This window comes from Ranitomeya variabilis, chromosome 4, assembly GCF_051348905.1.
Source record: "Ranitomeya variabilis isolate aRanVar5 chromosome 4, aRanVar5.hap1, whole genome shotgun sequence".
Lineage (NCBI taxonomy): Eukaryota > Metazoa > Chordata > Amphibia > Anura > Dendrobatidae > Ranitomeya > Ranitomeya variabilis.
Window position 1 is genome coordinate 600,530,993 of NC_135235.1, and position 72,089 is coordinate 600,603,081.

A 72,089-nucleotide genomic window follows, 5' to 3' on the forward strand; every position below is an offset into this window, starting at 1 on the left:
AAGGATGTTTGCAGTTCATTTTTACCATACACTGAATATTGTAAAAAATAAAATCCAAAATACGGTGGTGGAATTGCATTTTTTCACCATTTTATCTCACTTTTTTTCCCATTCCTCAGTACACTATATGATAAAATGAATGGAGTTATTCAAAAAGACAACAGGTCCTACAAAAAAGAAGCCATTATATGGCTATGTCGACAGAAAAAAAAATAAATTATAGCCTGGGAATAAGGAAAGGGAAAAATGCAAACATAAAACAAAAATTGACTGCAGAAGCAAGGGGTTAAAAGGAAACTGTCACCAGGTTTTAGCTACTCCATCTGAGAGCAGCATGATGTAGGGACATATTCCCTTACTCCAGTGAAGTGTCACTTACTGGGCTGCTTGCTGTCATTGTGATAAAATCACATTTTTGTCTGCTGCAGATCTACCAGTTCTCTGAATGTGCTCTGTATAACCCTGCCCACACCACTGACTGGCTGCTTTCTATGTACACTGTGCATAAGTATAAAGTGGCCAATCAGTGGTGGAAGTGGTTATGCAGAGTTCATGAATATGAAGGACTACATGGCAGCAGGTTTACAGTCTCTTAGTGATAATCTCCTGCTGATAAAAGTGATTTTATCAAAACTACAGCAATCAGCCCAGTAAGAGACACATCACTGGAAACAGGATCGCTGTCTCTACATTATGCTGCTCTCAGATTAGGTGTCAAAAACCTGGTGACAGATTCTCTTTAAGTACCATGCTATAAAATGACCTTCTGATGTGTGAAGATATATTGAAGTGACCACCTTGGCTTGACACTTCTCTCCCTATATTGTATTATAACAAAAATAACATTACTTTGGGAACTTTTATTAAAAATTCTGGATCTTTTTTATTTGCTGTTCCTCTTTTTTGTAAACATTGATAGGTCCACTCCTCCACTGGATCTTCGTGCACACCAATCATCTAATGTGGCATACCGATATCTTTTGAAACAATGAAATAATTTGGAAAATTGGCCATTATCCTTTCTCGTTTTAGCAGAATAACCTCACGTTTACTATGATGGAGTCCTTTTTTTTCCAGATCACCACTTACACACTGCAATCAGACCATTGGCAGCAATTCAGATTGATATTTGTCACCCACTGGGCTATATGTATGTAAATCATCTACAAATAACATATGTTCTTTCTGATCCGAATTTCATAGTGCGAGTACAATTCGCCATCTCCATCTGGCTATGAGTCTCCTAAGCTAAACTTAATAGTCTCATACATGCCCGTGGGTCTGTTGAGTTTGGTTCAGCAGCCAGTCCAGAAATCTTGTTCTGTACACACAGCCTGAAACTCAGATGTGTGAAGTCAGATTAAAGGTGTGTGTATCTTTTTTAGGTGGCTTGACTTTGAACCACACCAGAAAAAACACCCAAAAAACTCAAAAGTTTCATATGTTCAGCCTTTTTGAGCATTTCGCGAGCAATCTTGTTTGAAAAAAAAGTCTGAAAAATACCAATAAAAAAGGACACCATGAAGACACTAAATACAAAAACCGCCTTCAGTCAAGAATGTCATTAAAGCCCTAACGAAACGATCCCCCCAAAAAGCGCATCTTAAGATGCTTCAGGAAAAAAACTGTCGTTTCCTAAAGAGTCTACTGCTTGAAAAACTCAGAGGGTTCACCCGCCTGAAAAAGACCTCGGGTGCACAGACAGTTAGTGTTTGGAGGGAGAATGTTTGCGGTAATCCATTAACAATAGAATATTTTAGGCTGCGGTCTAGTGTCAGTCAGTGTGGATGATGTCAGTATGGGTGTGGGCTCCGTATGAGTTTGGGGATTTGCTCACACAGATGAGATAAGGCTGAGCAGTTCATTGAGTCCCATGTAGAAAATCAAAGACGGGAAACCCATATGTAGACAGTGGAATCGAGACCGAAACGTCAACAGCCCCTGAGGACATGACATGATCCTGTTTCCTGCTGTACAGAAGGTATTCTCAGACAATTGAATTTGGCGTCATGTTAATGTTCATGAACTAAAAAATACAAAGCTATGAGTTGGCCATAGATTAGAGCCATAAATTCTGCCAATCTTTGGCATACCGTAATTTCTTGTAAATATTTCTATCCATGGCAGGTCTCGTCCCTTCCGTTTCTCTCTTACTTTTCAAAATGGCGTGTAAAGCCCAAAACTGCAGCGTCTCAATTTGTGCCAAAATGTGCAACTTGTATACTTGTTTTTCTGCATTAAAATCTAATAGCAAATATATGTAACTCTCGCACAGGCGGACCCTCACCACTAAGAGTATTGTGTTCCCTGGCAATCTCGTGACATTGTATCACATGAGCACTGCAGCCTATCAACAGTCACTGATCAGCTGCAGCCTTTATAGTTCCATCTGCGAGTGGTTGCTGATAGACTGTAGCGCTCACAATATAACAAGGTCAATTAGCGCCTGTCCGGAGTAAGTTTTCTTTTTTTTTTTTTTATTAGACATATTAGAGACATTGAAAAGGCGTTGTCAAGTAGTGGACATCTTCTTTAAGTATCCAGGGGGTAGCGTGCCATCATTGAAGGCTATATTACAGGGATCTAGTGTACCACACCCTCAGTGCAGGGCGTCACTGGAAATGAATGTGGAACCTTGTATGATACATTCAGTCCGGCTACGAGACTGACCGGCGTGTCTCTATTAGTACTTGCCAGTGAATTAGCATTTCTGCGTACTTGTCGGCCAACAGAAGTCAATGCCAGTATAAATTCATTAACTTCAGCCATTGTGCCAAGCCCAGACTGAGCCAGGATGAGCTCGGCCCCTCGGGACTGGCCCTGCTCCACACTCTGCTCCAGCATCAAGTCAGTTTTGGCTGAGCCCCAGAGAACAACAGGTGTTGTAATGTGACAGTCAGCCTGTCAGACGTGCTGCTTAATAAAAGCTGAAGAGGAAGGATGTTACTCTTATGTGTGTGCAGAATCCTGGCACAACTTGTAAATGACTCTAATCTGTATGAAGCGTAACAGAGCCAGCAGTTCAGCCTCAGAGGGGCAGATGCTGCCGGCCAGGGTGCAAACATTGTCAGCAAAGGGAACAATGCAAATTGGGGTTGGAAACCAAGACTGCTAGAAAATCAAGAGAGTAAACACTGTCTGCTAAGTGAATCTTAAGGTACCGTTACACTAAACGACTTACCAACGATCACGACCAGCGATGCGATCGTTGGTAAGTCATTGTGTGGTCGCTGGGGAGCTGTCACACAGACAGCTCTCTCCAGCGACCAACGATCAGGGGAACGACTTCGGCATAGTTGAAACTGTCTTCAACAATGCCGAAGTCCCCCTGCAGCACCCGGGTAACCAGGGTAAACATCGGGTTACTAAGTGCAGGGCCGCGCTTAGTAACCTGATATTTACCCTGGTTACCATTGTAAAAGTAAAAAAAAACCACTACATACTCACCTTCTGATGTCTGTCACATCCCTCGCCGGCGGCTTCCCTGCACTGAATGTGTCAGCGCCGGCCGGCCGTAAAGCAGAGCACAGCGGTGACGTCACCGCTGTGCTCTGCTTTACGGCCGGCCGGCGCTGACACATTCAGTGCAGGTTAGCCGCCGGCGGGGGACGTGACAGACATGAGAAGATGAGTATGTAGTGTTTTTTTTTTACTTTTACAATGGTAACCAGGGTAAATATCGGGTTACTAAGCGTGGCCCTGCACTTAGTAACCTGATATTTACCCTGGTTACAAGTGAACACATCGCTGGATCGGTGTCACACACCGATCCAGCGATGACAGCGGGTGATCCAGCAACGAAATAAAGTTCTGGACTTCTAGCTCCGACCAGCGATATCACAGCGGGATCCAGATCGCTGCTGCGTGTCAAACACAACGAGATCGCTATCCAGGACGCTGCAACGTCACGGATCGTCGTCGTTCTCGCTGCAAAGTCGCTTAGTGTGAAGGTACCTTTAGTGCTCCAGATCAAGGCAAAATGAATGACGAAACCAAAAAGTTAAAGAATCAAAACAGTGAGCACTGTGACCTAAAGGTATTTTAGTGCTCCAACTTAAGACAAAATGAATGGTGAAACCTAAAAAGTCTAAAAAAAAAATCAAGAAAGTGAACAGTGTAAGCTAAGGAAATCTGAGCGCTCCAGTTCAAGCCAAAATGAATGTCGAAATGAAAAAGCCTAATCAAGACAGTGAAGACTGTGAGCTAAGGAAATCTGAGTGCTCGAGATCAGGGCAAAATGAATGGCGAAACGAAAAAGCCTAATCAAGACAGTGAACAGTGTGAGCTAAAGGTATTTGAGTGCTCCAGATAAAGGCAAAATGAATGTCAAAACCTAAAAGTGTAAAATCAAGACAGTGAACAGTGTGAGCTAAGGGAATCTGAACACTCCAGATCAAGGCAAATTGAGTGGCAAAACCTAAAAGAGTAAAAATTCAAGGCAGTGAACACTGTGAGCTAAGGGAATCCGAGTGCTCCAAATCAAGAAAAAATGAATGGTGAAACCAATGAACCAAATCAACATTATGAGCACCACATTTAAGACACATTTTACCAGTGAACTGAGCACTTTAAGAATGAAATGATCATCCAGGAGGAGAAAAAAGTGGATTTGTCTAATAAGATATATTACAATATTACAAAGTTTCTTATTTTCACGTGTGCAATTGATTTATAAAAATCTAAATAAAACGACAGTTCCTCTTAATGATTAGCCCTTTAAAACCATTGCGTTTTGTACGGACACCTCAGCTACTCCCCATTTTACATCCCATAAAGCATTTGTTAGTAGTGAAGTATAAATAAAATAAACCTCGACAAGGATAATCACAATTAGTCTCTAAAGAGTTTTATTTACAGTAGGGCAGAAAAGATTGAAGGCATAAGCCTCTGTTCTCATCATTTCATTTGTTTACGTTGCTGCTTCCCTGGCGTCCCGAAGACTTGTCAACTCCGAGGGCTGAAATCCCCCCACAGTGAAGACAAGACGGGGAGTGGATTGTTGATAGTTTGAGTCGTTCACTCATTTCCACTTAGAATGAAATAACAGAACTTGTTTATGACTCCGGGATCTTCCCTTGAGATGATTGTCCGCAGGGTACGATGTGTGATGATACCACAGTGCAGAACAGAACGCAAGGAAAAAAATTACTTTCATGTGAATCCTACACAATGTGAGGTCGCTTTGACGTCCATGCGCCATTTTTTACATTCAAACGTAATTTCTCAATTTACAAATAAAATGATCTACTGTTTAACCCCATAATTTGCATTTTTACGGCTGTAATCAAAAGGCCTAATTACTCACGGCAAATTTTTACAGGAATAGTGCCCCTTAGACTGGCACCCTGGCAAAGCAAACAGGATCAGTGTCAGCACCAATCATCGTTTAACTCCCTGAATGCCTGTCAATAGCATTTGCAAAAAAAAATTGGGAAACATTTTCTCCAATTAAACCTCTTTTGAAAATGAAAAATTTGAGTGTAAAGAAACATTTCAATGAAACAAAATGTCATTTTTTGTTTTCACAGCCCAATGTTATTTACTTGCATGAATACTCTGCTGTCCAGAATTCCAGAGTGCCTATCAATCAATGACATTATGCTTTCCCCCGTACCGGAAGTCCGCTGCCTCGGAGTAACCTTCAACTCTGCCCTGTCCTTCAAACCGCACATCCAAGCTCTTTCCACCTCCTGTCACCTCCAGCTCAAAAATATCTCCAGAATCCGTCCTTTCCTCAACCGTCAATCTACTAAAATGCTTGTGCATGCCCTCATCATCTCCCGCCTTGACTACTGCAACATCCTTTTCTGCAACCTCCCTGCTATCACTCTTGCACCTCTCCAGTCCGTTCTTAACTCTGCTGCCCAACTAATCCATCTCTCTCCTCGCTACTCCTCTGCTTCCCCCCTCTGCAAATCTCTTCACTGGCTCCCATTCCCTCAGCGTTTCCAGTTCAAATTACTAATACTGACCTACAAAGCCATCCATAACCTGTCTCCTCCATATATCACTGAACTAATCTGCCGATATATTCCCTCACGTAATCTCCGGTCCTCCCAAGACCTCCTTCTCTCCTCCACACTTATTTGCTCCTCATCCAATCGCCTCCAAGGTTTCTCCCGAATATCCCCCATCCTCTGGAATTCTTTGCCCCAACACGTCCGACTATCAACCAAATTCGGATTCTTCAGACAGAACCTGAAAACCCACCTCTTCAGGAAAGCCTACAGCCTGCACTGACCCCGCTGCCTCCTCACCACTACTGAAGCTACCGCCTCCCCAATACCGGAGCTCCTGCAACCCTCAACCTACGGTCTCCTTCCCCACAATCCTGTAGAATGTAAGCCCGGAAGGGCAGGGTCCTCGCCCCTCTGTATCAGTCTGTCATTGTTAGTTTGTTTACTGTAAGTGATATCTGTAACTTGTATGTAACCCCTTCTCATGTACAGCACCATGGAATCATTGGCGCTATATAAATAAATATTAATAAAAATGAAGCAACTGTGGGTTCAAAATACTCACCACACCCCAAGGTGAGTTCCTCATGGGGTGCAAGTTCCAAAACGGGGTAATTTGTGAAGATTTTTGCTGTTTAGGCACATCAGGAGCTCTTTAAATGCGACAAGTAGAGATCAGCGAACCCGAACTGTAAAGTTTAGGATTCGTACCGGAGAGAGAAAGAAAGATTTTCCACCTCAAAAGTTTAGGTCCCTATTGATTTCAATAGTGTTCGGGGTTCAGGTTAAAGTTCGGGTACAGATCTGGTAAAATAGTACTCTTTCCGTTCCGATCCCTGCAATGTGCCCAAGCAGAAGCTAATTGCATAGCTAATTGTCAGATATATTTTCTCCTGTGACCCCTTGGCAAAATGAAAAATATGGGCATAAAGCAACATTTTAGTGGAAAAAAACCGTACATTAATTGATGCAAAGCATCTGAAGGACTAAAAAACTTTCCAAATACATTTTTGAATACTTTAAGGGGTGCAGCTTTTGAAATTAGGGGTTTTCTGACATAAAGGCTCCTCCAAATTTCTTCAAAAGTAAATAGTACAAAAAGAGGTTTTGTACATTTCCTTGAAAAAAAATGAAGAGTTTCTGCTAAACTTTTAACCCTTCTAACATCCTAACAAAGTAAAATGATGTTTTAAAATTAATGCTCAAGTAAAGTAGACATATAATAAATGTTATTTGTTAAGAAGAGTATAAAAATTAAAGTTTGAAAATTGCAAATTTTTCATCAAATTTTGAATGTTTTCATGAATAACATAAAACATTCACACACATATAAATAAATATATACAGGTCCTTCTCAAAAAATTAGCATATAGTGTTAAATTTCATTATTTACCATAATGTAATGATTACAATTAAACTTTCATATACTATAGATTCATTATCCACCAACTGAAATTTGTCAGGTCTTTTATTGTTTTAATACTGATGATTTTGGCATACAACTCCTGATAACCCAAAAAACCTGTCTCAATAAATTAGCATATTTCACCCCTCCAATCAAATAAAAGTGTTTTTTAATAACAAACCAAAAAACCAACAAATAATAATGTTCAGTTATGCACTCAATACTTGGTCGGGAATCCTTTGGCAGAAATGACTGCTTCAATGCGGCGTGGCATGGAGGCAATCAGCCTGTGACACTGCTGAGATGTTATGGAGGCCCAGGATGCTTCAATAGCGGCCTTAAGCTCATCCAGAGTGTTGGGTCTTGCGTCTCTCAACTTTCTCTTCACAATATCCCACAGATTCTCTATGGGGTTCAGGTCAGGAGAGTTGGCAGGCCAATTGAGCACAGTAATACCATGGACAGTAAACCATTTACCAGTGGTTTTGGCACTGTGAGCAGGTGCCAGGTCGTGCTGAAAAATGAAATCTTCATCTCCATAAAGCATTTCAGCCGATGGAAGCATGAAGTGCTCCAAAATCTCCTGATAGCTAGCTGCATTGACCCTGCCCTTGATGAAACACAGTGGACCAACACCAGCAGCTGACATGGCACCCCACACCATCACTGACTGTGGGTACTTGACACTGGACTTCAGGCATTTTGGCATTTCCTTCTCCCCAGTCTTCCTCCAGACTCTGGCACCTTGATTTCCGAATGACATGCAAAATTTGCTTTCATCAGAAAAAAGTACTTGGGACCACTTAGCAACAGTCCAGTGCTGCTTCTCTGTAGCCCAGGTCAGGCGCTTCTGCCGCTGTTTATGGTTCAAAAGTGGCTTTACCTGGGGAATGCGGCACCTGTAGCCCATTTCCTGCACACGCCTGTGCACGGTGGCTCTGGATGTTTCCACACCAGACTCAGTCCACTGCTTCCTCAGCAATCTTCCTCAGGGTCCGGTCACCTCTTCTCGTTGTACAGCGTTTTCTGCCACATTTTTTCCTTCCAACAGACTTACCATTGAGGTGCCTTGATACAGCACTCTGGGAACAGCCTATTTGTTGAGAAATTTCTTTCTGGGTCTTACCCTCTTGCTTGAGGGTGTCAATGATGGCCTTCTTGACATCTGTCAGGTCGCTAGTCTTACCCATGATGGGGGTTTTGAGTAATGAACTAGGCAGGGAGTTTTTAAAAGCATCAGGTATCTTTTGCATGTGTTTAGAGTTAATTAGTTGATTCAGAAGATTAGGGTAATAGGTCGTTTAGAGAACCTTTTCTTGATATGCTAATTTATTGAGACAGGTTTTTTGGGTTATCAGGAGTTGTATGCCAAAATCATCAGTATTAAAACAATAAAAGACCTGACAAATTTCAGTTGGTGGATAATGAATCTATAATATATGAAAGTTTAATTGTAATCATTACATTATGGTAAATAATGAAATTTAACACTATATGCTAATTTTTTGAGAAGGACCTGTATATATAGAGAGAGATATAAAAATTTATTTCAGCTCTCCTAATAACATTTTTGAAGATTTTAACCAAGAGAAGGTGTGCCACAGACCAATGTTTTACAAGCTCTATAGCTGTTTATCCCCAGCAGGACTTGGCACATACAGTTAAAAAGCTGAAGGAACTATTACTACATCACTTTTTTCTTTTATTTTTAAGCATAAAATATATAGCATAATGTAACACAAAAAAGGATCGCTGGAATATGTAGAATCATTCCAAAGATATCACCACATAAAGTGACTCGTCAGATTTGGAAAATGGGGCTTAGTCACAATACTGTAAATGCCAAAACTGACTGCGTCATTAACAGTTTAAAGCACCACTCCAGCGTTTGTTTTTTATTTCAGCACTGGAGTGGTGCCACTGATTTAAATTCCCTCACAGTCTTCAGCTTTTCCCAGCGTCGCTCCGGTCCCCCATCGCCATGTTGTGATCGCAACTTCTGACTGACCGGAAGTTACAGATAACGGTCTACGAGAGTCTCATTCTGGCTCTAATAAACTTACATAGAGTACTGACAGCAAACACACTGGAGCAGGACACAACCGGCAGAAGACTGACCAGAGCGGTGCCAAGAAAAGATGAAGATGGCTCCTGGGGAATATGATACTAGGGGCATGGAACTGAGATTAGTGGCATTGCTCCAGAGGTAAAATAATAGACAAACAAACCCTGGAGTGGTGCCTTATATACATTATTACAGCCTGAGTTACTCTCCAGAGCTGCACTCACTATTCTGCTGGTGCAGTCACTGTGTACATACATTACATTACTTATCCTGCACCCACTATTCTGCTGGTGGAGGGGGCTCAGCATGGAGAGTACCACTGCTTTATATTGAGGGGAGGATAAGTCCTCCTCTGGTCTGAAGGTAGAATAAAACGGCATATGTAGAAGTTCCCTGTTACAAACTCCTCGTCTTTTGTGCAGGTGCAAGGATCAGTACGTAGAAGACTGTGAGATGAGAGGACAGTGATGTCCGGCTGCAGCCGTTGCTCCCTCCTCAGTGCAACACAAGGGCTGGTATTGAAGAAGGGGACAGATAGGTATCAACCTGATGGCTGGAGGTATCAATCTGTCCCTCCATATGCTTTCCCTATTCACAGGGTTATTCTGACCAGGTTGTTCTTCCCCATGGGACATAGCTAATAAGGTGAGAGGATGGTTAGTGTAGCCTGTATTATGTGACTTCACCTCTGTAGCCCTCGGCATAAAGCCTCCTTCAGTGGCCTCCGTTCTCTGCCGGAGCCTCCACACTGACTAGTAACTGAAACCTCACTAATTACTGACATTAAGGGCTTTTAACATGGTAACTATGAGGCACAGATGTCCCAAGATTGCACACACAAGAGGCCACTGCTCAGATTCAGCTCATAATCAATGAGCATTTCAGTGATTACAATATAAAGGGCACATTTTCTTGTCAGTTACGTATGAGTAAGGAGTACAGGGAGTTAAAAACAGATCCATAATCCTCTCTATTATATACACATGGTTTTCCCAGAGCATACATTAGGTAGGTATCCATAGTTACGACCACTCATGACAGTTAGTTGCTAGTGGTCATAACCATGGATACCTAAACTACTGCAATGCCCTGCACATAGAGTAAGGGACATAGCGTATCAGAAGAACTATACTGCATTTCTAATTGGAGCGGTTTGCTAATATTATTATTATTACACCTACTACATATACGGATCTTGGAGATGGGAATACACCATTAAGGCCACAATACACATTAGATGTCGCTCGAGTGATTGTTCAGCTGGCAGCTATCTTTTCCAATTCCCCCATACACAGGATCTATAGGCTCAGCCGAGTGCTCCTGTTTTCTCCATGAGAGAGCCGCTGCCATACTCTTCTGGCAGAGGCTTATCTTACCACCGAATATAAGGATCGGCCATTGAAATTCCAACAACCAGATGTTTCTCTTCCCCGACATCATCTATTGGAGGAGAGTAGCTCCAATACACTTTTCACGGATGAAATGGGTGTTTTCAGCCATCTTTAGTGTAAATCCCACCTATACACATTAAATAGCTGAAGGTCGAACGATGGATTATCCGGCAGTCATCTGGCCTTCTCTATGAGAAAACCTCTGCCAGAGAACTCTGGCGGCAGCTTGTCCCCCGGATATTTGACTTGATGGATCTTTATTTCCCCCAACATCCCCTGGACCCCCATACACTGAGCCCATCGATATTGGTGAGTTCGACATATATCAGTCTAATGAGTATAGGGGCTTTTAGATACAATTTGGTAATCAGGTAGTTTCTCTTATTTTACAAAAGTGCTTCTGTAAAAGGAGATGGTTGCTATAGACTCCCCCACTTTTTAAGTTTCTAGGTGACAACCAAAATGGCTGCCATGACAGCTTCCACAGTGGTTGTTTTTCACCTTAAGGTTTTGTTTTTTACTTTTTTATTATTATTTTTTTTTTCAAAGTGATACATTTTCAGAGACAATGTTTCTTAGTGAGGGAATTATTATCAGTGTTTATGGGCTTTTTGGCTGCTGACCCGCTCTGATGCTTTACTTTCTACCCTAGAGCAGCTCAGTAATGGAGTATGAGCTCATGCAGCTTCCTCATTTCTTGTCCTCCCAGCTGCTCAGAGTTACAGAGGCCATAGAAATGTCCTGGGGCCGGAAATAGGTAACATCTGTCCAAATGGCCACAGAATGGGGCGCTCCCATAAAGCAGCCATAATGAGCTGTTCACCTGTTACACCACTACGTCATGGGTGAGGACACAACGACAGGTCCTGGATGTCTCAGTAAAGGCATTGCCTTCTAGGCCGAGACCAGACTCACTCAGATCATTTTTATCATCACAGCAAATCCAGAGAGATCACAGTCAGAGTCCGCTGTAATCAGGCAATGAGCAAACAAGATGCATTTTTTATGATGTCCTTGGTACATACGAATAATCAGTGCGGGGGTGAAACGAGGGGCAAGTAATGTGATGGACGGAACTGCCCATTGTGACCTTTCTATTTCTTACTGATTTCCAGGTCAAAGCTGAAAATCAAATGTCTAGTGTTCGATTATGAAAAACACAGGACAGATTGACATGTTTATGATCTGCAAGTCATGGAAAAATGGAAACAAAATTTTCAAAAAATCTCGATTTATTCAGTGTCGAGTATGAACACCACGTGCAGGAATCCCCGCACTTACATATCTTAGCTGCTATCAATGGTTACTAATAGTTGCATGAGGAATGTTCTGCTGTGCTGAATGCATGTGGGCATCTACTGCTGCTTTTACATTTAGCTATTGCCGACCAATGACATCCCTGAGGTGCTTAATCGGAGGATATTTTACATTATTCTACACCACACCCTAATCCCGGGAGTAGGACCGGTCTGGCATTCGTTCATGAAGGCCTCTTCATGGTGCTTCTCATGAGGCCTCCAGACCAATCTCCGGTTATCATTGCATCTAAGACTGGGACTCATGAGTGAAGAGGATAGATCTCCATTGCTCCATTTCAATCTCCGATCTGGTCTGGAGACCACATGGGTAACACCATGAAGAGGCCTTCACGAAAAAACATCACATTGGTCCTACTACCGGAATTATGGTGTGGGGTGGCATAATGTACGGTAGCCAAACCCTTCTAGTCTTCATTCCAGGTGCACTAACAGCTCTGAGTTGCATTGATTTGTTCGTGAAGCTAGTGGTATGGCCATTTCTCCGAAATGTTCCACAAGCCATTTTTTTACTAGACACTGCCAAGCCTTATGTTGCTCGTGCAACTGTGAACAGCCTGCGTAGCCTGCCATGGCCTGCAGCATCTGCAGACTTGTCTCCTATTGAGCGCATTTAGGACATCAATAGTTATAAAGGTAGCTGCCAGCAGTGGATCTTGATGTTTTGCCCAAGTGCATTCAGCACCACAGAATATTCCTCAGGCAAAAATTAATAACCTCACTGATAGCAACCAAGGCTGTAAGTTTGGAGACTTGTGCACGTGACACTCGTACTTGGTACTAAATAAATCGAGATGTTTTCACATTTTTGTTTAACTTTTTTTTCATCATTTGCGTATCAACATCATGTCTGTCCATCCTATGATTTCCATAATTGCATAACTTTTCCTTCTTGGTGTTGCAATTTTAATATTGAGAAGTTCATAACCGGAGAGCCACCCTCTAGTGGAGAACCTCAGTCCTGCAGTCCTAGAGCAGCATGAAAGTCCCGTCAGTAATTGACTAGTATGTGATAAATCCACTTTTGTTTCATAGGATGTGTCCACACTACATTTTTCACAGCATTCAAAGACGTCCATTTTTAAAGAGAAAAATTGCTCATTCCTCAGGTGGAATGATCTTTTAGGCTGCACAAGAGATCATTGTTCTTGGTGGCACATCCTCCTGTATAAACTGCCGAAAACAATGGCAGCTTATGCGCATGATCTATTATTGATTCTTCAGGGCGCATCTGAAGTGTGGTCTGCCTGTGTAAACAGTATTAAAGGGCCGCTGATCAGTAAGCAAGTAGCTGATCAGGGTTGTTTGTGCTGCCCTTCGGCTAGTGTAAACAGACCCTTAGTTATGCAGTCAAATGGTTGGCAACAAGGGGTGATTTAACAAGCTAAATGTGCCTGAATTATGCAATTTGCACAAAAAATAAATATCTTTCATTAAATTGCACCATATTATATGTGTAGATATGTAGATATGTTCTGTGCCTTGAGCAACAAGGGGCTTAGCTTAATGGGAAAAAGAAGTGGCGAACATGCGACACAGTATTACGGCCAAAATATTACGGCAAATACCTGGCTCAAACTAAGCCAGTTTATGGGTGGCCTAATCTGAGAATAGTAAGTGTAAAGATGTGCCAGATTTATCAAACAACCACAATGATTCATCTGTCTAGTCTAAGTTTGCACTAAGAATTAGTCAGTAGTGATATATCTGCCCCAATGTGTCCTGGTGATGTCTTGTGAATAAGCTATTACCCAATTCACTTTCACTCCATCATTCTCCTTTTTCTGTATATATAGACGTCAACATATAATCTCATCATTTAAACGTTGTATACTCAGACTGTGGTTGCAGTATTACGTCAGATAGGACTGTGGATATCGTAACTTTCTCTGCTGCACCCACCCATATATATATATATATATATATGTATATATATATATATATATATATATATATATATATATATATTCTGTTGATTCATCAAACATTTTTACCATGTTTTTACCATGTTCTGCAACACACAAAGCCTTAAAACTGCAACTATGTTAGGTGTAGTCATGTGCACGTCCCGTACAATTAGATTTCTCACAGGGAATATCGCTATCATATGGAATGTGCAGTCCGATCTGTGGACAGCATTTTATGGAAAAGAAGCTGAGCAGAATGATTTTTAGGTTTGTAGAAAAAGATTCAGTATAACTTGTAGTTCAATAATTGAAATCCTTTGTGTCCAGTTGGTGGTCTTACTCATGAGTCCAGTGTGCATTTCTACTCAGTGAGTGATAGCTAACTTTGCATACATTAAAAAAAACATCGAAAAACTGGAGCAAGTTCAGAGAAGAGCTACCAGGATGGTGAGTGGACTGCAAACTATGTCCTACGAGGAACGGTTAAAGGATCGGGGAATGTTTAGCTTAAAAAAAAAAGAAGGCTAAGAGGAGACTTAATAGCTGTCTACAAATATCTGAAGGGATGTCACAGTGCAGAGGGATCATCAAACATTATTCTCATTTGAACATGGAAACAAGAAGCAATGGAATGAAACTGGAAGAAAGAAGATACAGATTAAATATTAGAAAAAAAAAATCAATGAGTGGAACAGGCTGCCAGGAGAGGTGGTGATGAGTTCTCCTTCTAAGGAAGTCTTCATACAGAGGCTGGACAGACTGGGATGGTTTAGTGAATCCTGCATTGGACTAGATGACCCAGGAGGTCCCTTCCAACTCTACCATTCTATGATTCTACACAGTCATACAAGGAAGACTGTTGATAACTAATAGGACCGCCCGCTGAACTCATATGAGTAGTGTCGCCTACTGGACTCAGCCATTCAAAGACCAGGGATTTTAATTAATAAAATTCAAGTTTTACTGAAATGTTTCCCAGAAAAATATCTTTTAGGGTATGTGCACACGTTGCGGATTGCCCTGCGGAATTTTCCGCACAGAATCTGCATCGCTTGGCAGAAAGCGCAGGCCAAAATGCTTACGGATTTAATGCGGAATTGATGCGGATTTCTTGCGGATTGTCATGCGTTTTTTGATATGCGGATTTGCCTTACTCGATGTATAGTCAATGGGTGCAGAAACGCTGAGTTTCCGCACAAAGAATTGACATGCTGCGGAAAAAAAAACGCAGCGGATCCGCTCAGATTTTTCCGCAGCATGTGCACAGCAATTCTCAAATTCCCATTGACTATCATTGTTACTGTACTACACTGCGGATTTAATGCAATTCCGCGAGTCCAAAAACGCTGCGGAAACGCATCAAAATCCGCAACGTGTGCACACAGCCTAAATCTGATCATCTTCTCCTGTTCTATAACATTCAGATACCATTTTTGACCTGACAGGTTTACTGTATGCTCAAAATTTCATAGTAGTGAAGTCAGGAGCGGACACAGAACAGTATCTGTGCAAGAACAGTATATGGGTTCTTTTCAGGTTAATACCTCATCATAATGCAGAATTCAACCTGCTTTGGAGATAGAAATTGGCCTCCTTACCTCTTGGGTACAGGTTGCACTAATGGTACGTCTGCCCCTGAGTGAAGTCGTAAGAATTTCCAACACCAGAGATGCAGCCAAGCCTGGCTCCATAATGGAAGAACAATTCTAATTTGAGTTCTGTCCATCTTCTGGTGTCTATGAGAACTCTGGCATACATTTTGCTGTTGATGTTGGCCTCGTCTGCGCCATCACTTCACATGTAACCTTTCATAGCGATACATGTAATAATGAGGTTACATGATAGGGCAAAGGAATGTACGGGCTGCAGGGAAGCTTAGCACATAATGGTGATGGGATCCTATAATTAAAGGATAGATTGGGAACATGTCAGAATCTGCAGTGGGAACAGAGCTGCTCATCAGCCATTCTGGTCGGGGTCTCAGGATTAATGAATCCGATATCCCGGTGACGTCGGAGAGCACACTTATCGAGGTGAACAACTGCTCACACATGCTATAATCTGCCATCCTCATGGACATGAAATTACCAGATAAGTGGAACTTTCAAACCACTCAACTTAATTCATCATCAGCCAAAGGTGCATTGAGCAGAGATGGTTCTAATTATTTAGGGGTATTAAAGGCTGTCAAAACTAGATATCACCATGAGTGTAAGCCATAATCATTTGATGCACAGTACAGTATATCAGATATTGGAGTACTAACTATTTTAAACTAAGTCACTGCCAAATTTTGGTACCATGAAAAATTAAAATATACCTTTTAATTAATTGACTAAAAAATACTATACATAAAAAAGACAAAAACAACACCAATATGACATAACTTGAAACCCCAATATGAAGGGGCTCAATGTTATATAAAGAATTTAAGTTCATGAATATACACAAATAATATTTCATTCACCTACTTTGGGCTCAGTTTTACATATAGACCCAAAAGCTCATTACCAATCAAAACTCAATGCATTTCCCTTTTACACAAGGTTCATCAAGATACTTTCAGGTAATGTATGTAAAGCATGAAATTGAAGACTTAGTGTATTAGTTCAGCATTATATTTGCATAGATAAGACCCATTGAATTGCAGAGAGGTGTCCCTATGGTAGCCTGCATCACTGGTGGACAAATACAGAAAAGGGCCCCTGTGCAAGAACAGTGAATGGGCCATTTACAGATCAATAGATCATCCCAATGCAAAATTCCACCTGCTCTGGAGTTAGAAAAGGGACCCCTTACGTCTTGGGCCCATGTGCGGCTGCACAGGTTTCGCCAATGATATGTCCACCCCTGGTCTGCATGCCATTGGTTGTGTCTATGTTCCTTTATTCATCCTGGCGTGCGTTTCACCTAAGCATGGATTGCTTCCGTATCTGGCCAGCCTGGTTTTTGTCTTTTGTGTGTATAGTATTTTTTAATTGATGAATTCAAAAGGTAAATTTCAATTTTTCATGGTACAAAAAATTGACTGTGACTTGGTTTAACATAATCAGTATCTGCTATAAACACTGGTGTTGGGAGTCTCGAGCTGCATAAAATGAGACCCTTAAAAAGTGCTATCCTGTTAATCTGACATTGTTATTGCTATGTAAGCAGGTGTCTAAATGCAACAGCGGAGGCACCAGGTGGAAACAACACTTTACTTATTGGGTTAACAAAATATGAGCTAGAAACAGAGATACTGAAAATGACAAGCCACAAAAGGACAATACATTCAGAATATTTGACAAGCATATAATTATATAACAAAAGTATATGGATTAGTATACAATAAAATACTCCAGAATCAGCTCCAAGTCAGCAGTCACACCTAGTACTAGTGAGGGAGGGGGCAAAAACAGTATTTTGTGGGAACAGTCTCTAGAAGTTTCTGCGGCATTCTTGATGAGGGCCGCTGCTTCATCTCACTACACACACATTTTGCTTACAAAGCCTTTCTACGCTCTATGGGCTGCTCTAGCGTCAGCTGGACCCCATCAGTAGGGGCTGATCCTGGACTGTTGACCGGCTTTGTCTAGGTCCGGAACCTTGAACGACATAATTCAAGTTTTCGGTGCTTGACCATCAATGAGTGCAGTCTGCACTTTGACCAGTGTAGCTCTGGTCTTCGATGCTTGACTGTCATCGCCCCGGTCCGGGTCTAGCTGGTGCACACGGCTACAGCCTACTCTCTCGGCTGCTGGAGCTGCATTGAGAGCAACTGCCACCTATCTTGGCACCAAATCTCCTCCCATTTTGGCGCGTTGACCTTTTATATTAAAGGCTGGTTTCGCCACTATCACCTGATCCGGGGCACTGCCTAATTCTGTCCCCTCTGCAACTCTTCTCCTTGTGAACAGTTCCACAGAGTTTTGCTCAAGTCTTGAGGCCGCACTGCTTTGCAGCACTTTGCCTCCTATGCTCCGTTCTTATACAGCTATTTAGGGTAAGTTCCCCGACGAGCATTTGGTGTGGTTTTTCAGCTGCCTATTTTTGTGCACAAAGAGACACAATATATTACATTTCAATGGGATTTACAGAAATCTTAAGCTTTATTTTTTTTCATGCTGCGGAACTGACCTGAGCTGCGTGTTTGACATCCACAACATGTCGAATTCTCTTCCCATAAATATGTTTTATTTGCAGATTTTCCCCATAGACTGACTTGAATGATATTTGAAAAACCTGCAGGTTAAAAATGCATGTAATCTGGACATTACTATCAATAGCTAGGTTAATGAACAAATTGGAAGTTTCCAAAACAAAGCAAGTTTTATTGAAAACATGACATGCCAAAATGAGACAAAATCCGCAGTGGAAAAAGCGCCATAAAAGGCATTAAAAAATATTTTATTGCATAATCCTAATATTACATCAGATTGCACACAGACCAGTGTTATTCTATGGGACCGTTCACATGTCCAATTTTTTCCTCAGATAGTCTATTCGAGGAAAAACTTGCTTGATTTGCATCCGATATTGGGATCGCACTCAGCAATGTAAGTCATGGAGTCCATGGAAAACATCCGACTGCTCTCGAATGACGTCTGCATGCAGTCCGATTTTCACAGACTGACAGAATGGAGATTTATTTAGACTTTTTTTTCCATCTTCTCATCCAAGAAAATCAGATCACAGAGTTTGATCAGAGTGGGATTAGCATAATCGGGCCGATTCTCTCGGATGAGAGAAAATACTATGGTGTGACCCTAGCCTTAGGACTTACTCAGACATCTGTTTTTCATGGATAGAGCTCATGCCTAGTGTAGTCTATGAGGCTGTTCAAATTTTTTTGCAGCCCAAGTGGTCTGTGCAAAATCTTGGTGACATGTCCGATATTAAACTGAGTATCAGATCAAAAACATCAATGAAAGTCTATGGTACATGAAAAAACTGGACAGCATTCGGACGCCATCAGTGTGCTGTCTGTTTTTCACTGTCTGATAGATAGGAGAAGGTTTCTTATCCGAGAAAAATTGATGAAACAAGAAACAAAATTGGATGAAACGGAGATGAAAATCTTAACAAAACCACTGAGGAAACGAGGACCGTATTCTCGTACGGGAAAAAAAATGGACGTCTGAATGAGCCTTTAATTAAATAAAACCCTTAGAAATAGAATTAGAAATCCTATTATTAAGCATATGTTCTCCTCTGACGGGCAACAAACTGTCATGCGGGTACTGGGTAGACTACAGCTGATTACCCGGGCCCCTGCGATATCCTTCAGACTAGGGAAAACCCTGTCTGTCCCTCTCCCAGAGTTTACACTGATGGTGTGCTTGTCTGGGCCGCCAGGCCGGACCCTGACTCCTGTTTCAGTCCTATGCTGAAACCTCCACCCGCCACCCAGTGATTAGACCACACACCAACCCCTACAGAAAGCACAGACAGGGAAAACTAAACACGCACCACGCCGCAGACCCACAGGAAAACACTAAAATGTGCACAGGGCAAAACAAATACAAATATAGGAAGGAGAAATATGGCAAAGGATAATACACCACCAGATAAGATATTTCTTCTCCTAGACCACCACTCCAGACCGAGATCACCAGGCACAACACACAAGCTATAATCGGCGACGCCCAAAGTCCAGAATGACTATTTAAAGGCCACAGGTGTGACCCAGCCTCCAACCCGATTACCAGCTAGATTAACCCCGGACAACCTGGATAAAGTCTAGCAAGCCACAGAACGTATAGTGGATGAATGTGGAATTACCGCTGTCTGTCGGAAGCCCTAGTGTGAATAGCGTCCGACATGACACAAACATTAAGCAAGAGCTACTTCAGCAGAACATCAGAGAAAAAGAAATGTGAATATTTTTCTGTCCAATGATGACAGAAGTATTCTAGGAGTGATACCTTTATTGGCCAACCAGAAAATAATATGTTTGCAAGCTTTCAGAGCAAAGTGGCTCCTTCGTCAGGCAAGATTACAAAAATCAAATTTTCTGGTTGGCCAATAAAGGTATCACTCCTAGAATACTTCTGTCATCATTGGACAGAAAAATATTCACATTGATTTTTCTGGCTAACACGGTACCACAATACAATTTGTTATTATACATCAGAGAAAAAGAAACAAAGCTGGAGGGCTTCCCATTTCACAGACCCCACGAGTTCTATCCTCTAACCGTGGCTTGGACAATATGGCCGGGGTCACACTAGACCGTAATACGGACGAGTGCTATGCGATAAAAAATCGCATAGCACTCGGCCCAATGTTAATCTATGCTCCAGCTCCCATCATCCGATATTTTCTCCACCGTATTTCGGATCCGAGGGAACTCGCAGCAGGCTGCGATTGTCAGCGTATCTCGGCCGAGACTCGCCAATGCAAGTCTATGGGTGCGAGAAAAAATCGGATTACACACGGACCATGCGTGTGCATTGCGAGAAATACGGAAGACTTCTCCAGGTGACAGGAAATTGAATCATCCATCATCAGGAAGCTTTGGCATGCTAATTTATGGCCCACGCTGGATAGCAAAGCAGGAAGCACGCCTCCACGGAGTGTACTGTGTAGCAGCATGGCCAGACATATAAATGTGGAGATGCTGATTGCTCTGGTCCATGATAGACCAGAGTTATGGGACCAACGCGACGCACATTATGCTGACCACGCACGAAAAGACGCAGCATGGAGGGCAATCTGTCGCCACATGTTCCCCGATTTTGATGAGCGACCTCAAGAGGTTCAGCAAGAAATTTGTAAGTACCATCCTTTACCCAAAAATGTGCTGTAACATTTTTGTCTTGATAAAAATAGGCATGATGTAAATGTTACAAGCTCTTGGTTGAGGATACAAAAACATTAACAAGACACACCAATATGGTTCCAATATAGTAGCTAGAGTCCTTTCAGATCTTACCAAGGGAGTTTTATGTCCCCTTAGGCTCCAGGGCCTGTGTGTGCTTGCAAACCCTGGACCTGTTGTAGTTATGTGCTTGGCCAGCATGGTGGCTCAGTGGATATGAGTCCTGGGTTCAAATTCCACCAAGGACAAAATATGCAAAGAGTTTGGATGTTCTCTCCGTGTTTGCGTGGGTTTCCTCTGGGCACTCCGCTTTCCTCCCCCAATCCAAAGACATACTCATCGGGAATTTATATTGGGTGACAGCAATGATAATGTTTTTTACAAACTGCCGAATATGTTATCGTTATGTAAAACTAAAGATTCTTTATTATTATTTGGTATTCCACAAACAACTTTTGCTTCTTTGCAGTGAATGATGTCACTAGACGCTGGCGGAGTTGCCGGGATCAATACCGGCGGGAACGTCAAGTTTCTGGGCGGAGTGGTGATGCAGCACCGAAAAAAAGAAAATATCTGTATTTTGATAGGCTGAATTTTCTTGCCCCGGTGATGGAGCTCAGACCGTAAGTGGATGCATGTCCCAAAAACTTATACACATCTTCTAACGTGAATATTTTTATAATTTTTTCCTCTCTAATCATTTGTGAAATACAGAACAGAGTCCAATCTGACAGAAAGAGAGACTGCATCTGACTCGGAGGTGGTGATTGACCCCATTGGTGAAGATTCCGAAATGGCTGGACCATCAGGGCAAGCACCAAGCAGCAACCAACCACAACCAGCAGCAGCATCTTCTGCCACACAGGAGGCCAATCCAGAGGTTGAGGAAGGAGGCCAGAGCAGCAGTCCAACCTTGGCTCTGGATACATCACCACAGCCTACTACCAGACCAAACCGTGGGCGGCGCAGAAGGGTGGCTTCTAACACTGGCACCAGGAGGCAAGTGGATACAGGGGTGTTGGACTATTTGTCAAGGGCTGCACATGACGATGGGGAGGAAGCGTACTTCCGCAGTCTTGCCCGCTATTTACGGCCCATTCCCCGCTCGCTCAGGCTGCGGACCAGAGGTTGTATCCAAATTGTTATTGATGCGGCCACACCCCCAAACAACCCCATTCGTTTGTTCAACTACCTAGAACAGTGGCAAATGTCACCTACAAATGTTCTGGCGGTGCAAGACCTTCCTGAGGAAACCAACCCAACAGTTGCAGCACCCCCCTTGCCACGTATAGCTCCACAACAACAGCCTGCCCAAAACACCCAACAACAACCAAACAGGCCAATTAATGAATATCCATCCACTGCCCAATCTGACCACTTGAACAGACACATGTTTGGAGGCTGGACCCAACATGTGTCTGCTCGACATGGCCATATTGGGGGGTATGACCAAATGGGTCAATACAGTACACAGGACTTTATGCCGTTCTACCCTCAACATCCAGTTGTACCGCACACTCAGGATCGAAACTTGCACCAACACCCTTCATATATATCTGCCATACCACAGGTTGACAGTCTGGTTGGTCCACCACCTAGGCCAAGTTCAGCACATGCTGGACACCCGCCATCACCATCGCCACCCCCAACCTACCAGAACCTGTAAGTTCGGTTCCCAAAGTTTCGGGAGGTCATTTATGTTATTTCTTTTTGTTTTTGGCGCCATTGGCCTGTTCTTTGTTCTGGTTGACTCTGGTTATTAGGCCGAAAATTACATATGATGTTAATATGTTTTGGGCCAAGATATATATGCTTTGATCAGTAAAAATGTTGGTCAAAATATAAGTGTTGTGTCTTCTTAGGACTACAAAGATGATGTGGCAACTTCAAAACTTTTTGGGAAAGGAAAAGTAGAAACAGAATATACAATTCACACATGAACATTAAGCTATTTAGTAACTAACAATATAAAGAAAATTTAAAGCACAACAGCATTGTCTTGCCAATCAGTCGCTCCCTCTGGTGACACAAAATAATTTGTTAACACATCACGAACTTTTAGGCCTGAGGGCTGACGACGAGAAGGAAGAACACGTGGAGTAGGCAATACAGTATTAGCATAATCAATTTCAACAGCAGCAGATGATGGGCAATCATGGTATCTAGTAAAGTTGTGAAGAACAACACATGCTTTGATGACACCATTGACATTGCCTTCACTCAGTTGTATTGCGGACTGAAGTACCCGCCATTTAGCAGTGAGAATGCCAAATGAACACTCTACCAGACGGCGGGCACGTGAAAGGCGCAAATTAAAAATTCTACGCCGGTAGTCCAGGCCTCTCCGTGGATATGGCCTCATGACGTTCCTGGATAATTGAAACGCCTCATCTGCTACCATCATGTAAGGCACCGCATCTAAATTCGCCCCTGGTAGGTTACTTGGGGGTGGGAGATCCAAATCATTGGTGCGCAGCCGCCGACCCATTAAGGAAGAACTGAAGACTCTAGAGTCTCCAGTTCTCCCCATAGGCCCCAATATCGACAATTATAAACCTGTAGTTGCTGTCGACCAGGGCCAACAGCACTACAGAGAAAAACTGTTTATAATTATAGAATTGGGTCCCTGAGCCCGGCGGCTTACGCACACGGATGTGCTTTCCGTCCAGAGCCCCAATACAGTGCGGAAACTGGCAGGTGTCCTGAAATCCTTGGGCAATCCGTAACCAATCGGACCTTTTCGGCTCAGGCATCACCTCTTGATGGAGTCTTCTCCATATTTGCGTGCATGTATCCCGCACAATTCCAGAAATTGTAGATTTCCCGAGTAAAAACTCTAAATGCAGGGCCGCATATGATAGTCCAGTGGCAAGGAAGCTAAAAGAAACCAGATAATTTGTTTACAATCCAAATTTAAAACATTACAGTGTTCTCGGGGCCAAAACTACAATTAGCTAAATAATATGGCATGATTCCTCAAACATTAAGGACATGCGATGGCTTTGAGGTTAGATTTGCTTAGCATAAATTACTGGATTTTCATGAGTATCAGACTAATTTTGAACCCCTGAAAATCTTTAAAAAAATCGGGGGTCGTCTTATACGCGGGAAAATACGGGTATGTTGAAGTTTAGGAACCCTTTAACTATCTACTTTTCACAAAGGGTAATAGCATTACACACAAATCTTTTTTTAGAAACAGAGGATTGATACATACCGTAAAGTAAGGATAATGCGCTCCTCTGCCGAAATGGATTTTCGCATCCTGGTGTCCTTCTTGGTGATCCCTGGTCGCAAAATCTCCAACAAAATATCAAACGTTTGTATCCGCATCCGACAATAGTTGAAGAACTTGTCTGGATTGGTCCTCAGAGCAGCATACAGACGTTTGAAATGTCCTTTCTTGATCCGTTGCTTCATAAGTGGATGTACCCACATCCGTCTCCGCCTCCTCGGATCAACAATTACTGGGTATGGCTCTCCAAAACGTTGGGAAAGTACCCAGTTGTAAAGCACACGCTCTGTGGTGTTAAAAGTCAGTAGATCCGACATGTTGCTCATCAAGCAGAAGTGCACCAACACAAGCAGGGACTCTGCTGCCTTGATTGGTGGCTGCCACCTGTTTTCTGGCCCTTAAATAATGTTCTGGGTGATGATTTAAATTTTTCCAGGTGGCAAAACCGTTATATGTCCATTTTGCAAGCTTGCGAGAAAATCTCGCCATACGGATGCCATACGGATGACACACGGATGTCACACGGATCATTTGATGCGAGGAAATCGCATCCTCGCACTGAACACGGATCACTGTTTTTGAAACATTTGTGCGATTCTCGGCCGTGAAAAACGGACCGTTTTTTTATACGTTAAGTGTGTCCCCGGCCTATGACTTATTGTTGCCTGTGCCACAAAGTGAAACTTACGTTTGCTATGAGGTGTAGAATAAAATGGTGTGCACTAAAATTTGCAACATTTTACTTTTACTCTAAATGTGGATTAAATTACCCACCATAACATTTAACGTGCGTCCCATTTATGACACGGTAGAAGGCTGGGAATGACGGAGCGGTATCCTCACCTTCTTTGTGGAGTGTGGAGATCACAGTTGGATTGAACAGGTGTAAAAGTTATAGCTTTGGGCCAAATAGTTCTCGTAAAGTCATTTATCCGCAGCGCCATGAACAATACCAGTTGGGAGGAGACACCTTGAAGGTATAAATAAAAGGCTCTATAAAGTGGAAAAACAGGTTAAGGGATTTGTCTAAAGGCTCCTGGAGGATGAAGCTTTTAAGCAGCCTCGGGGACAACACTCTGTGGAGAGACAATCCCAGCGGCCAGGGTATAGAACATGTGTCACCCATCAGTCTATGCTCACAATTTTTTGGCTTCTGTTGTGTTACTTGGGAAATCACTGTGGGGGAACGATCTACCTCAGCCCGACACATTAGGAAATAAATTCCCTGCTGCAGACAGTCAGCGAGGTTCTGGCCCGGTCTTCCATGTCTCTATAAGGACACTCTCAAACAACCGTATTTTTGGTCCTTGTGCTGCCCATGAAAAACGTAGCACACTCAGACCAATGTTATTCAATGGGGCAGTGCAGATTTTTTTCCACAGACCAAATCTGGACATGAAAAAAAAACTTATCCTAAGGCTATATTCACATGCGTCATTTTTTTTTAATGCAAATAAGAAGCATGAAAATTCAGAAATCTCATGCACACGCTTGTTTTTTTTTCTAACTGAATTTGAGAACTGCATCGTTTTTTAAATGTACATCACGCCAATTCTTTTAGCGTTTTTTCACCCATAGAAAGCAGTGAGAAAGTGCAAAAAAATAAATTTTGCAGCATTTTTTGCTGCTTTTACTGTGAATAAAACTAAACACTTACTGTAGACAACACACACATAATGCGCACCCAAAAAAATCGAGGCGAAAATGCTGAAAAACCTGAGAATACACTGAAAAAAAAGTGGTGCATGTTTTTGGCCTCATTCACACAGCACACAAATCACTCAGAGTTTCATCAGCATTTTTTTTATCAGAGTTTTATCAGTATTTGAGAAGAAAAAAGTTTTTCTATCTTTCCATCTCTCTATCGGCTCGTGAAAAAATGAACTGTTCTTTCAGCTATTAGAGAGGAATGATCAGCACCTACAGAGGTTACAAAACAAGTTTTTAGTCACTTGTCAAGAAGAGCCCCATCCTAGCAGTATAGACTCTGCACTGAGCGCACACTGTCAGCCATACAGAGGGGATTAAACCTCAGAATGGAGGATGAAGAATCAAACAGTCCCCCGGGCCGAGCTCTAAAGGAACCATTTACTGCAAATTAGTTTAAGCAGAATAAAATAAGCTGTGGCGCCTCAATGTATAAACCCAACCACTGCCATCGTCCTTGGAGGAAGCCGGCATCACTGTGAAATCCATCTGTGGAGAGAGTTACGTGGTCTGGCATCTCAAACATCACTTCTTTTTTTTTTTATTTCAGAAAATAAATCTGAAATGACTTTTTCAGATGTGGCTGCCAACTTATGAGACTTCAGGCAGTTCCCCAAAGTCAGCCGAATATCCTGCATACGGAAAGCTACTGTAACGTGTGTCCTCCACCGGTCAGTAAGTGGAGACTCTAGTAATATGGGGCTTACCTGCCTGTTACACTGTAACGAGCCTGGCACCCGTGACAGTCGTACACGACCAGAGCTAAGGTCTGAGGGTGTCTTCCCACATGGCCGTTGTGCCGCATTACTTGCTGAGTGGTCAAGATCGAATCACGCTGAAAAATCTACATGATACTACCATGATTTGCCTCAGTCCTGTGCTTGCCTTGAAATTGCACCAAATCTAGAGATAATCCTTTTTTTCGCACCTCAGTGCAAGGCGTAATGGCAACGTGTGAATGCCCGAAAGCAATGTGCAACAGTAGGAACCTGTGCGCTCATTTGCCCCGCACTGAAGAGTATGGTCTTTTGACACCTGCATCAACCACACTGTGGCACTGTAACGGTATGCGCACACATTGCGGATTCGCAGCAGTTTTCCCTGAGTTTACAGTACCATGTAAACCTATGGAAAACAAAATCCGCAGTGCACATGCGGAAAAAAAATGCGCGGAAAAGTAGTGTTGTTTATTCTGCAGCATGTAAATTTTTTGTGCGGATTCTGCGGTTTACACCTGCTCCATAATAGGAATCCGCAGGTGTAAAACTGCAGGTGGAATCCGCACAAAAACTGCGGTAAATCCGCGGTAATTCCGCAGTAAATCCGCAGTGCAGAATTCCTGCGGATTTACCAAAATCAGTGCGGAAAAATCCGCACACCTTTCCGCAACGTGTGCACATAGCCTAAGATGCTTGGTTTAGGTTTTGTTCACACATTACGCTGTGATTTTTTTTCCCCAAAACCATGACAAAATTCATCATTTGCTGCGATTTTTGAAAATCACAGTAAAAACAATGCCGCTTTAACACCACGATTGCAGCAAAGAAAATGCATTGGCAGGCGCAATGTGAAAGCACAGCTGCACACAGGTAAAATACATTTACCGTATTTTAAATATTTTACCTATTACAAATCAGGAATGAAAAAATACTGCCAAAGCTTCCATGTAAACACACCTCGACAGGATTAACCTCTTGTGTGCTGCATGACTGTGCGAGGCTTCGTTTGGCCTCCTCTTCCTCATGGCCCGTGGTAACTGTCCCCTGCAGTTTGGGATTCGGCTTGGGCCGGGTTGATGTAAGAACTGGAAGTGAGTCTTATGTTTTATTAGAAACTTGGCCGCTCTCATCCATCTTTTGCTCATTCACACTGTGGGCTCCCAGAAAACAGACAGATCCTTAGTACGCCATTAACCGTTTAATGCAAAATCTACTAGAACGTCTGTTTTCTTCAGCAGTAGCCAGGGCAAAAGCTCTATTTAGCCTTGTTCACATTTCACAGTTTGTGCTGTCTTTTATTTTACAAAAGCTGATAGTTTTTTTCCTTCTGTGCTATGTCCCAGGCACAGAAGGGAAAAACTAAAGTTTCTTCTGAAAATGTGCTTATGGACAACTGTTCCAAAATCATAATGTAGAGTTCTGATACATCTCTATGGCCAAGTGAAAAACGGGAGAAACAAAAAGAAGAATGGAGGGATAGAGCTCACCAGTCTAGCAGCTTGCAGAGAATCGGGAGTAATGATTCCCAATATCAAGTGCACAGAATACAATTCCAGCAGCTGGTGAAAAGTAACCAGTGTGAACAGTTTCGTAAAGCACTAGGTACGTGTATGAATGCTGAAAACATCTGTCCGGATAATTTATGTGACTGTTCACACTGGACATCTCTCACTTCTGATGCGCCATGCACACTTATCACCGTTTCTGAAAGATATGAAGGTATCATCAATGTGCATTTTGAGATTATGTGAGTGTGGTGCCCCAGGGTCCTGGTCGTCACAGTAATGTCACTTTCCTCACGAGGAGAGTGATGCTAAGTTTGGAGGCAAGAAAGGATAACTGTAACCAGGTACCACAAACATGCAACACATTCACACTCCAGGCCACCAGGGGGAGCTTTTGATCCTATTTACTAGGTGACTCGCTATATATATATATATATATATATATATATATATATATATAACTGATAGCCTGTAGGGAAAGTTAGAAAGTTCCAGACATCAGGAGGACAGAGGGTTTACGGAATTGTGCATGTCCCAGAGCTGCAGCTCCCGGAAAGAGACATTTTAGAAAGCCAAATTGATTGCAGTGAGCCTCCTGAGGCGCAGAACACGGTAGCTGGAACACCGAGGTTGTAAGGACCTCCACGCCTTACATCAGAGACCGGCAGAACAGCTAATTGCACGTTACCTGTCCAACCCAACACCCAGGAGGCACGGTGACACCTCACAGAGCCGGGTTATCTAAGAGACCCTATAAACAGGCTCAAGTCACCAGTCATAAGGGTTATGTCCTATCCTAACTGGCGGACACAGAGAGAGACAACATCTGTGAGGACCTTATGTGAAGCTTCTTGCAGTAAGGGACTACACCACTACAGCGCAAAGGAAGGCTTCTATTTTCTACCTGGATAAGGGGACTCTGGACTTGCCTCCAAACTGGCTGGACTCTACCTGCCCTGCGTTTCTAGTGCCCTGGACTGTGGCTGCTGAAGTCTTCAGTAAACGAGGTAAAGAGACTGCAAACCTGTGTCCTCGTTCCGTACTACACCCCTCACCATTCTACCATCTTCACACTGGGAAGCCCTGGGGATCTACTTCACCTGTGGGAAGGTATACCATCTAGCTGCCATAACATCACCCCAGAGGACCCCTTAATGCAGCGTCGGTCACCCTGACCTAATACCACAGGTGGCGTCACGAACATAAACTTTATTCCCTTTAAAGACCTTTCCCTTTTACATGGGCACCCTGGGCCACGGACCGGGTTGCAGCCACCGTGACATCCCCCTGTGAACAGCAGACCCGGTACCGAGTACCCCACGGCCCTGGCGGGCGACTCATCTTCACTTCTTAGTGGCCATTTATAGCCCCACTTAAGGGCGCAGTCTGGCGGCCATATAAATCAGATGGAGATCGGACTGACCGGCGGCTCTACCCATGACAGCGTGAGTGCAGCATAGAAATATATGAAGCTGTGACGCTTGGGTTGGAAGAACTGCCAGCCATTCCATGCATTGCAGACCAATCTTGGTCCATTTTATACGGCCGTCTGACTGCGCCCTCAGCTTTAGGAGTTGTATTGTGTTTTTTTGGGTGTGATACACAGTAGGCATCATAGGACATGTGATTCCAAAAAAATACTGTTATGGAATGTAGATTGTGATCCCCATCAGGGACAGTGATGATAATGTGTGCAAGCTGTAAAGCGCTGCGGAATATGTTAGCGCTATATAAAAAAAAAATTATTATTATATGATTAATCATTGAGAAACTTCTTGACTTTTACCTAGTGGCTGTGTATGGTACATGTCAGAGAACAGGTGATCGCCTCCCCCTCTTTCTGGACTTGCTCCATGAGACTTAAGGTACCTTCACACTGAACAACTTAACAACGATATCGCTAGCGATCCGTGACGTTGCAGCGTCCTGGATAGCGATATCGTTGTGTTTGACACGCAGCAGCGATCAGCATCCTGCTGTGACATCGTTGGTCGGAGCTAGAAGGCCAGCACCTTATTTCGTTGCTGGATCTCCCGCTGACATCGCTGAATCGGTGTGTGTGACACCGATCCAGCGATGTCTTCACTGGTAACCAGGGTAAACATCGGGTTATTAAGCGCAGGGCCGCGCTTAGTAACCCGATATTTACCCTGGTTACCAGTGTAAATGTAAAAAAAAACAAACACTACATACTTACATTCCGATGTCTGTCGTGTCCCCCGGCGTTCTGCTTCCCTGCACTGTGTCAGCGCCGGCTGGCCGTAAAGCAGGGCACAGCGGTGACGTCACCGCTCTGCTTTACGGCCGGCGCTTACAGTCCAGGGAAGCAGAACGCCGGGGGACGTGACAGACATCGGAATGTAAGTATGTAGTGTTTTTTTTTTTTTACATTTACACTGGTAACCAGGGTAAACATCGGGTTACTAAGCGCAGCCCTGCGCTTAGTAACCCGATGTTTACCCTGGTTACCTGGGGACTTCGGCATTGTTGGTCGCTGGAGAGCTGTCTGTGTGACAGCTCTCCAGCGACCACACAGCGACGCTGCAGCGATCGGCATCGTTGTCTAGATTGCTGCAGCGTCGCTAAATGTGACGGTACCTTTTGCATTTGTTCACAGACTACAAACTGCAACAGCCATGTACCTCTGTGGTCTTTCCAATGTTTTTCTACACGATAATTTATCTTAATCATGATGCCCACTCAAGTTCGATGGGAGACAGAGGAAAGACTGCCGCAGTCCAGGGCTTTTGGGGCTTTCAGCCACAGCACAACAGCTGCATGTGAACATGGCCTAAAAATACATACAATTTCCAACAACAGGTATCTAATTCTTTCATTTCATTCTCTCCATATTGATGTGTTTGTTATTTGGCTTAGACAGCACAATTATTGTTGAACAAGTATTCCCAAGAACGCTCAATTAAGAGAATTTTGCAGCGTAAATGGATCTTAAGGGTGGGCTCACCTTAAACGCATAGGTTTGCATATGATGGCTGTGTTCAGTGTCTACCTGTCAAGTTCAGAAATCACTTGAACCCATCATGTGCTGCAGATTTGTACACAGGTGTGGTTTGCAGTGCCCCCAAGTGCTTGATTGGGAGAAGCGCTCAATAATAGATCAGTCTGGACCAGGTGTTACAGCTCGGGAAGAGCTGTGACATCATCATCATGACCCTTATTACATCATTGCAGGTGATGACCACTGCTCCATCCTCAATTCAGAGGATGCACAACACAGATTCAGGTCTTCTCTCACCAAAACTAATCACATCTTTGGATGAGGACAGTAATATCTGCCCCTATATTGGGGCGTGTGTGTGACAGAACCTCAGTGGTGATAATGTTCAATCAATGCCCACAGCATTCAAGTGCACACTGTCTCCCAACAGAAACTCTTCCCCCCCTTCCTCCAGCTCAAAATGCCGCACCGCCACACCACCATTCCGCAGGACTGTTTAATTCGAGCCTTATTAATCTTAGGTAGCGCCAGCATCTTCGCTGCACAATATCCGACCAAACCACCGTCATGCCATTAAACGACAGCCACAACCGTAACAAGTCATGATTTATGTCCCTCAACAATTCACGGAAAGGGCGAACTCCTAAGTCGTTACCTCCAACATGAAGCACCAAAATATCTGGAGGCCTATCAAGCCGAGCACTGCTGTGAACCTCCTGGGTGACCCTGTTCCATTCCATGCCCCTGAAACCCAACCAGCGGACAACTGCCACATCCCAATGGAAACCAAGCTGCCGTCCATCACGCCACATATCCCAAGATCCAGACCAAGAGGGGTTTGGCACCTACAACAAAAAGAGAAAACTTAACAATTGTACACATTAACGACAAAACACACTGTACCTCCGGAAAGACCTTACCCCTTAAGGCCTAATGTAGCTCCTATAGTGCTTACAGTCCCACCTCCCAATTCTCTGCACCACTTCAGGCGCCAAACCACCCAATGCCACTTCGGCCGCCACCCCGATTTGAAATGAATGAGATGCGAACCGAGCTGTGTCTAAACCCAGCAGCGCTAAGCCTTGCCGAAAAACCTCTACAAACTGAAACTTTGACAGAAACGAATCGTTAACATGACACAACAACGCACCCGTCTATACCGGCTGGAAATTTACAAACCCTTGAAAACAACGGACAGGGCACATCAAGGAATCTGTCACTGCACCCAACACCACCCGCCTACCCCTTCCCAACTGATCAGTTTTAGATCGCCAAATCCAAAATTCCAGCTGACCATTAGCGTACAACACATCCTTGGCCAACAAACCTCCTTGCCTGCACCTGTGCGGGGCCACAAGTTCCCCGATCCTCAATGCCCCAAAGAAAGCCAACGAAAAAGCCAAACAAAAAAGTGCAACTTCAAAATCAGATACGCAACAACCGCTCCCCCAGTTGCTCTAATATTTGAAAAGACACCGGGCGTCTGCGGTCCCCCTGACCACTCCTACCTCCAAACCCCTTCAGCACCTGCCGGACCAAAAACAATTTTGTCAAATCTCTCTGTCCCCTAAGCCTAAAGCCAAAAGCCAACCCCGCACAAATTTGCCCTGCCTTAGCAGCGGACCACCCTTCTGCGGCCCCTCTACTAAGCCACAGCAATAAAACTCCCACCTGATCATCTGCAGACCCGCTAATCCTACATGACTGCAACCGCCCCTCCCATAACCCCCATACCGACTGATAAGCGGCCCAAGTGCTGGGAGCCAAGGAAGCCCATATCAAGTGTTCCGCCGCCCTGAGACCAGGCTCCAGAGTTCCGGTGGGCATTCCAAACCCAATTCCTCCGCTTCCGGAGCCAATGAACAAAAACTCTTCCACTGCAAATGAGACATTGAATTAGCAATGGAATTTTGAACGCCAGGCACATGAGAGGCGGTAACATGTGAATTTATCGCTGAACAATACAAAACCAGCTACCGCAGGATCCGTATCACTAGAGGTGACGACGCCGATATCCTGCCCAACGCAACTTCCTTATTCAATTTCTCAGTAACAATAGCAGCATATTATTCGGCTGACCCAAGATTTTTTAATGACTTAGGGACTTAGGGATCTGAAAAGGAGGAACCGGGATCCTAAAACTGTCCCGAAAACCCGACGACAAAAGTTCAGCCCCATTCCTGTCCGGGTACATATTTAGATAAGGGGATATCACATCCTGCTTCACTGGCGTCACCCCATTTTGAATTACCAGATTCTGGCTTTGACTTACTCTTTTTTAAACATCTTGCGGCACCGTGAGAGGAACCATTGCAGTGTAAGCACATGTGTTTGAGCTTGCATGTGGATCCGAATTTACACTGGCCCTCATTAAATTGCCAGCATAAGCCTTGTTTTTGGACTCCTGACTGACCCCCGGCCCCTGTAGCATTCCCTTGCGAGGTAGACTGGCCGGTGCCCCCGCCCCCCCTGAAAGGGCTGGCCCAACCTCGATAGTGCCATGACCCGCAGCCATAAACCAGTGTCCTTTTGATCCCCGCCGATCGCTGGACGGATCGCTTTTCTCTGTCTAAACTGCTCATCGTATCGTAGCCGCGCCTGGCCCCCATACACCCTGTGCACCTCCCCAATCGAATCCATGTAGCAAAATAGGCCAGAGCAATTTTCACTAGCCTTCTCCCCCATCACACTTGCCAGAATGGCAAGCGCCTGTAACCAATTAACAAACGTCTGCGGGATGAGGGACCACCTCCGCTTCTCCTCCTCTTCCTTCTTACTGTTATCCTTTTTTCCTTTATTTAAATTAAATTTCTCCAACGGAAAAAGTGAAAATATTTCAACGTATTCGTCCTTCCAAATCTTCTCCCTTACTTCTGGAGCGGCCCCCACACGCAGGGCAGCGGGGTTCTCGGTACCAGGTCTCTCTCGGTTCTGGGGATGTCACGGTGGCCTGACCCGGTCCGTGGCCCTGCTAAGGGGCGCCCAATTAAAGATGTAGGTGACGGTGTAGGTCGCAGTAAATAACGAGGACACCGGGTTGCAGTCTCTTTACCTCTTTACTGAAGGCTTCGGCATCCGCAATCCAGAGCACTGCTAACAGGGCTGGCTGAGACCGTCCGGTCCGAAGGCACATCCAGAGTTCCCTTTACAGGTGGAAATCAGTGGCCTTCCTACCAGCGCCTGTGTGTTGTAGTACCTCCCTGCTGAGCACCACGGGATAGTCCTCACAACTGTTGTGTATGTCTCTGTTCTTTCTCTCTCCGTCCCCCAGATGATATGGATAGGACACACCCGTATGACGGGGTAGGCCTGGAGTTATTTTATAGGGACCCTAGAGACGCCCCTCTCCCACAATTGCCTCCGTTGCCTTCGTTAGGTGTAAAGGTGAGACAGCCAACCTAAAGTTAACTGCCCTGCCGTAGTTCAAAGTAATGCGTAGAGTCTCTTACTTCCTTGGCGTTCCGGCCGCCAGCTACGCGCCTCAGAAGGATGTTGCTGATCTTGAGGCATCTCCTTTGTGCTGTGATCCCGTTTCTCACTTCTCCACAATATGCTTCACTTCGTGTCCTTTCTTAGGAGTCTGCCGCTATAAGGCACAGGCACGGCTCCGTAACGATCTGTCTGTGCTAGGCCGCTGTCAGGATCCCACCCCTGACAGGTCCTCTCTCGAACTCTCCCCAGCTACTTTCTGCCTAACTTCCTATCCAACCCCCAGTTTTACCAGAGTGTGAGGAGTGGCCTAGTAGATAGGACCTTTTGCTCCCCCTGGCGGCCGGAGTGTGAAGTGTAATGTGTGTCTGTGATACCTGCAAGGTGAACTCTTTTAGTGCAATCAGACGTACCATCACTCCCCCTGGTGGCAGAGCGACGTTACTGCAACAACCAGACTCTGGGGCACTGCACTCCCCCCTTCCCCCGTTAAATCCAGTACTCCCAGACTGGGAAAAGAAGAACAACAATACATGTTAACAAAAGACATACAAAATTTTGAAATTCTATGGACAAGTAAATGCTATGAACAAGTAAATATAACAGTGCTTCCCTTTATGGGAGGTGAGGACACTTAAAGGTTGCGAAAGTTTGGTCATGCACAGTTCATGACTCCCAGTTCAGTGGGTGCAACCTTGAAACAGCAGGGACCCCTGGTAAACAAAGGGGTCCCTGTGAAAGTTTTGGAGCAATTCACTGTCCATCACTCCATTGTCCATTTTTTTAAACCTGTAACAAAGATATTTACACAAACATTTTCAACCAAATAGCAACTATCGTTAATATCTCCAAGTTTTGTAGCGAAGTGGAGTTTGATTCTTGGTGCTACATGTAGACCTCCGCAGTGCAGGGGTTGCTATTGGCCTAACAGGGCCCGCTATGCTTGCTATCGCTGGTGTAGTGCACTGTCTTCTAGCTACACTTCTAGTGAGTCTGGGTAGCACTGGCATGCTGGAGTTCTCAGGGCTGCTGCTACTAATGATGGGTATGGCAGATTCACCGATAGCAGAGGGAGGACTTGCCGGTTCAACGGTTGGCATGGCATCCTCTGGTGGGGTCCGCTGTGATTGCGGGTCCGGATGATCTGGCACCACATTTAGTTCTGGCGGTTTCAGTTGACGAAACGTTAAGACAGGTACCACGATGGCCTGATTTATTCGAGTCCAAGACTGGGGAAAATCGCCAAGAACAGTGTGTATCATCTTCTCCTCTTCTACAGGTGGAGAGGTTCCAGGATCTGTTTCCCTCTCTCTCAACTTATCAGGGCATATTTTAAGGTGGTCTCTGGATATTGCCGTTGAGGTTTCCCCTCCATCTTTGCTGATGAGACAGACCTTCGTATTGTCAAAATCGGATGGCAGGATGGTATATGGTTCCGCTTCCCATTGGTCGTCAAGCTTGTGTAATCTCCTCTTCCGTTTAAGTACTTGCTCACCGGGTGACAAGGGAATCGCAGGCGCATGCTGGTTGTAGTCTCTTTCTTGTTTTTGTCTGCATTGGGCGAGACTTCTTTCCACGCATTCCTGTATTTTGCGGTACCTTTGCTGCCTTTCTGCATCCCAATCTGCATCTGGCGAGGTATCTTCGGGGGTTAGGACCCCCATGTCTAGATCAACAGGTAACTTGCTAGATCTTCCTCGCATCAAGTACGCTGGAGTGCAGTTGGTGGAATTCACTGGGATATGGTTGTACAAGTCTACCAAGTCAGGCAACTTTGTTGGCCACAAGTTCCGTTCCTCCACAGGCAAGGTCTTCAGTAAGTCAATTACCACTTGGTTCATCTTCCCGCACATCCCGTTGGTTTGTGGATGGTATGGTGTGGTTCTGATCTTCTTACACCCGTACAGATTGCAGAACTCCTGGAACTCCTCCGCTTCAAATGCTGGTCCCTGGTCGGTCAGTACCTTCTCTGGGTACCCATGTGGTCTACAGAAGTACTGCTGGAAGGTTTTGGCGGCCGTCCTGGCCGTTAGATCTTTGACAGGCACAACTACCAGGAATCTAGAGTAGTGATCCATGATGGTAAGAGCGTAGACATAGCCTGACCGGCTAGGTATTAGCTTCACATGATCTAGCGCGACCAGTTCGAGCGGCCATTTGGTGATGATGGGCTGCAAGGGAGCTCGTTGGCTGTCATGGTCCTTCCTGCGTAGGCTACATGGGCCACACTCTCGACACTACTTCTCGATGGCTTTCTTCATGCCAATCCAGTGGAACCTCCCACGGAGTAGCCTCTCCAACTTCCTCCATCCGAAGTGTCCGGCCCCATCGTGGTACGCTCCCAGAACCATTGGCGCATCTTGCCTTGGAACCACTATTTGCCATACCAATTAATGAGTGTGTGGGTCGATGCTTCTCCGGCACAGCTTACCATCGTGAATAAACAGTTTGCCTCTCCCCTTCCACAGCTGTTGTGTCTCTTGTGGATCATCCGGGCTGGGATGCAAACCTGCCTGCGTCAGGAGCTCTTTCACCCGATGGACCGCGGGGTCACCATCCTGGGTCTCTGCGCATCCGTGGTGAGGCAGGGGATTCAGTGTGGCGTCCTGCTTGTTCTTGTGCCTGTTCTTCACATGATGGGAACACTGAGTGGCCTTGGGGCGATGGAAAGCGGGCAGCTCTACCTCTTCAAGTGCCTCTTGGTCTTCCCCCGTTTCTGGCAAGTTGGGCATCCGGGACAAGGCATCGGCGTTCGCATTCTTGTGCCCTGACCGGTACTTGATGGTGAAGTCGTAATTGGACAGCCGGGCCATCCACCGCTGTTCCAAGGCACCGAGTTTTGCTGTGTCCAAATGCGTTAGTGGATTATTATCCGTGAAGACGGTGAATTTTGCTGAGGCCAGGTAGTGCTTGAACCTCTCCGTCACTGCCCAAACGATGGCGAGGAATTCCAGCTTAAAGGAACTGTAGTTGTCAGGGTTCCTTTCAGTGGGACGAAGTTTCCTGTTGGCGTAAGTGATTTGTTATGATCCTTAGTGGCTGAGGATCACGAATAGATCAGCAAGTGAATAAACTAAGGACAAGCTCTAGGGAGATGGTAACTGGACTGATCGCAAATCTGAACCTATCAAACACAACTAGAGGTAGCCGGTGAACGTGCCTAAAAAATTCCTAGACGTCTCGAGCCAGCCTGAGGAACTAGCTACCCCTAAAGAGAAAGAAAGACCTCGCTTGCCTCCAGAGAAATAATCCCCAAAGATATAGAAGCCCCCAACAGATATTAACGGTGAAGTAAGAAGAAGGCACATACGTAGGGATGAAATCAGATTCAGCAAAAGAGGCCCACTAGTACTAGAAAGCAGAAAATAGCGCAGGGGTCTATGCGATCAATAAAAAACCCTTACAAAATATCCATCCTGAGATTTCAATACCCCACGCACCAAATAATGGTGTGTGGGGAGAAACTCAGTCCACTAGAGCATCCAGCAAGCGAGGGAATCACATTTTAGCAAGCTGGACAAGAAAACATGATAAACACTGCTGATCAAAAAATGAGCAAACAAAACTTAGCTTGTCCTGGATGGACTGGGAGCGAGGTAGTCAGAAGGAATCTGAGTAGCACTGATTACATCGACAGCCGGCAACAAGTGGAAGTAAAACAGAGCTATATAGGAACCTCCCAGAGGATAACGAACCAGCTGATAGCCAGAGACCAGCAGGATAACAAACAAAGCCACCAGGGGGAGCCCAAAGCAAAAGTCACACCATACCACCAGTGACCACAAGAGGGAGCCTGAAAACAGAGTTCACAACAGTACCCCCCCTTAAGGAGGGGTCACCGAACCCTCATGAAAACCCCCAGGGCGATCAGGATGAGCCACATGGAAGGCACGAACCAAATCGGCCGCATGAACATCAGAGGCGACAACCCAAGAATTATCCTCCTGACCATAGCCCTTCCACTTGACCAAATACTGGAGCCTCCGTCTAGAAACACGAGAATCCAAAATCTTCTCCACCACGTATTCCAATTCTCCCTCAACCAGCACCGGGGCAGGAGACTCAACCGGAGGAACCACAGGTACCACATATCTCCGCAACAACGAGCGATGGAACACATTATGAATAGCAAATGATGCCGGGAGGTCCAGACGGAATGACACAGGGCCAAGGACTTCCAGAATCTTATAAGGACCGATAAACCGAGGCTTGAACTTAGGAGAGGAGACCTTCATAGGAACGAAGCGAGAAGACAACCACACCAAGTCCCCAACACAAAGTCGGGGACCCACACAGCGACGGCGGTTGGCAAAGAGCTGAGCCTTCTCTTGTGACAACTTCAAATTGTCCACCACATGATTCCAAATCTGATACAACCTATCCACCACAACATCCACTCCAGGACAGTCAGAAGGCTCCACCTGACCCGAGGAAAAACGAGGATGAAACCCCGAATTACAAAAAAAAGGAGAAACCAAAGTAGCAGAACTAGCCCGATTATTAAGGGCAAACTCGGCCAACGGCAAAAAAGTAACCCAGTCATCCTGGTCAGCAGAAACAAAACATCTTAAATAAGTCTCCAAGGTCTGATTAGTTCGCTCGGTTTGGCCATTCGTCTGAGGATGGAAGGCCGACGAAAAAGACAATTCAATGCCCAACTTAGCACAAAAGGTCCGCCAAAATCTAGACACAAACTGGGATCCTCTGTCAGAAACAATGTTCTCAGGAATCCCGTGCAAACGAACCACATTTTGAAAAAACAGTGGAACCAACTCGGGGGAGGAAGGCAACTTAGGCAAGGGCACCAAATGGACCATCTTAGAAAAACGATCACACACCACCCAGATGACAGACATTCTCTGAGAGACAGGGAGATCTGAAATAAAATCCATGGAAATGTGCGTCCAAGGCCTCTTTGGGACAGGCAAAGGTAACAGCAAACCACTGGCATGAGAACAGCAAGGCTTAGCCCGAGCACAAATTCCACAAGCCTGCACAAAGGAACGCACATCCTGCGACAAGGAAGGCCACCAAAAAGACCTGGCCACCAAGTCTCTGGTACCAAATATTCCAGGATGGCCCGCCAACACCGAAGAATGAACCTCGGAGATGACTCTGTTGGTCCATCTATCCGGGACAAACAGTCTCTCCGGTGGACAGCGGTCAGGTCTATCCACCTGAAACTCTTGCAGCACACGTCGCAAATCTGGGGAGATGGCAGACAAAATCACCCCTTCTCTAAGGATACCAGCCGGCTCTGAATCTCCAGGAGAGTCAGGCACAAAACTCCTAGAAAGAGCATCAGCCTTCACATTCTTCGAACCCGGCAGGTACGAGACCATGAAATCAAAACGAGAGAAAAACAACGACCAACGAGCCTGTCTGGGATTCAGCCGCTTGGCCGACTCGAGATAAATTAAATTCTTGTGATCAGTCAAGACCACCACACGATGTTTAGCTCCCTCGAGCCAATGTCGCCACTCCTCAAATGCCCACTTCATAGCCAACAGCTCCCGATTACCGACATCATAATTCCGCTCGGCAGGCGAAAACTTTCTTGAAAAGAAAGCACATGGCTTCATCACAGAGCCATCGGGGCTTCTCTGCGACAAAACAGCCCCCGCTCCAATCTCGGAAGCATCAACCTCCACCTGGAAGGGAAGTGAGACATCTGGCTGACATAAGACCGGAGCCGAAGAAAACCGAAGCTTCAGCTCCCGAAAGGCCTCCACAGCCGCAGAAGACCAATTAGTCACATCAGAACCCTTCTTGGTCAAATCCGTCAAAGGCTTAACAACGCCAGAAAAATTAGCTATGAAGCGACGGTAAAAATTAGCAAAACCCAAGAACTTCTGAAGACTCTTAACATATGTAGGCTGCGTCCAGTCATGAATAGCCTGAACCTTGACTGGGTCCATCTCAATAGTAGAAGGAGAAAAAATGAAACCCAAAAAAGAAATCTTCTGGACTCCAAAAAGACATTTTGAGCCCTTCACAAATAAAGCATTGTCACGCAGGACCTGAAAGACCATCCTGACCTGCTTAAAATGAGACTCCCAATCATCCGAAAAAAACAGAATATCATCCAGATACACAATCATAAACTTATCCAGATATTCACGGAAGATGTCATGCATAAAGGACTGAAAGACTGAAGGAGCATTAGAAAGTCCAAAAGGCATCACCAAGTACTCAAAATGGCCTTCAGGCGTATTAAATGCAGTTTTCCATTCATCACCCTGTTTTATACGCACAAGGTTATACACACCACGAAGATCTATCTTGGTGAACCAACTAGACCCCCTAATGCGAGCAAACAAATCAGTTAACAATGGCAAAGGATACTGAAATTTGACCGTGATTTTATTCAAAAGGCGATATTCAATACAGGGTCTCAGGGAACCATCCTTTTTAGCCACAAAAAAGAATCCTGCACCAAGAGGGGATGAGGACGGGCGAATATGTCCCTTCTCTAAAGACTCCTTTATATAACTCCGCATGGCAGCATGCTCCGGCACAGATAAATTGAAAAGTCGTCCCTTAGGAAACTTACTACCAGGAATCAAATTTATAGCACAATCACAGTCCCTATGAGGAGGTAGAGAATTGAGTTTGGGCTCCTCAAATACATCCTGGTAGTCTGACAAAAACGTAGGGACTTCAGAAGGAGTGGACGAAGCAATTGACACCATAGGAGCGTCACCATGAATTCCCTGACAACCCCAACTTGACACCGACATAGCTTTCCAATCCAGGACTGGATTATGAGTCTGCAACCATGGCAGACCCAACACGACGACATCATGCAAATTATGCAGTACAAGAAAGCGAATCACCTCCTGATGAACAGGAGTCATGCACATGGTCACTTGTGTCCAGTACTGAGGTCTATTCGTAGCCAATGGTGTAGAATCAATTCCCCTTAGTGGAATAGGGAATTTTAAAGGCTCCAAATCAAAACCACAGCGCCTGGCAAATGACCAATCCATCAGACTCAGGGCGGCACCTGAATCTACAAAAGCATTAACCGGGTAAGATGACAGGGAACAAATCAGGGTAACAGACAAAATGAACTTAGGCTGTAAAGTACCAATGGTGACAGATTTATCAACCTTATTTTTGCGCTTAGAGCATGCTGAGATAACATGAGCTGAGTCACCACAGTAAAAGCACAACCCATTTTGCCGTCTATAATTTTGCCATTCACTTCTGGTCAGAATTCTGTCACATTGCATAGATTCAGGTGTCTGCTCAGACGACACCGCCAAATGGTGCACAGGTTTGCGCTCCCGCAAACGCCGATCAATCTGAATGGCCAGAGTCATTGACTCATTCAGACCTGCAGGCGTAGGGAACCCCACCATGACATTCTTAATGGCTTCAGAAAGACCTTCTCTGAAATTTGCAGCCAGGGCACACTCATTCCACTGAGTAAGCACCGACCATTTCCGAAATTTCTGGCAGTACACCTCTGCTTCATCTTGCCCCTGCGAGAGGGCCAATAACGTTTTTTCAGCCTGGTTCTCAAGATTAGGTTCCTCATAGAGCAATCCAAGGGTAGAAAAACGCATCTACACTAAGCAATGCAGGATCCCCTGGCGCCAATGCGAAGGCCCAATCTTGAGGGTCACCACGCAAAAAGGAAATGATAATCTTAACTTGCATAATGGCATCACCAGAGGAACGAGGTTTCAACGAAAGAAACAACTTACAATTGTTCCTAAAATTCAGGAACCTAGATCTATCTCCAGAAAACAACTCCGGAATAGGTATTCTAGGCTCTGACATAGGACTGTGAACAACAAAATCCTGAATACTTTGAACCCTAGCAGCAAGATGATCCAGACTGGAAGCCAAGCTCTGGACATCCATGTCAGCAGCTGAACTCAGAGCCACACCAAGATTAAGAGGAGGAGAGAAGCTAGCCACACGGCAACAACAAAAAGAAAAAAAAAAAAAATTCTCAAGGCTTCTTTTCTCCTGCTTCTGCCATGCAATTAACACTTTAGGGCCGGCTGTACTGTTATGATCCTTAGTGGCTGAGGATCACGAATAGACCAGCAAGTGAATAAACTAAGGACAAGCTCTAGGGAGATGGTAACTGGACTGATCGCAAATCTGAACCTATCAAACACAACTAGAGGTAGCCGGTGAACGTGCCTAAAAAATTCCTAGACGTCTCGAGCCAGCCTGAGGAACTAGCTACCCCTAAAGAGAAAGAAAGACCTCGCTTGCCTCCAGAGAAATAATCCCCAAAGATATAAAAGCCCCCAACAGATATTAACGGTGAAGTAAGAAGAAGGCACATACGTAGGGATGAAATCAGATTCAGCAAAAGAGGCCCACTAGTACTAGAAAGCAGAAAATAGCGCAGGGGTCTATGCGATCAATAAAAAACCCTTACAAAATATCCATCCTGAGATTTCAATAACCCACGCACCAACTAATGGTGTGTGGGGAGAAACTCAGTCCACTAGAGCATCCAGCAAGCGAGGGAATCACATTTTAGCAAGCTGGACAAGAAAACATGATAAACACTGCTGATCAAAAAATGAGCAAACAAAACTTAGCTTGTCCTGGATGGACTGGGAGCGAGGTAGTCAGAAGGAATCTGAGTAGCACTGATTACATCGACAGCCGGCAACAAGTGGAAGTAAAACAGAGCTATATAGGAACCTCCCAGAGGATAACGAACCAGCTGATAGCCAGAGACCAGCAGGATAACAAACAAAGCCACCAGGGGGAGCCCAAAGCAAAAGTCACACCATACCACCAGTGACCACAAGAGGGAGCCTGAAAACAGAGTTCACAACAGTGATTACCCTCTCCTTGCCTTTCTGGACCTGGGACAACACGGCTCCCAGTCCCACGTTGCTGGCATCCATATACAGCACAAATGGTTGGTCATATTCAGGGTAGGCCAGTACCTCTTCTCCCGTCAGCGCCAACTTTAAACAAGTGAACGATCCTTCCAGTCCATCGTTCCAATCGGATGGGGTATTCTTACCCTTGGTTTTCTTGGATTGGCCCACCAACAGGTCTTGCAATGGCACGGCCTTCTTGGTGAAGTCCTTGATAAACCTCCTGTAATAGCCTACCAACCCGAGGAACTGCCGGACCTCATGGAGGTTGCCGGGCTTCGGACAGTCTCTGATCACAGTGACTTTGTCAGGGTCTGGGGCCACCCCATCGGCACTCACTACATGGCCCAGGTACTGCACCTTGGGTTTTAGCAGATGGCATTTGGACGGTTTTACCTTTAGGCCAAAGTTGGACAGGGCTTCGAACACCTCGGCCAGGTGCTTCAGATGGTCCTCATAAGTCTTGGAGAAGACGATGACGTCGTCCAGGTATAGCAACACGGTTTCGAAGTTCTTGTGCCCTAGACAGCACTCCATTATCCTCTGGAACGTTCCCGGGGCATTGCACAATCCGAAGGGCATGTAGTTGAATTCGCAGAGACCCATCGGCGTCGTGAAGGCCGTCTTCTCCTTGTCCGCCTCTGCCACGGAAACCTGCCAGTACCCACTGGTGAGATCCAAGGTAGAGAAGTAGTTAGCAGATTTTAAAGCAGCCAAGGACTCCTCTATCCTGGGCAGTGGGTATGCATCCTTATGTGTAATGCGATTTAGCTGCCTATAATCAACACACATCCTCATTGTGCCATCTTTCTTCCTAACGAGGACTAATGGAGCTGCCCAGGGGCTACAACTGTCTCTCACTACCCCAGCCTCCTTCATCTCTCGCAACATGTCTTTGGCACACTGATAATGAGCTGGGGGCACAGGACGGTATCTCTCTTTTATGGGTGGATGATCTCCTGTGGGGACATGATGTTGAATCCCTTTTACCTGCCCGAAATCTAGGGGGTGCTTGCTGAATACCCGCTCGTACTCATGAACCACCCTGTAGGCCCCCTGTTTCTGGTGAGATGGGGTAGAGTCAGTGCCCACGTGCAATTCCCGACACCAATCTTTCAGTTGCCGTGCAGAACCGTTGTTCTCCGCCGGATTGGATGGGACCAAGGGTCCGGGTGCCTGTATCACACTATTATTAACAGTAAACAGTTTGGCAAGTGTGGCATATTTGGTTAGGTGGACTTCTTCCTCCCCACAGTTAAGAACACGTACTGGCACCCTCCCCTTGCGAACGTCAACCACCCCTCTGGCTGTCAGGAGGGTAGGCCTATTATCTGAATATACAGGTTCTACCAGGGCCTGATAGTCTTTACCCCTGAGGCCTATGGCTGCTCAACACCATATTAACATTTCACTCTTGGGGGGTATCGCAATGGGGTTTGAATCACTCACTGTGACACGACCAATTTCACCACCAGTCAGCTCCACCTGCTGTCTCTGCATCAGAGCCCTGATTTCTTTCTGCAGGGCACGTTGTTCACTGTAACCAGCTGTTTCTGCTACCTGCTGTAACAGGACAATAACTTCTGCAAGACAATTTTCTATGACATTAGTACCAATGGTCATCATGGGATTACATTCACGTCGGTCAATATCAACAATTACAATCCCTTGGGCCTCCAATTCTACCCGCCCCACTTTAATGGTGACCTCTTTGTACCCCACTTGTGGCAATGGCTGACCATTACTGGCTATTATGGTGAAATCATCATCGGGGCCACGAGTAATGTCGGTGTCCTCCCAATAACGTTTATAAAGGATGTAAGGCATAGTCGTCACCTGAGAACCGGTGTCCAGCAAAGCGTTCATGGGGATACCGTCGATCACGATGGGAAGAACTGGTCGCCCTCCAATATATTTGGCTCTCCAATTTTGCGGGCCTGATCGTCCTTCTTCCTGGGAGTTGGCCCTCTGCCCCAGGGGTTGCTCGTATAAATGACAGTACCTTGCAAGGTGGCCCACCTGGTGGCAGTGGCGGCAGATAGGTCGTCCGTCCCGATGAAAGCGATCGTCGTCCCTGCCTCTGGTCGGCGGAATCCTCCTCTGTCGTTGCCAGGGGATATCCTCCGGTCTGGAAGCCAGCTGGATCTTCTCCTTGGGGGCCTCCTGTAGGGACTGTATGGTCCGGGCTAGGGCAGCAATGCTCTTGGTCAGCTCCTGCATCTGGAGGCATAGTCCTGCAGGGGAATCGTCCTCCAGGATCTGGGCATCGGCCTCGGCGGCAATTCGGGCATCTGGCGCCACCTCCTGGTGGTACGTGAGAGCTTGACGCCTGGGAAGTACTGCACGGCAGGGCTGTCGCTCCTGTAGCGCCTGGATGGCTTTATCCTTGAATTGCGCGAAAGTCAGATCTGGATTCTGCATGGCCAGGAAGTGCAGTTGGGCCCTTTGGTGACTGCACAGGAGCCCCTCGATGAACCGCTCTTTTAGAAGTTTATCCTCATCTTGCATGTTGTTTGGGTCATTCTGTTTGATGGCCCGCAGTGCCACCTGGAGATTAAGGGCATAGTCCCGTAAGCTATCCTGCGGCCTCTGCTTGCACCCATAGAACGTAAATTTAATTTCTGTAGCAGTGCGGGTGTCAAAGGTGGTTTTAAGCTTTGCAAAGACCTGCTGTGCAGTTCTCTTATCCGTGGCGGGCCAGGACTTCACTTCCCTCAGAGCCGCTCCAAAGAGTTGGCCTGTTATCATATGAACTTTCTGAGGCTCTGTCAGGGGATAAAACTCAAGCAGGCAGCAGATCCCTTCTTTAAAGTCAGTTAATGTGTGTGATTCTCCAGAGTATCGCGGGAGCCAGGCTGCTCCAGGTAGGTACGGCATGGAGAAGGGCATTATGGCTGCTGTAGCTGCAGCAGCATCCGGCTGGCTGCCTGGGGCGGCAAGCTCTGCGGAACCCGGCGGTGGTACAAGGCCTGCGGCTGCACCTACTGCAGGGCCCGGAGGTGCCCCTGAGTCTGCAGCTGCTACCGCCACCTCCGCTCCTCCTGGATCAGACATGGCCGCTCTTCCCCTCTGCTAACCTGGTGGAAGTCGGGGTTCCTCTTCCGGAATCGGCACCTCACCGCGTCTTTTTGTTCCGCGCTCTTTTCGGCCGGCTCCGCCCACAAAGCTATGGCTCCTCCCCTCGTGCCTCACACGGCGCGGCAATGGCGGATTTTGGCGGCAAATAGCAATACACAGTCTTTGCAATAAATCACGGTTCAAGCACAATTCAATCACAGTTCCAAGGCACACATGACCTGATTCTTCAGGCTTAAGTAGATCTTGTTCATGACGCCAAGTTGGAGCGGCCCCCACACGCAGGGCAGCGGGGTACTCGGTACCGGGTCTCTCTCGGTTCTGGGGATGTCACGGTGGCCTGACCCGGTCCGTGGCCCTGCTAAGGGGCGCCCAATTAAAGATGTAGGTGACGGTGTAGGTCGCAGTAAATAGCGAGGACACTGGGTTGCAGTCTCTTTACCTCTTTACTGAAGGCTTCGGCATCCGCAATCCAGAACACTGCTAACAGGGCTGGCTGAGACTGACCGGTCCGAAGGCACATCCAGAGTTCCCTTTACAGGTGGAAATCAGTGGCCTTCCTACCAGCGCCTGTGTGTTGTAGTACCTCCCTGCTGAGCACCACGGGATAGTCCTCATAACTGTCGTGTATGTCTCTGTTCTTTCTCTCTCCGTCCCCCAGGTGATATGGATAGGACGCACCCGTATGACGGGGTAGGCCTGGAGTTATTTTATAGGGACCCTAGAGACGCCCCTCTCCCACAATTGCCTCCGTTGTCTTCGTTAGGTGTAAAGGTGAGACAGCCAACCAGGGCCGGACTGGCCATAGGGCACTTCTGGCAAATGCCAGAAGGGCCGGTGCCAGTGGTGGGCCGCTCAATCCGCCGCCCCCGCCGTCGCATTCAACTATACCGGCGTATAGACGCCGGTACAGTTGAATGCAATGATGGAGGAGAGAGCGTCTACAGACGCTCCTCTCCCATCATTCCCCGCTCTGCCTCTGACACTGCGGGTGCGCGATGATGTCATATCATCGCGCACCTGCTGTGTCCCGGGCAGACTGCAGCTGCTGAGACAGGAGCAGGAACCAGGAAGCAACGCTGGGCACGAGGAGAGGTGAGGAGAGTTTTTTTTTTTTTCTGGACTGTGGGGCCATTCTCGGAGGAGGGGAGGGGAGGAAGAGAAGAGATGTGGGCTGTATATAGTTCTCTGTGGGCTGTGCTCTGTGCTATATACTGCTGTGGGCTGTATATAGTTCTCTGTGGCTGTGCTCTGTGCTGTATACTGCTGTGGGCTGTATATAGTTCTCTGTGGGCTGTGCTCTGTGCTGTATACTGCTGTGGGCTGTATATAGTTCTCTGTGGGCTGTGCTCTGTGCTGTATACTGCTGTGGGCTGTATATAGCTCTCTGTGGGCTGTGCTCTGTGTTGTATACTACTGTGGGCTGTATATAGCTCTCTGTGGGCTGTGCTGTATACTGCTGTGGGCTGTATATAGTTCTCTGTGGGCTGTGCTCTGTGCTGTATACTGCTGTGGGCTGTATATAGCTCTCTGTGGGCTGTGCTCTGTGCTGTATACTACTGTGGGCTGTATATAGCTCTCTGTGGGCTGTGCTGTATACTGCTGTGGGCTGTATATAGCTCTCTGTGGGCTGTGCTCTGTGCTGTATACTACTGTGTGCTCTGTGCTATATATAGTACTCTGTGGGCTGTGCTCTGTGCTGTATACTACCGTGGGCTGTGTGCTATATATAGTACTCTGTGGGCTGTGCTCTGTGCTGTATACTACTGTGGGCTGTATATAGTTCTCTGTGGGCTGTTCTCTGTGCTGTATACTGCTGTGGGCTGTATATAGCTCTCTGTGGGCTGTGCTCTGTGCTGTATACTACTGTGGGCTGTATATAGCTCTCTGTGGGCTGTGCTCTGTGCTGTATACTACTGTGTGCTCTGTGCTATATATAGTACTCTGTGGGCTGTATATAGTACTCTGTGGGCTGTGCTCTGTGCTGTATACTACCGTGGGCTGTGTGCTATATATAGTACTCTGTGGGCTGTGCTCTGTGCTGTATACTACTGTGGGCTGTATATAGTTCTCTGTGGGCTGTGCTCTGTGCTGTATACTGCTGTGGGCTGTATATAGTTCTCTGTGGGCTGTGCTCTGTGCTGTATACTGCTGTGGGCTGTATATAGTTCTCTGTGGGCTGTGCTCTGTGCTGTATACTACTGTGGGCTGTATATAGTTCTCTGTGGGCTGTGCTCTGTGCTGTATACTACTGTGGTCTGTATATAGTTCTCTGTGGGCTGTGCTCTGTGCTGTATACTGCTGTGGGCTGTATATAGCTCTCTGTGGGCTGTGCTCTGTGCTGTATACTACTGTGGGCTGTATATAGTTCTCTGTGGGCTGTGCTCTGTGCTGTATACTACTGTGGGCTGTATATAGTACTCTGTGGGCTGTGCTCTGTGCTGTATACTACTGTGGGCTGTATATAGTACTCTGGGCTGTGCTCTGTGCTGTATACTGCTGTGGGCTGTATATAGCTCTCTGTGGGCTGTGCTCTGTGCTGTATACTACTGTGGGCTGTATATAGCTCTCTGTGGGCTGTGCTCTGTGCTGTATACTACTGTGTGCTCTGTGCTATATATAGTACTCTGTGGGCTGTGCTCTGTGCTGTATACTACCGTGGGCTGTGTGCTATATATAGTACTCTGTGGGCTGTGCTCTGTGCTGTATACTACTGTGGGCTGTATATAGTTCTCTGTGGGCTGTGCTCTGTGCTGTATACTGCTGTGGGCTGTATATAGTTCTCTGTGGGCTGTGCTCTGTGCTGTATACTGCTGTGGGCTGTATATAGTTCTCTGTGGGCTGTGCTCTGTGCTGTATACTACTGTGGGCTGTATATAGTACTCTGTGGGCTGTGCTCTGTGCTGTATACTACTGTGGGCTGTGCTCTGTGCTGTATACTACTGTGGGCTGTATATAGTTCTCTGTGGGCTGTGCTCTGTGCTGTATACTGCTGTGGGCTGTATATAGTACTCTGTGGGCTGTGCTCTGTGCTGTATACTACTGTGGGCTGTATATAGTTCTCTGTGGGCTGTGCTCTGTGCTGTATACTACTGTGTGCTATATATAGTTCTCTGGGCTGTGCTCTGTGCTGTATACTACTGTGGGCTGTATATAGTACTCTGTGGGCTGTGCTCTGTGCTGTATACTACTGTGGGCTGTATATAGTTATCTGTGGGCTGTGCTCTGTGCTGTATGCTACTGTGGGCTGTATATAGTTCTCTGTGGGCTGTGCTCTGTGCTGTATATAGTTCTCTGTGGGCTGTGCTCTGTGCTGTATACTACTGTGGGCTGTATATAGTTCTCTGTGGGCTGTGCTCTGTGCTGTATACCACTGTGGGCTGTATATAGTTCTCTGTGGGCTGTGCTCTGTGCTGTATACTACTGTGTGCTGTATATAGTTCTCTGTGGGCTGTGCTGTATATAGTACTCTGTGGGCTGTGCTGTATATAGTACTCTGTGGGCTGTGCTGTATATAGTACTCTGTGGGCTGTGCTGTATATAGTACTCTGTGGGCTGTGCTGTGTATAGTACTCTGTGGGCTGTGCTGTATATAGTACTCTGTGGGCTGTGCTGTATATAGTACTCTGTGGGCTGTGCTGTATATAGTACTCTCTGGGCTGTGCTGTATATAGTACTCTCTGGGCTGTGCTGTATATAGTACTCTGGGCTGTGCTTTATATAGTACTCTGGGCTGTGCTTTATATAGTTCTCTGTGGGCTGTGCTGTATATAGTTCTCTGTGGGCTGTGCTGTATATAGTTCTCTGTGGGCTGTGCTGTATATAGTTCTCTGTGGGCTGTGCTGTATATATTACTTTGTGGGCTGTGCTGTATATATTACTTTGTGGGCTGTGCTGTATATATTACTCTGTGGGCTGTGCTGTATATATTACTCTGTGGGCTGTGCTGTATACTACTGTGTGGACTGTGCTGTATACTTCTACGTGGGCTGTGCTGTATACTACTGTGTGGTCTGTGCTGAATACTGCTGTGTGGGCTGTGTTATCTACTACGCGAGCTGTGCTATAGTATGCAGGCTGTGCTGTATACTATGCGGTTTGTGCTATATAATATGCGGACTTTGCTATATACTATGGGGAGTATATTATATTCTATGGGGGAGGCTGCGTTATATACTATGGGGGGCTGCATTATATTCTATGGGGGGCTACATTATATATTATGGGGAGGTGGGCTGTATTATATTCTATGGGGGTTACATACTCTGGGGTGGCTGCATTATACTCTGTGGGGTGGCTGCATTATACTCTGGGGTGGCTGCATTATACTCTGGGGTGGCTGCATTATACTCTGGGGTGGCTGCATTATACTCTGGGGTGGCTGCATTATACTATATGTGGGCTGCATTATACTGTATCGAGGACTATGGGGAATACGTTATACTATATGAAGAACTATGGGGTGCATTATACTATGGGAAGTGAATTGTACTACATGGATGACTGTGGCGGTGCATTATACTATATGGAGCACTATGAGGATTGTATTATGCTATATGGAGGACTATGAGGATTGTATTATGCTATATGGAGGACTATGAGGAGTGTATTATACTATGTGGAGGACTGAGCAGTGTATTTTAATATATGGAGGACTATAGGGAGTGTATTATACTATATGGAGGACTATGGAGCACATTATAATATATGGAGGACTATGGGGTGTATTTAACTAAACAAGTAAAATGCTGCATATTCGGATTGTTTTTGCTGGAACAAAAAGCCTTGTTGTCAGCAGCACATTGCCAGTGTAAACTGTAGATGTGCTGCTGAAAACATGATACTGTATGGTGATCTGTTAGTGATCTATTAGTGATCGTTCTGTCCCATCATTATTCCTCAGCTGGTGGAAAGAGGCCGGGAAACAAGCGTTGAACAACTTCAGTATTGTCGATCAAACTCGTTTAGCGGCCTGAACTCAGCGCACGTAAATACAACAGAAAGGCTTCTGTGTGATGTGCAATATGTTAGCATTTGGGGACCCATTTTAAACTTTGCCTAGGGCCCCACTTTGCCTAAAACCGGCCCTGCCTACAAGTGTACAAAGATATTATACAGTCACCATGTGACAAGTGGGCCTGTGTAACTTCAAATGCCAGGGCTGAATTTTAGTCCCAGTCCGGCCCTGCAGCCAACCTAAAGTTAACTGCCCTGCCGTAGTTCAAAGTAATGCGTAGAGTCTCTTCCTCGGCTTTCCGGCCGCCAGCTACGCGCCTCAGAAGGATGTTGCTGATCTTGAGGCACGACTCCTTCTGGTTCTATCTCCTTTGTGCTGTGATCCCGTTTCTAACTTCTCCACAATATGCTTCGCTTCGTGTCCTTTCTTAGGAGTCTGCCGCTATAAGGCACAGGCACGGCTCCGTAACGATCTGTCTGTGCTAGGCTGCTGTCAGGATCCCACCCCTGACAGGTCCTCTCTCTCCCCAGCTACTTTCTGCCTAACTTCCTATCCAACCCCCAGTTTTACCAGAGTGTGAGGAGTGGCCTAGTAGATAGGACCTTTTGCTCCCCCTGGCGGCCGGAGTGTGAAGTGTAATGTGTGTCTGTGATACCTGCAAGGTGAACTCTTTTAGTGCAATCAGACGTACCATCACTCCCCCTGGTGGGAGAGCGACGTTACTGCAATGACCAAACTCTGGGGCGCTGCACTTCTTTCTTAAGATGAACCTCCAGCGGGCCTTCAAAGCAAACATACACCTCTCCATGTGCCCTGTCATCTAAATGGATCCTGCATTCCTTTTCTTTTTCCGTCTGCACAGACACCGACACTGGCTCAGCACCGCCGCTATGCGCGACAAAACCCCAACCTGGAACCACGTGACCAGTGCATCGAGGTCCCACCCAAGCAGCTTACTGACCCGGCATCGACCTGTCTCCATCCAAACGTGCAATCATATCCCTCACATTACTCAACAGCTCCCGAACACCAGCACCCCCCAAGTCAGCTAAAGCCGCGGCACCCTGACTCGCTACCAATGGCCCCACTGCCTGACCGACTCCCAACTTAGATAAAGGAAATGACGGGGACGGACATGACATAGAGCTATACTCCCCGGGCTGCGAAGGAGATGTGATCCCCCTGTAGCGCCCCCACTGTCGCAGGGCCGAGGGGTACCCGGTACCAGGCTTCTGAGTCTCTGTTCTGGGGTTGTCACGGTGGCTAGACCCGGTCCGTGACCCTGCTGAGGGGCGTACAATGATAGGTGTGCGTGATGGTGATGATGTTGTGGTGGGGCGGTGCAGGTTGCAGTAAATAACGAGGACACCAGATTGCAGTCTCTTTACCTCTTTACTGAAGGCTTCAGGATCCTCAATCTGGAATAAGGTTAACCGGGCTGCGCAAGTCCGGCCGGTCCGATGGCACATCCAGAGCTCTCTTTGCAGGTGGAAATCTGTGCCTACCTTCTAGCGCTTGTGTGTTGTAGTCCTTCCCTGCTAAGCACCACGGGATAGTCCTCACAACTGTTGTGTCTGTTTCTCGTGTTCCCTCACAACTCGATTCTGATGTTCTTCCACGTCCCCCAGATCTTATGGTTAGGACGCACCCGTATGACGGGGAGGCTCGGAGCTCTTCCGGGACTCTAGCGTCGCCCCACTCCTGTTGTTACCCCCCTGTGTCTTCCTAGGTGAATTGGGTGAGACAGCCCGCCTATAACTGACTGTCCTGCCGTAGGTTTGAAGTTTGGCCTGGAGCTCTATACTTCCTCGGCGTTCCGGCCACCGGTTACGCGCCTCAGTAGGATGTTGCCTCGTCTTAAAGCACGACTCCTACTGGTATTCTCCTTGTTGCGTTGATCTTGTTTCTCACTCAGCACAATAAACCTTGCTTCTTGTCCTTTCTTGGGGTACCACCGCTATATCGTGCAGGCGCGGTCCCGTAACATTCTCTCTGGTTGCTAGGCCTCTGTCAGGATCCCACCCCTGACAGGGACCCCTCTGAATCTTCCCCTACAACACCCTCTGCCACAAGGTGTTGCCTGGTTCCAACCCAGTCAGCTTTCTGATCTAACTTCCTGCCTAACCCCTAGTTTTACCAGATTGTGAGGAGTGGCCTAATACATAGTACCCTTAGCTCCCCCTGGAGGCCAGACTGTGAAGTGTATTGGTGTCTGTGATACCTGGTCAGATGAACTCCTTCAGTGCCATCAGACGTACCATAGCCCCCCTTAGCGGCGGAGCATCAGTACTGCAACGACCAGGACTCTGGGGCGCTGCACCCCCAGCTGCCGATCGTGAGTCCATCCAGCCGATCGTTGACCTCACGCCTCCCAATGGACCCTCTGGGGCCGGAGGTCCGCCTACCAACGACCCAGCGGATCCGGAGGATGTAACCTCAACATGCCCGACGACCCTCGAAATGCCAGATATTCGGGTGAGCCGGCAGACCCGTCCGGGCAATTGCCCCCTCTAGGCTCAGGCCCACCACCCGCTCCACTTCCTGGTGATAATCACCGCGAGTCCTCGCCAGCCCTACTGGGCCATAATGATGGCAGGTCAGGCAGCCCCGTGTCCACCAAAGTGCCACCTGCCGCTGCATCTATTGGGGGCTTCCCACGCCATCTCCCACCTGATGAAGAAGCAGGTCGCTTGCCAGGATGATCACCCCGGCGACCTACCGTGACATCTCCAGAAGTTGCCGCAGTCCTGGCGCGTGTAAGCTCCGCCCCCAGCACAGGAGATGGCCCGCATGTCGCCGTAGGCCTCAGCCCGGCCGGCGGATTCCTCCCTGACCAGGGCCTGCTGAGGTGCTTGCAGGCAGGCACCCGGCTCAGAGGGTCCCTGGAGGGGCTCCTGCGTCAGCGCTGAGACCGGGGAGGCATGTCTGGAGACAGCCGCTCTGGGGGACGTACCTGTCGGGATCGCCATGCTCCTCCGGAATCCCCCGCCACCGACCCGCCACTGCTTCCAAGAATGGCCGCCATCTGGTTCTCCAACCAACCAGGCGGCTGCCTCTCTGCCGCCTGCTGGAGAGCCTCCAGCACCTGAGCTACGGATCCCATGGCAAATATGCAGCGAAGGAACTGCTCGCTGCAGTTCTGAGTGGGAAACTGCCCAACTCCTCCCCCATCTAGCCTTATAAACCCCTCCATTTACATATGCCACCGCCCCTAAAGGTATCTCACCCCCCTCTCCACACCTCTGTCATGTCGGCCTTCACTTAACGCCGCCGGGGGGGAGGGGTGGCTTGCTACAGCCTGTGCTTTACTTCCAAGCTCACGGCTAGAGGGGAAGTTTCCTCTCAGTCTCTATTACCTTCGCTCTCACAATACCTCACAGCCTCATCCACCACCTAAGGCCCCTTTCACACATCAGTTTTTTTTGCCATCAGTTGCAATCCGGCGAATTATGAAAAATAAACAGATCCGGCGACTGATGCTGCCGGATCCATTTTTTTCTCATAGACTTGTATTAGCGATGGATTGCGATGGATGGCCTCACGTTTCATCCATCGTTTGCCGAATCCACCGAAAATTGTTTGTCCGGCGGCCGGAGACAACGGACAAAGTAACATTTTTTGTGTACCTCAAAAAAACGGACAGGGACGCATCCGTTGCCGTCCATCTTTTGCTAGAATGGAAGCCTATGGCGCCGGATCCGTCAAATGTTTTTTTTTAACTGAGCATGCTCCGATCCAATTAGCCAGATCCGCTAGTTGGATCCGTCAAAAAAATGGATCCGTCGTATCAGTTTTTCACAATCTGTGACCGATCCGTCAAGCCAACGGATTGTGACTGATGGCAAAAAACTGATGTGCAAAAGGGGCCTTATAGATTGTAAACTCCCATGTCATGGCCATGGTCAGGCCCCCATATGCATTAGATGAATGTCGGCTGCACCGGTCGATATACAAGTTCGACGGACACTCTAATATGTATGGGGGCACCAGCCGACTGGTGGTCGGGACTCAGGGAAGATATCGATCAGACATGTCCGATTTCATAACTCTGATCGGTTTGTTCTCCTGTAGATAAGCAGCAGCTTTGTCATAGAGAGCACAGGAGCGCTCAGCCGACGGCCACCTAACGTGTATGTGGGGGCTTTATTCCACTCCACTTCTTGTATTTCTCCTTATTCTTAGAAGACTGTAAGCTCTTATGGTCCAGGACTATTTCTTAGGGCTCATACTCACTTGCGAGAAACTCGGATTGGAGCGTGCGGCCGCGTAGGAATACATGCAGCCGCACGCTCCGCTCCTGGGTATTGACTTGCGAGACTCATCGGAGTTTCTCGCAGGCGAGTATGAGCCCTAACTCTGCATTCATTTATCACCCCCTTATGCCTTATTGTTTGTATTCTCCTATAGTCAAGACTAGTGATGAGCGAATATACTCGTTACTCGAGATTTCTAGAGAATGCTCGGGGGTCCTCTGAGTATTTTTTCGTGCTCGGGGAGATTTAGCTTTTATTGCCCCAGCTGAATGATTTACATCTGTTAGCCAGCATAAGTACATGTGGGGGTTGCCTGGTTGCTAGGGAATCCCCACATGTACTTATGCTGGCTAACAGATGTAAATCGTTCAGCTGCAGCAGTAAAAACTAAATCTCCGAGCACTAAAAAATACTCGGAGGACCCCCGAGCATGCTCGAGAAATCTTGAGTAACGAGTATATTCGCTCATCACTAGTCAAGACTCTTACTTATCCTCCACCTCTTATATACCTCTTATTCCTTGTAGATTCTAATTTCATATGGTCAGGACTCTTATTCCCCCATCTCATGTATCTCCCCCACATTCCTTGCAGATTGTAAAATCCTGAGGTCAGGACTCTTCCTCCCCCATCTCGTGTATCTCCCCCTTATTCCTTGCAGATTGTAAGCTCCTATGGTCAGGACTCATCCTCCCACATCTCATGTATCTCCCCCTTATTCCTTGCAGATTGTAAGCTCCTATGGTCAGGACTCTTCCTCCCCCATCTCATGTATCTCCCCCTTATTCCTTGTAGATTGTAAGCTCCTATGGTCAGGACTCATCCTCCCCCATCTCATCATGTATCTCCCCCTTATTCCTTGTAGATTGTAATTTCATATGGTCAGGACTCTTATTCCCCCATCTCATGTATCTCCCCCTCATTGCTTGCAGATTGTAAGATCCTGAGGTCAGGACTCTTCTTCCCCATCTCGTGTATCTCCCCCTTATTCCTTGCAGATTGTAAGCTCCTATGGTCAGGACTCTTCCTCCCCCATCTCGTGTATCTCCCCCTTATTCCTTGCAGATTGTAAGCTACTGTGGTCAGGACTCTTCCTCCCCATGTCGTGTATCTCCCCCTTATTCCTTGCAGATTGGAAGCTACTGTGGTCAGGACTCTTCCTCCCACATCTCATGTATCTCCCCCTTATTCGTTGTAGATTGTAAGCTCCTATGGTCAGGACTCTTCCTCCCCATCTCATGTATCTCCCCCTTATTCCTTGCAGATTGTAAGCTCCTATGGTCAGGACTCTTCTTCCCCATCTCATATATCTCCCCCTTATTCCTTGTAGATTGTAAGCTCCTATGGTCAGGACTCTTCTTCCCCATCTCATATATCTCCCCCTTATTCCTTGTAGATTGTAAGTTCCTATGGTCAGGACTCTTCTTCCCCCATCTCATATATCTCCCCCTTGTTCCTTGTAGATATTAAGTTCCTGTGGTCAGGATCGTAGACGTAGCTAGGATTTTGGTTCAGGGGGGCGAAGCTTCTGTGTGGGCCCCTAACCAGGTAACCTTGATTACAACTGGATGATGCACCCTAATAGTGGAGGAGAACCTCAGCAGATGACCGCTGTAACTGAAGATAATCTATAATATAATGCTGGGAGCGTCACTCCGTCCGAAGCCTTTATAGACTGCGCAAGCGCCGGCGCAGTCTGGACCCCACAGAGTGACGCTCCCAGGAGATCGCGGTATGCGTAAGTGCAGCGCCCCAGAGTCCTGGTCATTGCAGTACTGTGGCTCCGCCGCTAAGGGGGGCTATGGTACGTCTGATGGCACTGAAGGAGTTCATCTGACCAGGTATCACAGACACCAGGGCCGGACTGGCCATCGGGCACTTCTGGCAAATGCCAGAAGGGCCGGTGCCAGTGGTGGGCCGCTCGATCCGCCTCCCCCCGCCCCCGCCGTCGCATTCAACTATACCGGCGTATAGACGCCGGTACAGTTGAATGCAATGATGGAGGAGAGAGCGTCTACAGACGCTCCTCTCCCATCATTCCCCGCTCTGCCTCTGACACTGCGGGTGCGCGATGACGTCATATCATCGCGCACCTGCTGTGTCCCGGGCAGACTGCAGCTGCTGAGACAGGAGCAGGAAGGCGGAAGCAACGCTGGCAAGAGGAGAGGTGAGGAGAGTTTTTTTTTTTTTCTGGACTGTGGGGCCATTCTCGGAGGAGGGGAGGGGAGGAAGAGAAGAGATGTGGGCTGTATATAGTTCTCTGTGGGCTGTGCTCTGTGCTGTATACTGCTGTGGGCTCTATATAGTTCTCTGTGGGCTGTGCTCTGTGTTGTATGCTACTGTGGGCTGTATATAGTACTCTGGGCTGTGCTCTGTGCTGTATACTGTGGGCTGTATATAGTTATCTGTGGGCTGTGCTCTGTGCTGTATACTACTGTGGGCTGTATATAGTACTCTGTGGGCTGTTCTCTGTGCTGTATACTACTGTGGGCTGTATATAGTTCTCTGTGGGCTGTGCTCTGTGCTGTATACTGTGGGCTGTATATAGTACTCTGTGGGCTGTGCTCTGTGCTGTATACTACTGTGGGCTGTATATAGTACTCTGTGGGCTGTGCTCTGTGTTGTATACTACTGTGGGCTGTATATAGTTATCTGTGGGCTGTGCTCTGTGCTGTATACTACTGTGGGCTGTATATAGTTATCTGTGGGCTGTGCTCTGTGCTGTATACTACTGTGGGCTGTATATAGTTATCTGTGGGCTGTTCTCTGTGCTGTATACTACTGTGGGCTGTATATAGTTATCTGTGGGCTGTGCTCTGTGCTGTATACTGTGGGCTGTATATAGTTCTCTGTGGGCTGTCCTCTGTGCTGTATACTACTGTGGGCTGTATATAGTACTCTGTGGGCTGTGCTCTGTGCTGTATACTACTGTGGGCTGTATATAGTTATCTGTGGGCTGTGCTCTGTGCTGTATACTACTGTGGGCTGTATATAGTTCTCTGTGGGCTGTTCTCTGTGCTGTATACTACTGTGGGCTGTATATAGTACTCTGTGGGCTGTGCTCTGTGCTGTATACTACTGTGGGCTGTATATAGTACTCTGTGGGCTGTGCTCTGTGCTGTATACTACTGTGGGCTGTATATAGTTCTCTGTGGGCTGTTCTCTGTGCTGTATACTACTGTGGGCTGTATATAGTTCTCTGTGGGCTGTGCTCTGTGCTGTATACTACTGTGGGCTGTATATAGTACTCTGTGGGCTGTGCTGTATACTACTGTGGGCTGTATATAGTACTCTGTGGGCTGTGCTCTGTGCTGTATACTACTGTGGGCTGTATATAGTACTCTGTGGGCTGTGCTCTGTGCTGTATACTACTGTGGGCTGTATATAGTACTATGTGGGCTGTGTTCTGTGCTGTATACTACTGTGGGCTGTATATAGCTCTCTGTGGGCTGTGCTCTGTGCTGTATATAGTTCTCTGTGGGCTGTGCTCTGTGCTGTATACTACTGTGGGCTGTATATAGTTCTCTGTGGGCTGTGCTCTGTGCTGTATACTACTGTGGGCTGTATATAGTTATCTGTGGGCTGTGCTCTGTGCTGTATACTACTGTGTGCTGTATATAGTTCTCTGTGGGCTGTGCTGTATATAGTACTCTGTGGGCTGTGCTGTGTATAGTACTCTGTGGGCTGTGCTGTATATAGTATTCTGTGGGCTGTGCTGTATATAGTACTCTCTGGGCTGTGCTGTATATAGTACTCTGGGCTGTGCTTTATATAGTACTCTGGGCTGTGCTGTATATAGTACTCTGGGCTGTGCTTTATATAGTTCTCTGTGGGCTGTGCTGTATATAGTTCTCTGTGGGCTGTGCTGTATATAGTTCTCTGGGCTGTGCTGTATATATTACTTTGTGGGCTGTGCTGTATATATTACTTTGTGGGCTGTGCTGTATATATTACTCTGGGCTGTGCTGTATACTACTGTGTGGACTGTGCTGTATACTTCTACGTGGGCTGTGCTGTATACTACTGTGTGGTCTGTGCTGTATACTACTGTGTGGTCTGTGCTGAATACTGCTGTGTGGGCTGTGTTATCTACTACGCGAGCTGTGCTATAGTATGCAGGCTGTGCTGTATACTATGCGGTTTGTGCTATATAATATGCGGGCTTTGCTATATACTATGGGGAGTATATTATATTCTATGGGGGAGGCCATGTTATGTACTATGTGGCTGTGTTGTATACTATTGTGGGGGTATATTATATTCTATGGGGGAGGCTGCGTTATATACTATGGGGGGCTGCATTATATTCTATGGGGGGCTACATTATATATTATGGGGAGGTGGGCTGTATTATATTCTATGGGGGTTACATACTCTGGGGTGGCTGCATTATACTCTGTGGGGTGGCTGCATTATACTCTGGGGTGGCTGCATTATACTCTGGGGTTGGTGTATTATACTCTGGGGTGGCTGCATTATACTCTGGGGTGGCTGCATTATACTCTGGGGTGGCTGCATTATACTATATGTGGGCTGCATTATACTGTATCGAGGACTATGGGGAATACGTTATACTATATGAAGAACTATGGGGTGCATTATACTATGGGAAGTGAATTGTACTACATGGATGACTGTGGCGGTGCATTATACTATATGGAGCACTATGAGGATTGTATTATGCTATATGGAGGACTATGAGGATTGTATTATGCTATATGGAGGACTATGAGGAGTGTATTATACTATGTGGAGGACTGAGCAGTGTATTTTAATATATGGAGGACTATAGGGAGTGTATTATACTATATGGAGGACTATGGAGCACATTATAATATATGGAGGACTATGGGGTGTATTTTACTAAACAAGTAAAATGCTGCATATTCGGATTGTTTTTGCTGGAACAAAAAGCCTTGTTGTCAGCAGCACATTGCCAGTAAAAACTGTAGATGTGCTGCTGAAAACATGATACTGTATGGTGATCTGTTAGTGATCTATTAGTGATCGTTCTGTCTCATCATTATTCCTCAGCTGGTGGAAAGAGGCCGGGAAACAAGCGTTGAACAACTTCAGTATTGTCGATCAAACTCGTTTAGCGGCCTGAACTCAGCGCACGTAAATACAACAGAAAGGCTTCTGTGTGATGTGCAATATGTTAGCATTTGGGGACCCATTTTAAACTTTGCCTAGGGCCCCACTTTGCCTAAAACCGGCCCTGCCTACAAGTGTACAAAGATATTATACAGTCACCATGTGACAAGTGGGCCTGTGTAACTTCAAATGCCAGGGCTGAATTTTAGTCCCAGTCCGGCCCTGACAGACACCAATACATTTCACAGTCTGGCCTCCAGGGGGAGCTAAGGGCACTATTCATTAGGCCACTCCTCACAGTCTGGTAAAACTGGGGGTTAGGCAGGAAGTTAGGGAGAAAGCTGACTGGGTTGGAACCAGGCAACACCTTGTGGCAGAGGGTGTTGTAGGGGAAGATTCAGAGGGGTCCCTGTCAGGGGTGGGATCCTGACAGAGGCCTAGCAACCAGAGAGAACATTACGGGACCGCGCCTGCACGATATAGCGGTGGTACCCTAAGAAAGGACAAGAAGCGAGGTTTATTGTGCTGAGTGAGAAACGAGATCAACGCAACAAGGAGAATACCAGTAGGAGTCGTGCTGTAAGACGAGGCAACATCCTATTGAGGCGCATAACCGGTGGCCGGAACGCCGAGGAAGTATAGAGCTCCAAGCCAAACTTCAAACCTACGGCAGGACAGTCAGTTACAGGCGGGCTGTCTCACCCAGACCCAGGAAGACACAGGGGGCTAACAACAGGAGTGGGGCGACACTAGAGTCCCGGAAGAGCTCCGAGCCTCCCCGTCATACGGGTGCGTCCTAACCGTAAGATCAGGGGGACGTAGAGGGAGAACATCAGATCGAGTTGTGAGGGAACACAAGAAACAGACACAACAGTTGTGGGGTACTTGTTATGACCCCAGTGGACAGGGTCTCAGAGGAACGTGTAAGTCTGCAAGATACAAAAATCCAGCTCATAGGGCTGTGGTAACTGGGTTGACCAAATAGCTACTCCTAACGCCAACACTAGAAGTAGCCGGGGATCATGCCTACGGTGATCGCTAGATGACTCGCGCCAGCCGGAGAATCTAACTACCCCTAGGAGAAGAAAACAAAGACCTCTCTTGCCTCCAGAGGAAGGGACCCCAAAGCAAGATACAAGCCCCCCACAAATAATAACGGTGAGGTAAGAGGAAATGACAAACACAGAAATGAACCAGGTTCAGCAAAGAGAGGCCAGCTTACTAATAGCAGAATATAGCAAGATAACTTATCTGGTCAACAAAAACCCTATAAAAATCCACGCTGGAGATTCAAGAACCCCCGAACCGTCTAACGGTCCGGGGGGAGAACACCAGCCCCCTAGAGCTTCCAGCAAAGGTCAGGATACAGATAGGAACAAGCTGGACAAAAATACCAAACAAAACAAAAGCAAAAAGCAAAGAAGCAGACTTAGCTTGAAAAACAGGAACCAGGATCAGAGGACAAGAGCACAACAGATTAGCTCTGATTTCAACGATGCCAGGCATTGAACTGAAGGTCCAGGGAGCTTATATAGCAACGCCCCTGAACTAACGGCCCAGGTGAGGATATAGGAAAAGACAGACGCTCCAGAGTCAAATCACTAATGACCACTAGAGGGAGCAAAAAGCAAAATCACAACAGTACCCCCCCCTTAGTGAGGGGTCACCGAACCCTCACCACGACCACCAGGGCGATCAGGATGAGCGGCATGAAAGGCACGAACTAAATCGGCCGCATGAACATCAGAGGCGACCACCCAGGAATTATCTTCCTGACCATAGCCCTTCCACTTGACCAGGTACTGAAGCCTCCGCCTGGAGAGACGAGAATCCAAGATCTTCTCCACCACATACTCCAACTCGCCCTCAACCAACACCGGAGCAGGAGGCTCAGCAGAAGGAACTACAGGCACAACGTACCGCCGCAACAAGGACCTATGAAACACGTTGTGGATAGCAAACGACACAGGTAGATCCAGGCGAAAGGATACAGGATTAAGAATTTCCAATATCTTGTAAGGACCAATAAAACGAGGTTTAAATTTGGGAGAGGAAACCTTCATAGGAACAAAGCGGGAAGAAAGCCACACCAAATCCCCAACACGTAGTCGGGGACCCACACCGCGGCGGCGGTTGGCAAAGCGCTGAGCCCTCTCCTGTGACAACTTCAAGTTGTCCACCACAAGATTCCAGATCCGCTGCAACCTATCCACCACAGAATCCACCCCAGGGCAGTCAGAAGGTTCCACATGACCCGAAGAAAAACAAGGGTGGAAACCAGAGTTGCAGAAAAACGGCGAAACCAAGGTGGCGGAACTAGCCCGATTATTAAGGGCAAACTCAGCTAACGGCAAGAAGGTCACCCAATCGTCCTGATCAGCAGAGACAAAACACCTCAAATAAGCCTCCAAAGTCTGATTAGTTCGCTCCGTCTGTCCATTAGTCTGAGGATGGAAAGCAGACGAAAATGACAAGTCAATGCCCATCCTACTACAAAAGGATCGCCAGAATCTGGAAACGAACTGGGATCCTCTGTCAGACACAATATTCTCAGGGATGCCGTGCAAACGAACCACGTTCTGGAAAAACACAGGAACCAGATCGGAAGAGGAAGGCAGTTTAGGCAAAGGAACCAAATGGACCATCTTGGAGAAGCGATCACATATCACCCAGATAACAGACATGCCCTGAGACACCGGAAGATCAGAAATGAAATCCATGGAGATATGTGTCCAAGGTCTCTTAGGGACAGGCAAGGGCAAGAGCAACCCGCTGGCACGAGAACAGCAAGGCTTAGCTCGAGCACAAGTCCCACAGGACTGTACAAATGACCGCACATCCCTAGACAAGGAAGGCCACCAAAAGGATCTGGCCACCAGATCTCTGGTGCCAAAAATTCCTGGGTGACCTGCCAACACCGAGGAATGAACCTCGGAAATGACTCTGCTGGTCCACTTATCAGGCACAAACAGTCTGTCAGGTGGACAAGAATCAGGCCTATCAGCCTGAAATCTCTGCAACACACGTCGCAGATCAGGAGAAATAGCTGACAAGATAATACCATCCTTAAGAATACCAACAGGTTCAGCGACTCCAGGAGCATCAGGCACAAAGCTCCTGGAAAGAGCATCGGCCTTCACATTCTTTGAACCTGGTAAATACGAGACAACAAAGTCAAAACGGGAGAAAAACAATGACCAGCGGGCCTGTCTAGGATTCAGGCATTTAGCAGACTCGAGATACATAAGATTTTTGTGATCAGTCAAGACCACCACACGATGCTTAGCACCCTCGAGCCAATGACGCCACTCCTCAAATGCCCATTTCATGGCCAACAACTCCCGATTGCCCACATCATAATTTCGCTCCGCAGGCGAAAACTTCCTAGAAAAAAAGGCGCAAGGTCTCATAACAGAGCAACCAGGGCCTCTCTGCGACAAAACGGCCCCTGCTCCAATCTCTGAAGCATCCACCTCAACTTGAAAGGGAAGCGAGACATCAGGCTGGCACAAAACAGGCGCCGAAGTAAACCGACGTTTCAACTCTTGGAAAGCCTCCACGGCAGCAGGAGCCCAATTAACCACATCGGAGCCCTTCTTGGTCATATCCGTCAAAGGTTTCACAATGCTAGAAAAGTTAGCGATAAAACGACGGTAGAAGTTAGCGAAACCCAAGAACTTCTGAAGACTCTTAACTGACGAGGGCTGAGTCCAATCAAGAATAGCTCGGACCTTGACTGGGTCCATCTCCACAGCAGAAGGGGAAAAAATGAACCCCAAAAAGGGAACCTTCTGTACACCAAAAAGACACTTTGAGCCCTTGACAAACAAAGAATTTTCACGCAAAATTTTAAAGACCATCCTGACCTGCTCCACATGCGAGTCCCAATTATCAGAAAAAAACAGAATATCATCCAGATAAACGATCAGAAATTTATCCAGATAGTTCCGGAAAATGTCATGCATAAAGGACTGAAAAACTGAAGGGGCATTAGAGAGCCCAAAAGGCATCACCAAGTACTCAAAATGACCTTCGGGCGTATTGAATGCGGTTTTCCATTCATCCCCTTGCTTAATGCGCACAAGGTTGTACGCACCACGAAGGTCTATCTTGGTAAACCACTTGGCACCTTTAATCCGGGCAAACAAGTCAGACAACAGCGGCAAAGGATACTGAAATTTGACAGTGATCTTATTTAAAAGCCGATAGTCAATACAAGGCCTCAAAGATCCGTCCTTCTTAGCCACAAAAAAGAATCCCACACCAAGAGGGGAAGAAGACGGACGGATGTGTCCTTTCTCCAGAGACTCCTTGATATATGAACGCATCGCGGTATGTTCAGGTACCGACAGATTAAACAGTCTTCCCTTAGGAAATTTACTGCCTGGAATCAAATCTATTGCACAGTCACATTCCCTATGAGGAGGCAATGCACTGGACCTGGACTCGCTAAAGACATCCTGATAATCAGACAAGTACTCCGGAACTTCCGAAGGCGTAGAAGAAGCAATAGACACAGGCAGGGAATCCTCATGAATACCACGACAGCCCCAACTAGACACTGACATAGCCTTCCAGTCAAGGACTGGATTATGGGTCTGTAACCATGGCAGCCCCAAAACAACCAAATCATGCATTTTATGTAGAACGAGAAAACGTATCACCTCGCGGTGTTCAGGAGTCATGCACATGGTAACCTGTGTCCAATACTGCGGCTTATTTTCTGCCAATGGCGTAGCATCAATACCCCTAAGAGGGATAGGATTTTCTAATGGTTCAAGAATAAAACCACAGCGCTTAGCAAATGAGAGATCCATAAGACTCAGGGCAGCACCTGAATCTACAAACGCCATGACAGGATAAGATGACAGTGAGCAAATCAAAGTTACAGACAGAATAAACTTAGGATGCAAATTACCAACGGTGACAGGACTAACAACCTTAGATATACGTTTAGAGCATGCTGAGATAACATGTGTAGAATCACCACAGTAGTAGCACAAGCCATTCCGGCGTCTATGAATTTTCCTCTCATTTCTAGTCAGGATTCTATCACATTGCATCAAATCAGGTGTCTGTTCAGACAACACCATGAGGGAATTTGCGGTTTTTCTATCACATTGCATCACATCAGGTGTCTGTTCAGACAACAACATGAGGGAATTTGCGGTTTTGCGCTCCCGCAACCGCCGGTCAATTTGAATAGCCAGGGACATGGTATCATTCAGACCTGTGGGAATGGGAAAACCCACCATAACATTCTTAATGGCCTCAGAAAGGCCATTTCTAAAATTAGCAGCCAGTGCACACTCGTTCCAATGTGTCAGCACGGACCATTTCCGAAATTTTTGGCAATACACCTCAGCCTCGTCCTGGCCCTGAGACATAGCCAGCAAGGCTTTCTCTGCCTGAATCTCAAGATTGGGTTCCTCATAAAGTAAACCGAGCGCCAGAAAAAACGCATCAATATCAGCCAATGCCGGATCTCCTGGCGCCAACGAAAAAGCCCAATCCTGAGGGTCACCCCGTAAGAATGAAATAACAATTTTTACTTGTTGAGCAGAGTCTCCAGACGAACAAGGTTTCAGGGACAAAAATAATTTACAATTATTCCTGAAATTCCTAAACTTAAAACGGTCTCCTGAAAACAGTTCAGGAATCGGAATCTTGGGTTCAGACCTAGGATTTCTGGTAACATAATCTTGTATACCCTGCACACGAGCGGCAAGCTGGTCCACACTTGTAATCAAGGTCTGGACATTCATGTCTGCAGCAAGCTTAAGCCACTCTGAGGTAAAGGGGAAAAGAAAAAAAAAAATGAGAGAGGGAAAAAAAAACTCAAAATTTTCTTTCTTATAATCCCACTTCTGCAATGCATTAAACATTTAATACTGGCCTGGCATACTGTTATGACCCCAGTGGACAGGGTCTCGAGGAACGTGTAAGTCTGCAAGATACAAAAATCCAGCTCATAGGGCTGTGGTAACTGGGTTGACCAAATAGCTACTCCTAACGCCAACACTAGAAGTAGCCGGGGATCATGCCTACGGTGATCGCTAGATGACTCGCGCCAGCCGGAGAATCTAACTACCCCTAGGAGAAGAAAACAAAGACCTCTCTTGCCTCCAGAGGAAGGGACCCCAAAGCAAGATACAAGCCCCCCACAAATAATAACGGTGAGGTAAGAGGAAATGACAAACACAGAAATGAACCAGGTTCAGCAAAGAGAGGCCAGCTTACTAATAGCAGAATATAGCAAGATAACTTATCTGGTCAACAAAAACCCTATAAAAATCCACGCTGGAGATTCAAGAACCCCCGAACCGTCTAACGGTCCGGGGGGAGAACACCAGCCCCCTAGAGCTTCCAGCAAAGGTCAGGATACAGATAGGAACAAGCTGGACAAAAATACCAAACAAAACAAAAGCAAAAAGCAAAGAAGCAGACTTAGCTTGAAAAACAGGAACCAGGATCAGAGGACAAGAGCACAACAGATTAGCTCTGATTTCAACGATGCCAGGCATTGAACTGAAGGTCCAGGGAGCTTATATAGCAACGCCCCTGAACTAACGGCCCAGGTGAGGATATAGGAAAAGACAGACGCTCCAGAGTCAAATCACTAATGACCACTAGAGGGAGCAAAAAGCAAAATCACAACAGGTACTATCCCGTAAGCACAGCAGGGGAGGACCACAACACAAGCGCAGGAAGGTAGGCACAGATTTCCACCTGCAAAGGGAACTCTGGAGGTGCCATCGGACCGGCCGGACTTGCGCAGCCCTGTTAACCGTATTCCGGATTGAGGATTCAGAAGCCTTCAGTAAAGAGGTAAAGAGACTGCAACCTGGTGTCCTCGTTATTGACCGCGACCAGCACTACACCGCACCATAACATCAGCACCATACCACCACTTTTCACTGTGCGCCCCTCAGCAGGGTCACGGACCGGGTCTAGCCACCGTGACAACCCCAGAGCAGAGACTCAGAGGCCCGGTACCGGGTACCCCTCGGCCTTGCGGCAGTGGGGGTGCTACATAAGCACTGAACGCACACCGCGATCTCCAACGGAAAAGCAGGTACCAGCCAGGAGGGGGTGAGTATGCTATATTTACCTGACTGTCCCGTTCCACCGATGCGCTCTGCTCCATTCTCTGGCTGTGACGTTCAGTTCAGAGGGCACGATGACACGCTTAATGCGCGCCGCCCTCTGACTGAACAGTCACAGCCAGAGGATGTGGAGGATGAAGTGGCGCGCAGCAGTGGAACGGGACAGTCAGGTAAATATAGCCAGTGCCGGGGGCCTGAGCTAGCGGCGACTCCGGCACCTGACCCCCACAGCGCGCCGGTGTCCCCGCCTGCTCAGGCCCCCAGCACTCGGCGCCCAGCACAGCCACGCACAGCCGCCCACACTCACCACAGCCACGCACAGCCGCCCGCACTCACCACAGCCATGCACAGCCACCCGCACTCAGCACCGCCACGCACAGCCGCCCGCACTCAGCACAGCCACGCAGCCGCCCGCACTCACCACAGCCACGCACAGCCGCCCGCACTCACCACAGCCATGCACAGCCGCCCGCACTCAGCACCGCCACGCACAGCCGCCCGCACTCAGCACAGCCACGCACAGCCGCCCGCACTCAGCACCGCCACGCACAGCCGCCCGCACTCACCACAGCCACGCAGCCGCCCGCACTCACCACAGCCACGCACAGCCGCCCGCACTCACCACAGCCACGCACAGCCGCCCACACTCACCACAGCCACGCACAGCCGCCCACACTCACCACAGCCACGCACAGCCGCCCGCACTCACCACAGCCGTCGGCACTCAGCACAGCCACTGGCACTCAGCACAGCCGCCGGCACTCAGCACAGCCGCGCACAGCTGTCCGCACTCACCACAGCTGCACACAGCCGCCCGCACTCAGCACAGCCACGCACAGCCGCCGGCGCTCAGCACAGCCACGCACAGCCGCCGGCGCTCAGCACAGCCACGCACAGCCGCCGGCGCCCAGCACAGCCGGCGCTCAGCACAGCCGCCGGAACTCAGCACAGCCGCCGGCACTCAGCACAGCCGCCGGCACTCAGCACAGCCGCCGGCACTCAGCACAGCCGCCCGCGGGCAGTAGAGCCGGAGAGAAGAAGATGGGAGCAACATATGGCAGAATGGAAACAGGAACAGGCAGAATGGGTGCAGCACATTACAACAGAATGGGGGCGCAGGATGGGAGCAGCACATGATAGAATGGCGGCACGGGATGGGAGCAGCACATGACAGAATAGGGGCGCGGGATGGGAGCAGCACATGACAGAATGATTGCGCACGATGGGAGCAGCACATGACAGAATGGGGGTGTAGGATGGGAGCACATGACAGGATGGGGCGCAGGATGGGAGCACATGACAGGATGGGGTGCAGGATGGGAGCACATGACAGGATGGGAGCAACACATGACAGATTGGGGGCACAGGATGGGAGCAGCACATGACAGAATGGGGGCACACACATGACAGGATGGAGCAGCATATGACAGGATGGGGGCGCAGGATGGGAGCAGCACATGACAGAATGAGGACGCAGGATGGAGCAGCACATGACAGGATGGTAGAGCAAAATGGGAGCAGCACATACCAGGATGGAGACCATATACTAATATAAATACTCACCACCCGGGCGTAGAACGGGTTCAATAGCTAGTCTCTTTATAAAGACCAATATGGATATTACCACCATATTGTCAGTGGTAGATACCAGCCCTACAGAACAGATAAGAGATTACAGTACAGTTATAGATGGTGACTTACCGCTGACGTCCTTTCTGATGGAGTCGTCACTTTTCACGTCTTTTCCATCTGGCCCAGACCGACACGACAACTTCTTCCAGCCACGACTCGGCTGCAGAGAAAACAACAAAGACACGTTTCATGCCTCATATTTTCAGCCATCACCATTTATTCCCAACCTACACAAACTACTCAGCCTGCTGATACCCCAATACTGAGCCGCTGCTGCTGTATGTGTCCCTATTACTGCACCTACTGTGTGGTTCTCTGTGCCCTCTAAGTTCTAAAAAACCCTCTAGAATATAACAATGCCGGGTGCAAGTGCCCTAGAAAACATTGCCCTCATTTTGTCCCCTAGAAAGTAATATTGCCCTGTGTGCCCCTTTGATAGTCACAGTAACTTGAGTTCCCCTATAACAATAAGTGCCCACTTAACATTGAATAATGTCCTGAGTCTCCCCCTGTACAGCTCCCCTATACACGGTATGATGCTCTTTTATTCACAGTATAATGCCCCCTCACTGTATAGTACCACCCACACAGTATACTGGCCCCTTAGTAGCCCCTAAACTGTTTGATGGCTCCAACACTGTAAGATGACCCCCTCACTGTACTTTCTGCACTGTATGATGGCCCCCTAGATAGCCTCCATATAGTATAATGCACCAGATAGTCCTCAATATAGTATAATGCACTCCCCATAGGCCTAGTCTATATTGTATAATGCACCCCCATAGGCAGACTATAGAATAAGGCAGCACCCATAGGCAGACTCTATAGTATAAGACAGCCCCCCATAGGCAGACCCTGTACTATAAGGCAGCACCCCATAGGCAGACTCTGTAGTGTAAAACAGCACCCCATAGGCAGACCCTGTAGTACAAGACAGCACCCCATAGGCAGACTCTGTAGTATAAGGTGGCACCCCATAGGCAGACTCTGTAATGTAAGCCGGCACCCCATAGGCAAACTCTGCAGTATAATGCAGAACCCCCATAGGCAGACTCTATAGCATAAGACAGCCCCCATAGGCAGACTTTGTAGTATAAGGCAGCCCCCCATAGGCAGACTCTATAGCATAAGGCAGCACCCCATAGGCAGACCCTCTAGTATAAGGCAGCACCCCATAGGCAGACTCTGTAGTATAAGACAGCACCCCATAGGCAGACCCTGCAGTATAAGTCAGCACCCCATAGGCAGTCCCTGTAGTATAAGGCAGCACCCCACAGGCAGACCCTGTAGTATAAGGCAGCACTCCGACAGGCAGACTGTAGTATAAGGCAGCACCCCCCCACAGGCAGACTCTGTAGTATAAGGCAGCAACCCCACAGGCAGACTCTGTAGTATAAGGCAGCACCCCCTCCAGAAGCAAACTCTGTAGTATAAGGCAGCACCACCCCACAGACAGACTCTGTAGTATAAGGCAGCACCACCCCACAGACAGACTCTGTAGTATAAGGCAGCACCACCCCACAGGCAGACTCTAGTATAAGGCAGCACCCCCACAGGCAGACTCTAGTATAAGGCAGCCACCATAAAAAAATGATAAATACTCACCTCTCTTCTTCCTGGTTCCTGCGCTGTTCCCAGCTCCCGCTCACCCTCCGGACCGCAGGCACCAGGCAGTGACATCATTGCGCCCCCTGTCAGTGTCGGTGTCAAGTGACGTCAGATGCTGACAGGGGGATGATGGGAGAAGGAGCGCAGCGCTCCTTCCCTCATCAATGCGGTCAGCAGCATCGGCTAGATGCCCCTAAACTGACCCTGCGATGACAGGTGAGGGGCCCATTGCTGGCACCAGCCCCCCCGCCTGCTCAGGGGCCCCGTAGCGGCCGGGCGGCAGAGCAGGGAGATCAATTCTCCCTGCTCTGATGCAGAATGTAACTGTATCGGCGCACTGTGCACGCCAATACAGTTGCAGTAGTGTAGCTTCGGGTGGGGCCCGGGGCGATGGCCCCCTCTGCCTCCCTCCAGTAGCTATGATACTGGTCAAGACTCTTACTCCCCCATCTCATGTGTCTCCCCCTTATCCTTTGTAGATAGTAAGCTCTTATGGTCAGGATTCCTAGGGCCCTCATATAAATTAGACTGATGTCAATATCAACAGGTTCAGCCGACACTCTAATGTCTATGGGAGTACCAACCGACTGGTCTGGACAGATGTCGATCAGGATTTTGGACTGCCGATCGCATCGCATTGTTCTCTCTGAGATAAGCCACAAGCCAGTGTCAGTCAGAGGCTTTCTCATAGAGAACACAGGAGGGCTCGGGCAAGCGAGAGCTCCTGTGTATGGGAGAGTCAACCGAACGATCAGCCGAAGCATCGTTCCACCGACAGCCATCTAACGTGTATGGCTGGCCTTACTCCCCCATCTTTTATATCTCCCCCTTATTCCTTGTCAATAATAAACTCCTATGGTCAGGACTGTTTCTCCACTGTCTCATGTATCTGCCTCACTTTACAATATGTTACACTCGGCATACTATGTATTGCAATGCAGCACCCATATCCTGGAGAAAGCAGGAGCTTTTGGGTCGGTTAGTGAATACAGCGAGACGTCATCTGATCGTGCAATAATTACCAGTATGTGCTACAATGTACAATGGAGGAGATGTGGATGACAGTGCTGAGTGATCCCTCCAGTGTCAGCAAAGCCTGGAGGGAAA

General features: G+C 47.0%; 1 protein-coding gene across 1 annotated transcript; it reads left to right on the forward strand.

Moving 5' to 3' along the window:
* Positions 1-20,609: 20,609 nt before the first annotated feature.
* Positions 20,610-22,783, forward strand: LOC143768126 (uncharacterized). Its single transcript, XM_077256813.1, has 4 exons — positions 20,610-20,796; positions 21,313-21,466; positions 21,558-22,107; positions 22,706-22,783. Exons 1-4 carry the CDS (start codon positions 20,616-20,618, stop codon positions 22,781-22,783), a joined length of 963 nt encoding a protein of 320 aa, XP_077112928.1. The 5' UTR covers positions 20,610-20,615.
* The last annotated feature ends 49,306 nt before the right edge of the window (positions 22,784-72,089 follow it).

Bases quoted from the DNA above. Each gene is read 5' to 3' on its own strand.
- LOC143768126 (XM_077256813.1), top strand. From the start codon at position 20,616: ATGGCCAGACATATAAATGTGGAGATGCTGATTGCTCTGGTCCATGAT. The intron at 21,467-21,557 runs GTAAGTGGATGC...TGTGAAATACAG, and splicing joins CCGGTGATGGAGCTCAGACC to AACAGAGTCCAATCTGACAG. The intron at 22,108-22,705 runs GTTGCAGCACCC...GTGTCTTCTTAG, and splicing joins CTGAGGAAACCAACCCAACA to GACTACAAAGATGATGTGGC.